Below are 71,577 nucleotides of genomic sequence, written 5' to 3'. Positions count from 1 at the left end.
CCTCTGGGCCATGGCCTGAAAGACATTTCTGACCAACTTGGAACAGAGGGATGTGTAGGTGCTTGTGGGGTCACCACATGTAACCTACAGCCAAGAGAAGGGTGATCTGTTTAAGGACTCAGAAAACAAATTAGACGGACCCAATTCTTGGGGAGACGAACAGGTCCAGTAGAGTGGAAAGGAGCAAATAGCCAAGGCTGGCTGAGGCCCAGAGACAGTCACAGGGAAAGATTAGCCAAATCAGGATGCACAGAAACTGCTCTCTCTCATTTGTGGGCTTGACTTGTCTGGGAAGAAAAGGCTGGGCGGTTAAAGCTCTGCTCTGTGCTGTAGTTAATGTTGCTGCCTCATGCATGTAAAGTCAAATCACCTGAGAGTATTTTGTTGCCCAGGCTGGGAGTCCTTATCTGGAACTGGCAGGCTCCTAGGTCTCAACAAAAGTGCTTTAGAAGCTTGGCTCAATGTTGAGTCAAAGCAAGATTTAGATAAGGGGAAGAAGAGAGCCTTCCAAGTCCACTGCTCCAGTTAGCTTTTTTGCCCAAACAGAAAGAAATGTAGACTCTTACAACAGAAGGGACTTTTGAGACCATCGCATTCCTAGTTTCCCAAAGTGAGGCAAACAAATCATTGGTGGATATGAGGTCATTTTAAGTAGAATATACATTGATGAATTAAAAAAAGTTATGTACTTATTTTAATTTTAGCTCTATCTCTTACTATTTGGGTGAACTTAGTCAAGCTATTTAGCTTTAGTATCTCACTTGGTCTCTTAACATCCCTGTGCCTTAGTTTTCTCATGTATAAAATGGGGCTAATAGGAGTACCACCTTATCACATTGTCATAAGGGAGTCAATGCCTGGCGTGTAATATGTGCTATTTAATAACATGCAGTTATTATTTTTGTTATGAAGTAGAAAAAATATCAGTAACAATATCAATGTCAACAGTATGAGATTTCTTGGCTACTATCGGTTAGGACAAATTTCCTTTTAAACTAAATTTATGCTGCTAAAAGAATGAGATAATTTAAAGGAAAAATAACATGTTAAAAACCCTTAGGTAGTTCACTGAAGTAGCAGAAAGTATAAAGGTGATACATTTATAACTAAAGTTTGGGAAATCCTTGTTATTTAGGCCACTTCCTCTCCCTTGTTTCACAAATGGAGGAATTAGGTCTAGGAAAGGAAAAAATGACTTAACCTAGAGTTATGGAGAAAACTGGTAACAGGGCCGGGGCTGGGCTACTCTCTCTTAATTTTCAGCTCAGTATTTTTAGTGTTTTTGAAACCCTTCCCATGGCCAGACATTCATCAAAGAGTTTTAGTGGATTCTGATTTAATCCTCACAAAATTCTTTGAGATATGTAATAGTATAATATCCATTTAACTATGAGAAACCTGATACTCAGAAAGACTAAGGACCTTGCTCAAGGTCATGAACCTGGTACACGTTAGAGCAGGCACTTACCAGAGACGTCCACTTTTTAAAAATTGCTGCATGGAATACTCCCTCCTAAATCTATATCTTTCCATGCCTTGATTGCAAACCACTCATGGTTCTGAATTTCAGTTTGTTTCATTTAAGAAAATTCCAGGGACTGGGTTTCTGTTTGCTGTGATGGTAGCCCCAGAGAGCCCTGGCTTCTGTTTGGTTCCTCCTTGGTGCAGATTGGGAGCCTCTCCCCAGTCTCACCTGCAGCAGCTCCAGCTCTGAGCTCCGGCTTCTCCTCTCCAGCTCTGAGATTAGTTCCTGCAGGATGTGGCTCTGCTGGGCCAGTTTGGCCTCCGTCTCCCCCAGGATTCGCAGCTGTTCCTTCTCTTCCTTCTCCAGTTTCTGCATTTGCCTCTGTTCCTCTTCAGCCAGGAAGTTTTTCTGCTGCTCAAACTCTGTGTGAATTCGCAATCTGTGTGTCTCAACTTTCCCCTTTGGTGTCAATGAAAAGAGAGAGGTGGTTTTATTAAAATCTCCTAAGTTTTGGGAATGGATGTGTCCATACCCACTTCTACTTCCTGGAGACTCACCACTCTGGCTCTGTCTGGGAACAAACACACACATATGCATTTTGCTGGGGATGTGAGTGTGTCAGGCTTCTGGGATTAAGTGGGGGCCACAGTGTAGAAGCCCTAGAATAGCTGCACCAGCCATGGATTCGGAGACTTTCCTCAACTCCTCTCAAAACCCAGTCAGCACCCAAATGTGTCCTTTTGTCTTCATATCTCAGTGTTACTGAGAGAGTAACACCTGTCCTCACTCGAACAACTTCACAAAGACAAGCCCACAACACCATTCTTAAGTACTGGGGAAAGAAAGTCTTGTTGATATTCTTTGCTTGCTCTCTTGTGGTAGTGATTAGGTCACCCAATGACACAGGATGACCCCTTTTGCCATCACAGTTTTGTTCACCTCCCCTTGGTCCCAAATCTTCCTGTTCTGGTATCTATTGGCCATGAGTTCCTTTCACTCCTCTCTATCCCTGACCCACCCCACCTCCAAATCGCCAGTGCAGAATAAGCTTTAGTTCTCCATTCTACTTTGGATTATGATCTGGACAGGCAAGCAACCATCTGGTCAGACTGGTTTTCCTACCTCAGGCCTTGGTGGTTTCCTTAAGTCTGTTCCTTACAGCCCCTGTCATTTCCTGACAGGACTTGATGTATCTCTCCTGGGACAGCTCTGTTTCAGATACCAAAGCACTGCTATGATCATCCCTAAGACTGGGCTTGTTCCTTAGCACCTTGTCCTAAGACTCTTGATCTTTGTTTCTGATTGGGAGCTCTCTTTGAGCTCCATACTTTTTATTTCCCTCCATCAGGAGACACTGAGGACTGCTGGTTCTTGAAGAGTGAGATATGCTGACTCTATCACTTCTCAGACAGGTTAGGGCTTTTCTGAGGCTAGGACTCTGGACCCTGTCTAGTCTTTTGATCTAAGATTCCTTTTGGGATGTGACTCTTGCCTTCCAGGCTATTCTCTTCATTGAAAGATCCACTTCCAACTTCTCAGCAAACTCTTGCTCTTTTCTCAGTTTCCTTAATGTCTCCCGAACCTTCTCCTGCAGAGAAAGATACCAGGTTAATGCCCAACCAGACCAAGAAGGAGGGTTGTGTGGTGTGAGGTGGGGAAAGATCCTACAGGTTCTTATAAAAGCCTGAGGGCAGAGAAGGAAGGAGGGCTAGAGTCTGATTGGCGTACGAATTTTGTGGATGGCAATACTTTGGAAAAAGGCTCACATTTCTTAGAAAGGAGCCACACTGTTGGGGTGGTAGGGAAGGGGCACTACGCATTCCTAATTAACCAGGAAGCCACAAGGAAACATGATGCTTGCAGTGATTTCCCATAGCATCACCCCTGCTCCTGGGGAATGAGAAAGTTGTGATCATCCTTAAATTAGACATAGAAGGTGGGGAACACTCTTCCTTTCTCCAATCCCTCAACTCTATGGGCAACTCTCTCCTATCTCCAGCTCTGGGGAACAAAGCACTCATTAGGACCCCATCTCCTTTCTACCTGTTCACGCCTCTATGCCAAGGCCTCACCTGGTACTCCTGAGCAGCCTCCTCAATTGGGACCATGGGGTGGTCACGGTGTTTCCGGGACTGGGAACACACCCAGCAAAGAGCCTTCCCATCTCTCTCGCAGAATAGGTGAAGCTTCTCTCCATGCACCCCACATTGCTCCCACTTTGTACCCTTCTTGGCATCTTGGTTGATTTTTCTTAGGTTGTCCACCATGTTGGCTAGCTGGAGATTGGGCCGGAAGTTCCTGAGCAGGAAATTTTTCCGGCACACAGGACAGGAGCTGCCCCCATCTTTCCCGACCTCAGAGATACATTCGTGGCAGAAGCTGTGGCCACAGTCAATGCTCACTGGCTCCACTGCGGGATCCAGGCATATAGGGCATGTGACCTCCTCCCACATCATTGCCAAGGGCATTGCAGAGGCCATTGGGAAAATGTGCCTATTAAGGAGCAATGTGGAGAGCTTGAGGTAACCTAGTGGAGAGAGGATAAGAGTTAGGGAGAAGATGAGAAAGGTTGTGTGAGAAAAACAAAACAATTCAAAGGAAGAAAAGAGGGAGAGTTGAACTGGAGGGAGTTAAAACAAGACAGGAACATTAACCTGAATAACAAGACCTTCTCCTCCACAGTCAGGTCCATTGATCTAGTCAAATAGAAGGGGTAACTGAGTCCCCAAAATGGAGAGTGAAAACTGTTGGGAACCTCAGAGATAGGGCTGTTATTTTCATCATATCCATCTCTGCTTAAACCCTCAGTGCCCAGGCCTTTTCTGCCCATAATAATAGTGGCCATTTACTACAAGCCTTCCATGTGCCAGAGAAGGGGCAACATGCTTTGCACACTTCTTCATTAGGCTTCAAAAATGGCAGCAGACATATATGTATATACATATATATATGAATATATACATAAGAATATTTTTTCTTCAACAACAGGGATGGATCTTGAGAGTATTAGGCCAACTGAAATAAGTCAGACAGAAGAGGACACAGACATATGATTTCACTCATGTGGGATTTATATCTACATATAACTAAATTACATATAACTTTTATAAGTATCGAATGAACAAACAAAACAAAGAAAAAAATTCATAGACACAGACAACTGTATGGTGATTACCAGAGGGGAAGGGGGGTGGGGGAGGTGAACTGGGTAAAGGGGGCCCAATATATGGTAATGGAAGAAAACTAGACTTTAGGTGGTAAGCACACAGACAGGGAATTGAAATGTTGTACACTTGAAATTTATATAATATTATTAACCAATGTTACCCCAATAAATTTAATTAAAGAATAAATCTGTACTAAAGAAGTAATTATAAAGGAAGAAAAAAACATTTATTTTTGTATATTCTTATAAGATATACAATCTGTATGTGTGTATATATGGGCATATATATATATACATATATATATATATGTTTATAACACAAACACACATGTACACGGGCTCCCCTGGGCTCTTCTCTCAGCTATTCGGACCCAGGCAGCTGTCTTCATTTTCTCCAGGGCATAGACCTCATGCATTGCTAACATCCTAAACAACCCTGCCCCTCTCTCCTCCAGAGCGGGACTTTTGGGGATGGGAGTCTCAAAGATCGCATATCTCCCCCACACCGGGCTCCTCCGGACTACCCTGCTGTCAGGTTTCCGTTCTGGTTTTTTTCAGCTCACGTAGGTCCTAGTCCCACCCCTGGTGGAAGCAGCAGGGCAGCCCCAGCTCCTCCAGGAGACTTGGAAATCCCGTTCAAAGCCCAGCCTCCCCCCAGGCAGGCCAGCCAGCGCAGGAAGAACTGCTGGGCTTGGGCTGAGCAAGCCCTGCTGCGGAGAAGGGGAAACTGATCCCCAAGGCTCTAAGGGTGGGGACTGATTGGAAGGGGAATCTTCAGATCTGGGTTGGGGTACCTCAGTCCAGTCTCGTTCACTCACCTTTTCAAGGGACCCAAGGGAGGGCAGCTGGCTTTCTATTTCACTTTCTATTTCCTATAAGGCGCACGTTGGAAAGGGAGGCGGGCCGAGGGGAGAGAGTGGGAGGAGTCAGGGCAGGAGGGGAAGCTGAAGCAGTGGGGTGGGGGGGAGGGGCAACAGAGGGACAAGAGGTGGTACAGAGACAGAAGGCGGAGTTGAGGCACCACCTGGGTCAGAAGCTGCTGGCGACCGGGCTAGTGCTTCTGGGAGGCTAGGTCAGAGCGAAAGCTTTGCAGATTTGCTCCTTGCTTTGTGCCCCTTCCATGTCCCCATTATCTAATATAGTAAAATATGTCATCTATTAGATGGAGGGGCCATCTCCTTACACCGAGGTGCTGTGCCCACGCGTGAGAACTGCTCTTAAGGAGGTTATACACCCTTTCTCACTTGCCACTATCTGCTTCCTGCTTTCAGACACAGGTCCTTTTCAGAAGATTTGATATTCTTTTAATATCAGAGTGTAAGAAACTTATTTTGCATGTCCCTAAGGTGTGCATCACACCAGTGAGTGGTGAGAAGGGAACTAAAAATTATTGAGCAACAATTGTCTTGTCACTGAGCTAGGGATTTTCTTGGGTTATTTATTATTATTTTTATTTTAAAAATGGTGCTAAAATACCCATAAGATTTACCATCTTAACCATTTTTAGGTGTAGAGTTCAGTAGCATTAAACACATTCACACTGTCATGTGGCCGTCACCACCAAGTGTCCGCAGAACTTTTTCATCTTGCCAAACGGAAACTCCTCCCCACCCTTTAAACAATGACGGCCCATCCCCCTCCCCTCAGCCCCCACAGCCACCATTCTATTTTCTGTGTCTGAATTTGACAGTTGTAGGTGTCTCAATAAGTGGCATCATGCAGTATTTGTCCTCTTGTATGACTTATTTCACTTCACAGTAATAGCCTCAAGTTTCATCCACGTTGTAGCATGTGACAGGATTTCCTTTTTTTAAAGGCTAATTTCTATTGTATGTCTGTCCATTCTGTTTATCCATTTATCTGTCATGGGCATTTGGGTGGCTTCCACCTTTTGGCTATTGTAAATATTGTTGCTATATCCCGTTACAGTATTATAGTCACATAACAATTTAGTGATTATTAAATTTATATTATAGGAGAGGCCGCTGGGGCTGAAAGGAGAGAAGTGACTTGCTTGAGTAAGCAGAGTAAGCATAGGTGCACTGGGTGAAAGGTCTGGGGATGAACCTCTTTTAGTGACAGCCCAGAGATATAACAGCTGCCCTGTCTGTTCAAGCAGAGGTTGTGGGAGCCGTTGGTAGGGTTATGGTCATAAGATGTAGAGAAGGATGGAGAAAAGAGGGAGGGTGGGAGGCTAGAATAATTCTCAATTTCTTCCAACTCATGCTTTTTTCTTTTTTCAGTCCCTGTATAATTTAAGTAAAAACACAAGTCAAGCTTTGCTTAATATTTTCTATAGATTCAGCAAACCTAAAAGCATTTCATGCTTCTTTGAAATTTCTGATCTGTTTTTAAGAGCATTCGCTTAGTGAATTTGCATCAGGCAACACCTAATGTCCAAATTGTGCCACTGTACTCAGATTTGATTTCGGAAACATAGTACCAGAAAGCAAAGTGACAAAAGAGTGGAAAAAAAAATCAGATGAAGGAGAGGCCTGTATGTGAATTTGCAGACACTCAGGAAAGGGCTCTTCTTCACATCACTGCAGACCCTTTGTTGTTTCCTGCAGGCACAGAGTGAGCCACTGTGAAAAGGGGTAGAAAAGCTGAGATCTCATCATAGGGCAGCCATGGATTCAGTGTTAATCCTGCTATTTACTAGCTGTGTGCCATCTCTCTGGGCTTCAACTGACTAATCTATTAAATTAGGATGTCAATACATACACCACAGGGTTGCTTTGGTGCATGTTCACTAATACACACATAGATAAGTTAATATAACACACTCATAGCTGCAACATTCCCCACCTTGGTAATTGGCTCTGAGACCAATGTTGCCACTCGTTCCAAATCCCACTCATTCACTCCCAGTATGTTGGCACTGCAGTGTTCTTTTTCTGGTGACGTGACCTAAATCTTCATTCTTGAAGGATCAGTGTCCTTAACGTTCTTGTCTTTAACACATTGGCCATTGTTATCAGGCAATGATAATGAGGAATTTCTCTAGTGCAGGGGTGTCCAATCTACGGCCTGTGGGCTGCATGCAGTCCAGGCTGGCTATGACTGTGGCCCAACACAAAATTGTAAAATTACTTAGAACATCATGAGATTTTTTTTGTGATTATGTGTTGCAATCTCATTTAAAATAAACGTATGTACACTCTCGCTATTTGTATGCATGTGTGGCTTCAGTTTTGCGGTGGTGTGTGGCTTCCAGTGTGCTATCTTCCAAGCGCAGACAGTAGAATTGACACCATCAGACGTTACATGTGCTCGTGGTGACTTAGTGAGACAGTGATCATCAGTAATATTTCAACCTACCATTGCAACATTAGGTATTTAACGTTATTTAGAAGTCAGGTAAGCATTCTTATTTGATTATTAAAGGTTCTTCCACACCTTGGCAGTGCCTCACACATCACCTACCCCGCTGTACAATTGGCCCTCCGCCTCATCCTGTATCAGCAGCCGAGAGGGCTGTGGAAGGGTCCAAACCTTGCTTTCTATTTTCCTGTCAATTAATTTTCATAATAAAAGGAAATGATGTAATCAACAAGAGAAAAAAGGAAACAAAATATAACCAGAGACATTGAAATTAAGAACAATCTGGACTTCCGGCCGAGATGGAGGCATAGGTAGACACACTGTGTCTCCTCGCACAACCAAAAGAAGGACAACAACAATTAAAAAACAAAAAACAACCAGAACTGACAGAAAATTGAACTGTATGGAAGTCCGACAACCAAGGTGATAAAGAAGAAACATTCGTCCAGACCAGTAGGAGGGGTGGAGATGGGCAGCCGGGCAGAAAGGACTTGTGGCAAGGCAGCGGCTGGTGGACCCAGTCAGATGGCAGATTGTGGAGCGGGGTGGGCAAAGCTGCAGCTGGCCAGCGAGGCAGCAGCTGGTGGACCGGGTGACAGGCCTCACAACCCAGAGTTCCAGTGTGGGGAAGGAAATAAAGCCTCAAATCACTGATTGAAAACACCTGTGGGGGTTAAGGCAGCAGTGGGAGAAACTCCCAGCCTCACAGGAGAGTTTGTTGAAGAGACCCAGAGGGTCCTAGAATGTACACAAACCCACCCACCCCGGGAAGCAGCACCAGAGGGGCCCAATTTGATTGTGGGTAGAGTAGGGAGTGACTGAAAACTGGCAGAGAGTGGAGCTAGCATCATTGCTCCCTCTTGGCCCCTCCCCACATACAGCATCACAGTGCGGCGACCAGTGTTACCCTGCCCTGGTGAACACCTGAGGCTCTGCCCCTTTAAGTAACAGGCGCACCAAGACAAAAAACATGGCCCAAATGAAGGAACAGATCAAAGCTCCTGAAAAAATACAACTAAGCAATGAAGAGATAGTCAACCTATCAGATGTGCAGTTCAAAACACTGGTAATCAGGAAGCTCACAGAATTGGTTGAATTTGGTCACAAATTAGATGAAAAAATGAAGGCTATGCTAAGAGAAACAAAGGAAAATGTACAGGGAACCAATAGTGATGCGAAGGAAACTGCAACTCAAATCAACGGTGTGGACCAGAAGGAAGAAAAAACATCCAACCAGAAAAGAATGAAGAAACAAGAATTTAAAAAAATGAAGAGAGGCTTAGGAACCTCCAAAACATCTTAAAACGTTCCAACATCCGAATTATAGGGGTGCCAGAAGGAGAAAGGAAGAGCAAAAAACTGAAAACTTACTTGAACAAATAATGAAGGAGAACTTCCCTAATCTGGCAAAGGAAGTAGACTTCCAGGAAGTCCAGGAAGCTCAGAGAGTCCCAAAGAAGCTGGACCCACGGAGGAACACACCAAGCCACATCAAAATTACATTACCCAAGATTAAAGATAAGGAGAGAATCTTAGACGCAGCAAGAGAAAAGGACACAGTTACCTACAAAGGAGTTCCCATAAGACTGTCAGCTTGTTTTTCCAAAGAGACCTTACAGGCAAGAAGGGGCTGGAAAGAAGTATTCCAAGTCATGAAAGGCAAGGACCTACATCCAAGATTGCTCTATCCAGCAAAGCTTTCATTTAGAATGGAAGGGCAGATAAAGTGCTTCTCAGATAAGGGCAAGTTAAAGGAATTCATCATCACCAAGCCCTTATTATATGAAATGTTAAAGGGATTTATCTAAGAAAAAGAAGATTAAAAAATAGGAACAGTAAAAATGACAGCAAACTCACAGTTATTAAAAACCACACCTAAAACAAAAACAAAAGCAAACTAAGCAAACAACTATAACAGACACAGAACCACAGAAATGGAGATCATATGGAGGTTTATCAACAGGGGAGTGGGAGAGGGAGAGAGGGGGAAAAGGTACAGAGAATAAGTAGCATAAATGGTAGGTAGAAAATAGACAGGGGGAGGGTAAGTATAGTATAGGAAATGTAGAAGCCGAAGAACATATATGTATGACCGATGGACATGAACTATAGGGGGGGAATGTGGGAGGGAGAGGGTGTGCAGGATGGAGTGGAGTGAAGGGGGGAGAAATAGGACAACTGTAATAGCGTAATCAATAAAATATATTTTTGAAAATAAAATAAATATAAATAATAAATAAAATCTTAAAAAAAAGAAAGAATAAGAATCCTGAAGAGGCCTCTTTGTACAATGGCTTTGACAATATTTCTTGTAGGTTTTATTAGTCTGTATTTAAAACACCTGAAAATTAGGAGTGACATGTAGGACTAAATATTTTTTCTCAAATTTCTGGTTTTTTGGAGCTAGTGGTGACCGAAGAAACAGGAAGGGCCGGTGCACTGAGCCAGGTGAACTGCCCCAGAGGCACCCAGCAGCTGGCAAAGCTCCAAGGACATCCTGGTTGATCAGCAGCCTACAACATGCACGCACTGCATCATCTGACACTGACCACACCTGTGTTCCTGGAACAAGGTAGAGGGTAATACCAAACAACTCAGAAATCAGTATGTTCCCTTGAATATGGATAATAATTACTGCTCTTGAAGTCGCAAAGAAAAGGTTGGGCCAACAAAATGAGGGACTAACTCTGGGTTATTTGTAAATACAGAGATATCATTTTTCTGATTATCTGCAGTGCCCACTACCTGGTACCCTATCTTTGTGACTTCAATAAACAGAGATAATGTGGGTGCATGTTATGATAGGTGGATGCCATGTAGTGTGAGGAGGAGAATATAGAAATGACTCAGAACCTCCCTGAGGGTAAACTATTTTTAGTGAAAAGGGATCTAGCTCAAATTGGATCACTGAGTCAAGGTTCTTTTTGATCCTCTCAGGTATAGAATTGTCCTCTGGGCAAAGCTAAAGCTGGAATCCTAATCCCTGTTATGTACTTCTAATTTTCTACAATTCCTTCTGTGGAAAGTCAGTTTACTTGGGAGGCTGCCCTGACTGTAGTATCTCACTACTTCTGTGTGGTCTAGATGTCAAATGAACTTGGCCGTGATCTGCAATCTATGCAGAACCCGAGAGCTCCTGGCAACCATGTGAAAATGTCCAGTATTAGAGAGGAGATATCTCCAACAATGTCAGCCAGAGATATTTATGTAAAATTCACTCTCAGGGAAGAAAGGACGTTGATTCCTTATCTAAATACGGGTATGGATGGAGAAGAAAATGGTGTGGGGAACGAAGGAGTGGAAGCTCTCTCGAGGTGCCTACAGGTCAAAGCAAAGAGCCCCAAGGAGGTCACAGGATATAGGAAATGAGTCAGGGGCAGCCCAGATGCAGTTCACGCTGCTTCATAATGTTGCCAAAGGCATCACTGAGTCTGAATGCCACAGCCTCCAGAGGATGGCTCTGTCTCACTTACCCTCAAGGCTCCACTGTGCTCTTTCTCCTGGTTGAGAGGATGACATATTTGGCAAGTCATCTTCAATTATGTCAGGAGTTTCTGGGACATGCAGAGATAGCAATGGAATTTAGAAGTGACTACAAGGTAGTGCTCTTGGGATCCATTCCCAGTTCTGCCACTGAACCCCCCTGGCGGCCCTTGTCACTCCCATTGCCGTTGGGGCTGTTTCACAGAGATGGCCATGGTCATGCTGCCGTAGGAGGTGGGTCCAGACCCTCTCCTTGCTTAGTATCCAAACTAAATGTAAACTTTCTTCAGGATACAAGTAAAAAGAAAGGCAGAGAGGAAGTACGAAAAAACCCTAAAGAAGTGAGGTTGGAAAGGTAGATGAATTTCCCTCTTCACATTTTTTTCTAGCAAGTTATTGAGGTGAACTTCATATAACATAAAATTAATCATTTTCAAGTGAGCAACTCAGTGAGGTTTTTAGTACATTCACCATGCTGTACAGCCACCACCTCTACCTAATTCCAAGACCTTTGTGACCCTCTGCAGTAAAATCCCGTACCCAGCAGGCAGCCCCTCTCCCTCCAGTCTGGCAACCACGAACCTTTTTCTGTCTCCATGGATTTCTCTCTGGATATTTTGTATAAATGGCATCATAAAACAGTGATCCCTTGTTGGGGGGAGAACAATCTGATAGTAACCAGAGGGGAGGAAGGGGGGGAAGGGGGGAATAATGGGGAGAAGGGTTTTCAGGAACTACTATAAAGGACACATGAACAAAATCAAGGGGGAGGGTGGAAGCAAGGGAGGGAGGTGGGTTTGGCTGGGATGGGGGGAAAATGCAGACAACTGTAATTGAACAACACTGAAATAATTTTTTAAAAAAGTAAATAAAGTCCCTTATCTATTATTATGTTTTTAATTCCAGCATGGCTTCTACAACATCTCAAAAGAAAAAAGAACTCTGAAAAGAAAAATTATGGATGAAGGAAAATTGTTCAATGAAAAGTGGACAGTTGACTACTTTTTTTGTCAAGGCAAATAAATAGTAAGACACTCGGCTTTATTTGTAGGGAATTTGTGCAAGTTTTCAAAGGCTATAATTTGAAAAGGCATTATATGCCAAAACATGCTGCCAAATTCAAGGTGTATGAAGGATTGTGTCATAAAGACAAAATAGCAGAAATGAAAAAAGTCTGTCTTCTCAACAAAAATTTTTTCAAAAAGTTACAACTCAGGTGGATTCCACTGTAAAAGTTAGTTATGTAGTAGCATATTTAATAGCAAAAAAAAATCAAAACCATTTACTGATGTGAGTTTATTAAAAAATGTATAGAAAGATGGCAGATATAATTTGCCCTGGAAAAAAGAGGGATGTTTCTAAAATCAGTTTGTCTCACGAGGTGAGTTGAAGGAACTGGAAAATTTATGGAGAGAAGTTTGGAGAGTAAAGCTGCTAATTTTAAATTTTATGCTTTGGCAATGGATGATAGCACTGATGCTACAGATATAGCTCAACGTGTCATTTTTATTAGAGGTATTGATGACTAATACAATGTCACTAAAGATATGGCTTCTTTAGTGCCATTAAAAGACACAACTAAATCAAGAGATTTGTATGAGGCAGTAAAAAATACGTTAAAGAGATTTTCTTTGTCCAGTGTCAGCATAGCTGGTAGAGTTACTGATGGTGCCCCGGTGGTGGCAGGGAAAAGAGAGGGACTTGTAAAATTAATAGAAGATGACGCAATTCCCACACAAAACTCACATTTGATAAAATATCATTGCACAATACATCAAGAAAATTTATCCACAAAAGCTTTAAAAATGGGTAACATTATGCAAATCATCATCAAGATTGTGAATTTCATAAGCGCCAAAGGATCGAATCATTGCCAGTTCCAGGAATTTCTTAAAAGCATTGATGCTGACTGTGGTGATATAATTTACTTTTTGGAAGCAAGATGGCTAAGTTGAGGCCAAATGTTGAAAAGGTTTTATGATTTGCAACATGTTATCAAGTCATTTATGATATCCAAAACCAAATTTGTGCTGGAACTTGACGATGAGAACTGGCTTACAGATTTAGCCTTTTTAGTGGATTTAACCACTCATTTAAACATGCATCTTCAAGGTGAAAACCAACTTATCAATACCGTGTTTCAAACCATAACAGCATTAAAAATGAAATTGAAATTATGGCAAACGCAAATTAAGGCAAGCAATTTTATGCATTTTGACACCTTGGCTAAGGTGTTCAGTCCTGTGAACAGCAAAAAATATGCAACCTTGCTTTTCAATCTAATACACAAATTTGAAAACAGATTTCAAGATTTTTTGGAAAATAATATTTTGTTCTATTTGCAACTCCATCTTCAGTCGACATAAATATGTTACCTGCCAATTGTCAAATGGAATGCATGGAGCTGCGATCTGACATTCAACTTAAAGAAAAATTTGATCGTGTCTCTTTACTGGACTTTTATAGGTTCTATCTTCCCAGAGACAAATACCCCTTGCTTCACAATCACGCCGTATTCATGTCCTCACTCTTTGGCAGCACCTACATTTGCGAGCAACTATTTTCAAGAATGAAACACATTAAGAGTAAAATTAGAATCAAAATATCTGATGAGCACCTTGAGAACTCACTGAGGATTGCAACCACTTCTATCAAACCAGACATTGATGCACTACTTTCTCAGATACCATGTCAAACAACCAACTAGTTTTATGTTGCCCTCTTTTCTTTTACATGATAAAAATATTTTAAAAAATCAATGATGTTTTATTACTTAGGTACGTACATTTTCTAACTAGTGATCACAAACTTAGGACCTGCTCTACAATTTTAAAAGATTATTGAAGGGTCTGCTGCATCATTAGGGTTATTGTGTGAGGACTTTTTTGTTTATTTTGGTGGCAGATATCACGAAAATTATGCATGGACCTTTTTTTGCTCATCAGTTTTCATTAGTATTTGTGTATTTAGTGTGTGGCCCAAGACAACTCTTCTTTTTCCAGTGTGGACCAGAGATGCCAAAAGGTTGGATACCCCAGCACTAGTGTGTATATTTTGGGTTTTAGGCATACTCTCCTTGCCCCATTTTCTGTGCCAGTAACCCATGTTCTCTTTGGTAATAGGCAAAAGTCATTCCAGCTAGTATAGAAACCACATCCTTTGTTTATTTCTTCAGTGGCTTAAGAGGCCTGGAAGAGCCAGGGGATAGATGCAAATTCCAATTTATTAGAACCAAGTTCGCTTACTTTGGTTGAAAGGGCTTCTCCCTTCTTCACTAGATCCCCCAAATAGGTCTGAGTCGTATGTTGGGGGATGGGAAGAGGCATAAACTACTAGAGGATAAGATTCGTGTCTGATGTAATCTTTAGATAAAGCACAGTAAATAAAAGAATCCCAGTTTTTAAAAGCATTTTAAAGACTATTGGCCCTGGCTGTTGTGGTTCAGTGGATTGAATGCCAGCCTGTGAACCAAAGGGCTGTGGGTTTGATTCCCAGTCAGGGCACATGCCTGGGTTGTGGGCCAGGCCCCCCAGTAGGGGGCATGTGAGAGGCAACCACACATTGATGTTTCTCTTCCCTCTCTTCCTTCCTTCCCCTCTCTAAAAATCAATCAATCAATCTTAGAAAAAAAAGACTAGTGGATAATGTAGATTTTCGAATGAATTTAATTGGGAGCAGTCTCATGAACAAATATAACTGGCTTTTGTTTCACCCTTCTACTTCCATTGATCATTTTGTCTCCCCTCCCATACTTGAGAGACAACTGGCCATGAGCCCTATTTGTCAGTTTCAAGACAAAGAAAGCATCCAGAATGAAGCACTAGAAAGGCTAAAGAAAAGATTTCATCAAGGAGATATCTGTATTTCAACAAAACACAGAAATCCATTAAAATTATCTCTTTACCTTTAAAGTTTGGAACATGATAATAACCCGCAAAATTTTTAAAATTTCAATGAATGAAAAAAGTGTTGCGTGATAGGTCTGAGGGGGCTTTTATTGGGGTGCAGCCCATGGAGGACGATGATTGGTCTCTTGGTTGGAAGAACTACCTGGGAAACCTCAGGAACTGCTGCTAATGGGGTCAAGCAGCCAGAACTGTCAGATGTCCTATCTCTGTTCTGCAGGACACACTGGCACCTGGAGTAAATAAAGACTCAGGATGTCCCACAGTGTAGCCTATTGTCTCTGTATTGTCCTTCTCTTCATGCTGGGGAGAAAAAAGGAAGAAGGGATGGCTGAAATTAGTGAATTAAAAGCTCTGATCTTCTAAAAAAACAACAACAATTGACTAACATTCTTCAAGACTCACATGATTGTAAAAACCAAGGAAAGACTGAGAAACTGTCACAAACCAGAATAGACTTAGCAGACATGGTGAAGTACCTTGCATTGGATCCTGGATGGGAAAATAGACACTAGTAGAAAAACTGGTGAAATACAAATAAAATCTGGACTGTAGTTAATAGTAATAATGTACCATTAGTAATTCCTTAGTTTTGACTAATGTACCATGTTTATGTTAACATTAAAGAAACTGGCTGAAGGATATACAGGAACTTTTTATAGTATCTTTGTAATTGTTCTGTAAATCTAAATTTATCCTCAAATAAAAAGTTTATTTAACAAACCCCAAACTCTGACTATGAGTGGTGGGGAAGCATGGTATGTGGATGGGCAACATAGAGGAGTCCAGAGAGATGACTGAAGCCTGTTCTCAATCTCATATTGGAGAAGAAAGGGAGTCTGTATGCAGATTCTATGATGTTTCAAATCCTTTTCTGATTGCTTTTATATTCTAATATAATTCTAACAATGATCTCATGAAATAACCACTATTCTCAGTTTACAAGTGAAGCATAAAGGCTTAAGGAGTTCAAGTAATTTGCTTATTATCACAGTTGATAAATGACAGATCTAGAAATAGAGCTTAGCTTTCCTACTACATCATGCTGGTGGATGATCTCCAAGGCTTAATACTAGGAGAAACAGAAATATTACTTAATCATTATAGGTTTATTTTCAACCACCTTCATCACCTAGGTATAGGCATGAAGTTAGAGAAATTCTCTCTGACATGCTTCCTATGTTTAAAGCATTCATACCCAGATCTCTGGCTACTTTGCCTTATTTCTCTCTGGCAGAATTTGGAAAGAGCTTTGGCTCATTCTTTTGAGAAATGAAAATGCCTCACTGCCTCTGTTCCTTCAGAGGGACAGAGTGTGCCCTAGTCACTAACCATCTTCTTGGGTCCCGCCTGCCTCCATCTGTCACCAGGTAATACATGGGGCTGACTTTCTGCGAAGAGCAGGCGCTCAGTACAGGGCACTTTAGTATTCTGATGATTCTATGAAAAGTTATCAGGATGTACCTATTGCCTGAAGCTTCCTTCCAAGTCCCAGATCTGCCTGGCTCAGCTCTCAGGGGATTCAGCAAGTTCAGTTCTGAAAATCTCTTGGATTTGTACCCAGATCCCAGCAGACCTTTTATTTTTCTACCTCAACCAGGAGGATTATAAAGTTCTGGTCTTTACTGACACAGCAAGAGATGCTTTTCACAAACAGAAGGCTAGATGTGAGGAGACACAAGCTCTGGAGCTATGGTGAGTGCTGGAACTAGAGGGCCTGTGGTCTGGAGACTGAACCCTGAGGCCATGCACCACTAGCCTACATTAGTGTTTCTACCCCTGGGCAGCACCAAATACCTCTCCATACATCCCCCATTCATCCCTAGAACATAATGAAAGCTTCAAACAGCTAGAAAACAGCTGGAGGTGAAAAGGGTCAGGGTTGTTTCCGGGGAGCTGGAGGTACCCTATGGACTGTTTGCAACTGTCAAATTACAGGTGTCTGGCCCAGGCAGATTTATGCTAAGCTTATTTCTGAGCAGAGCAGTATTAGAGCTAATGTTGACTGATGCATAACAGCATCATGGGTTTGGAGGAAACTTGGGTCCCCAGCTCTTCACAGTCTTTGTTAGGCTAAAGCTGCTGTGCCAGGGCTTATTTCTCTGAAATATCTCTCTTGGCCCCAGACCTGGGGCTTCTTCAGTCCCTGGACTCAGCTGGCAAATCCAGAGGCTTATAGCCTAACATCCTCTTGAGTGCTGGAGACTGATGCTTGGTTGCCATGGAAATCTTCTTGTGGGAGAAGGGTCTCTAACCTTCTCTCAGCTGGTTCATGGCTCATAGTTTGGCCTTGAACCATTTGGGGACAGACTTCCCTGATTATAAAGACACACAGGCTTTACACTATATTCACGGTCTTCTGGAACCTGGATGAATAAGATGGTAGAGGAGCAGAGAGTGTAGTTCAATTTTTCCCACACCCTTAGAAGAGTTTGTTCTGCGTTGATTGTCTCTGTTGCTCTCTCTTTTCCTCCCTCCCTCCCTCTCTATTTCTTTCTCATTTCTCTCTCAGGAGATTATTTCTTCTACAAGAGTTCTTTTTCTTTTTTTTTAATCCTTACTTGAGGACACACTTATTGATTTTAGGGAGTGGGAAAGGGAGGGAAAGAGAGAAACATCGATGTGAGAGAGAAACATTGATCGGTTGCTTGCCTTTGCCCCTCTACTGGGGACTGAACCTGCAACCTAGGCATATGCCCTGACTGGGAATTGAACCCACAAACTGTTGGTCTATAGGTTAATCCTCCAACCAACTGAGTCACACCGGCCAGGGCAGGCGAAAGTTTTTCTTAAGCCATGAGTCTGTAATTAAATTCAAGTACTGTGCACCAGAGGGATGGTCAATAAGCACATGAACCTCTTATAATCTTAGAAATTTTCTATGGGGAAGTTCAAGGATTGATATGAATAAGAGGTCAGGGAGGAGGTGGAGATGGTAAATGAGATTGCATAAATCTGTAATTGTATTTCATCTTCTCTGGGGATGAAATTTTGCAGCATTAACAATTTTAATAATCATCATAGCTAGCAGAAACTAGCAACGTAACACAGTGCTGAAGAATGTGGGCTCTGGAGTCAGGCTGCTTTGATTTGAACTCTGGCTCCTCTACTTTCTTACTTCATGATCTTAAGCAAGTTATCCAACTACTTGGTACCTTTGTTTTTCCATATGCGAAATGGAAATGATAATTGTATCCACCTCATAAAGTAGTAAATACTCAAAAAATAATAATAGCTGATATTTATTAAGTGCTTATTATATGCCAGACAATGTCCTAAGTGCTTTGCATGCATTCTCCTTTAACCTTTATAATGATATCAAATGATATGTATTATTACTAAAGATTTTAGAGATGAAATTGCTGAGGAATGAACAGACACATGAGCTTTGGAGTCAAATGGACTGTACTTGGAGCTGGTCTTTTTTGTTTTTGTTTTGTGTGTGTATGTTTGTTTTAGAGAGAGAGAAGAAGGGAGAGAGAAAATAGAAACATCAACTTGTTGTTCCACTTATTTATGTATTCATTTGTTGATTCCTATATGTGCCCTGACTGGGGATTGAACCTGCAACCTTGGCATACTGGGACGATGCTCCAACCAACTGAGCTACCCTGCCAAGTGAAGCTGGTCTCTTATGCTTACTCTTAATGTGGCCATTGACAGGTTTCCATGCCTCTCAGGCTCTATTTCCTCATCTATAGAAAGGAGATGATGCCACTCACAAGCTTGGGAAGGAAGGAGACTTCAGGAGATGATGGATGTAAAATCCTAGGTGTCTCTGCTTATCATTACATTTTCATAAATGCCTACTATGTGCTAAGTAGTTTATAGTCTTTCCCATATTTACACTACTCTGTGAGGTCAGTATTACTGCTACCCCCTTTTTTACATGACAAAAACACAAGATTTTGGTGAACTTGTCATCCCTGCAGCATTAGAATAGCAGGAGGTGGGTGCAGTCTCCCTTGTATCAGACACTGCAGCATTCCTGGGTCTTGAGTGCAGGTGAGCTGTGGAAGGTAACTGGGCCATTGTATCCAGAGGGTGAGTTATAAGCTGTGTGGAAAGGTTAGAAAAACTGAGAGTGATGAAGGTGGAGGCCTGGCTGGATTGGTCTGAGGACCACTCCTTTTAGCTGGCGACTTCACTCTGGTCTCAAACCTCTGCATCTGCTTTATAGGGACACAAGGTTGGAGAAAGGGGAGAGAAAAACTAGTCTTCCAATAATCATGATGGCAAAGGATCTAAGAGCCATGAAGGGCCAGAATCACTGTTTCTTATATAAAGCAATTAAGCAAATAGCCTTTGTCTTTGGGCCAGCTTGGATTTAAATCCAGATCTGCCACTTAGCTTCCTTGGGAAAGTACTTGGGAAAGTACTTAGTACCTTGGGAAAGTTACTTGGACTCCATGAACCCTAATTTTCTTATCATAAAATGGAAACATTTTACAAGGTTAGTGTATTAAGTGAGCAATATATGCAGACAGTATTTATAAAAGACAAATATGTTAATTTCTGCTACTTACTATTATTTTGTGAGAAAATAAACTTAGGACCCTGAAGAAGTGTCAGAAAGCAAAGGACATGGAAAGAGTTTTTTAAAAAAGTACAGAAAGCGGACTTAACTCCAGCACAGTGATGTAGGGATCTCTGACAACCATGGAGATAGGGAATGTCCAAGTGGCCAGCTGCCGGAGAAGGTATTTATTCAGGGGGCATTGTGGCATGTATTTGTCATTTCAGAAGCTTTGTACAAAACGCTGTGTGCTATGTGGAACGACAGTCAGTGCTCCTGGGTGGCTCCCAAGCTGTTATTTGTGCATGGACTGAGTTGTGCCCAGAGGAAAAGCCTTTCTGTTCAAGCTCTGGCCTATCAGATAGTCCCTGTCTTGGCTGGCGGTTTGGGGAAGGTTTCACAAGCTGTCTCCTAGCACATGGCCTTGAGAATCAGTGCTGAGCTGAGATCAGGATCATTCACTTACCAGATATGTGGCTTGTAGCAAGTTATTCAACCTGAGACTGAGCTCCTTATTGTGAAGAGTGTAGGTAAGTGATGGTTCCTACTCAGAATCTGGCACATGGTCAATAAATGATAGAAGCTATTCCTATCATCAGTGACCCTGACTGGTGGAATTGTGCATGTGCGTATTGGAACAAACAAGCACATTCCTTCAGGGTGTTCCTGGTTTATGTGAATTTTCTTTGCTATATGTCATTTTCTAGCACAGTGCTTGACACGTAACAGAAAGTCAGTTTAGTTAGGTAGTGCTTGCAAAACAATCAAATCATATGTTCATTTCTTGAACAAACAGACATAAAGTTGAATGAAGGAAGGCAGATAGGTAGGAGCATATCCTACATGATTCTAAGAGGCAAAATTAACCTGTGGTATTAGAAGTGAGGATGGTGGTTATCACTGAGAGGATGGGGTAACTGGAAAGGGTCATATGAGGATCCTGGGGGCTGAAAAGATTTTGTTTCTTGATCTGGGTGCTTGTTACATGGGTGTGTTCACTTTGAGGAAATTCATCAAACTTTACACTTACAATATGTAGGCTTTTCTGTGTATATTTTATATTTAAACAAAAGAGATATTTTAAGAATTATCAAATGTGGTATATTTGGTGAGTAGAAAAATGTCTTATGAATAGTGCTTATCATGCTTAGGAGAGAGGTAACTGAGTAGGTTAGAACTGTAGGATGGACAAGGTGCTTCCCCTTATGGACCTGGTATAATGATCTCACTCAGACCTGATCCTGCGGCATCAGGGACTGGTGAGAGTCATTAAACCAAGCTGTGGTAGAAGACATCTTCCTGAAACAAATCTGATCACTGTGCTTCCTCCCTATGCATGTGTTCATTTAAATGTCCACCCTTGTCTTTTCTCTAGTATTCTGACCATGATTCTAATGAAAATTTGGCAATGGATTAGGATACATAAAGAGGGACAAAAATGACTAAAGTAGGGCAGTTAGGCGGCTGTTAACAATATCTAGGGAAATAATGATGGTTTTGACTGGGTAAGCTTCACTGGAATCTGAGAGGAGGGGATATTTCAAATGCAGTTGCTTTGGGGAATATGTTACAGAGTGAAAAGAGATACTAGGCTTTTGTGTCTTTTTCCCCCTCCCCTGGAGATTTCATGGATAACAAGAAAGGGTGCAAAACCTGACAGGTATTAGAAGGTGAACTTTGGGGAGAAAATAGGGGAGTTAGAGTTTGTGGTCCTGCATGCCATTCAATTTACAATGCAAATCCTTAGTAGACAAATGGAGATGCAGTCCTGTTGTGAGGAGAGAACTTGGGGACACTGTGCAGCCTAACTCTACTATGTGAAGTTATGGAAGCAGATGAGCTTACATACTACATCTGGGCTCCTTGCTTAACATTATTAACCCAGGGCTTCTGGAGCTCATGCTTCTTTGCCTGACTCTTCAGGTGGTTTCCTTGAGACCGGTCAACCTCACCCTTCTGCCCACAGCTGGGGAGAACTTCAAAGTACTCGGGGCTATCACAACATCTTTTATGGTAAGAGGGATGAGAAAGAGATATTTAAGACAAAAGTGCTTCCCAACTGAGTCTATGCCCACAGGACTGTCTCAGAGGCAGAATCAGAAGCAAATGTGAAAGCTTTAATCAGCCAATAAGATTGAGGTGGGGTTGGGGAAGGAAGAGTTTAACAAAAATGAATGCACTTGGGTTTACCAGACTTCGCTTTGAAGAACTCTTGAATACTTTTTCTAAGTCAACACATCCTCACAGGAGAGAAACTTTCACCATCGAACACATTCAAAGAGCTTGTTTTGGGCCCTAAAATGTCCAGAAAACAGATAAAGAAAATGTTGGTTGCATAATAGCACCAGAGCGAAAACCAACTAAGCCTCTGCAGAGGATGGTTTTGAAAATGCATCATTTCTTTGAGTGTGGCCTTTCTGGTATATTTGTTAACATGTATGTCAGACTGTGGAAAATCTGCCTCTAAGAATAAATAGAAATGGAATCTATACTGCTTGTTCCTAATAGTATCCTAAATGTTAACAGAAAATGATTGTCCTTTTTTTCCCATTATTTCATCTGAGAAGACACTTTGAAGATAGGCTTTTGGGTATTGCTTAAGTGAAAAAAAGGGGTTGTTTAGGTCAATAAGAAGACAGGTACTGAGAAGCTGACACAAGAAGCAGAGGTCAAGTCATCAAATTGTTTCAAAGTTATTTATTCAAAGAGAATATTAAATTAGCCAGGAAATGGAGGGGAAAGGAACTCCTGAAAGAAATGAGGTTTCTTTCACGGCCTAAGAAAGGGTTATGGGGAAGCTCTTCCTTTGCAGCCCACAGTTCGGAACTTTACAAGTGATGATCAAATGAATGAATGCCTCTTACTTGTAGGGTGGACAACACCTTCCTGGAACCACCATGTTCTCCTGCAACACCAGCACTTTGGGTCATTCTACCTTCCTTCTCACTGGCTTTCCAGGCCTGGAAGCTTCTCATCATTGGGTTTCCATCCCTATCAACCTCATCTGTGTGTTTTCCATCCTGGGTAACAGTATCATCCTCTTCCTGATACGCACAGACTCAGCCTTACATGAACCCATGTACATCTTCCTATCCATGTTGGCAGCCTCTGACCTGGGCCTCTGTGCATGCACCTTCCCAACTATGGTGCGACTCTTCTGGCTGGGTGCTCGTGAGCTGCCCTTTGATCTCTGTGCAGCACAGATGTTCTTCATCCATGCCTTTACCTACGTGGAGTCTGGTGTGCTGCTGGCCATGGCCTTTGATCGCTTTGTTGCCATCCGGGACCCTCTGCACTATGGCACAATTCTTACCCACTCAGCCATGGCCAAAGTGGGAGCTGCCATCTTGGTGAGGGCTGTCCTGCTCAACCTCCCAGGACCCATCCTTCTGCGGCGTCTGCTCTTTCCCCAGATCAGTGTACTCTCTCACTGCTACTGCCTGCACTGCGATCTTGTGGGACTTGCCTGCTCAGACACCCAAATTAACAGCTTGTTTGGCCTGGTCTCCATCCTCCTCTCACTGGGCCTTGACTCCTCCCTCATTGTGCTCTCCTACACCCTGATCCTACGGACTGTGCTGGGCATCGCATCACCTGGGGAACGGCTCAAGGCCCTCAACACATGTGTCTCACACCTCTGCATTGTTCTCATCTTTTATTTGCCCAAACTGGGGCTATCTGTGTTGCACCGAGTAGAGAAGCACAGCTACCCAGCTCTGGCAGTGCTCATGGCCAACCTGCACTTCTTGGTCCCACCCTTCATGAACCCCATTGTTTATTGCATCAAGTCTAAACAGATGCGTCAGTGCCTCCTAAAGCGCTTCCAGGAGAAAAGGGTTGATGTTTCCTAGAACAGTGGAAGAGCTTAGGGACACATGACCCTGCGGGTCAACCCAGGTCTTGGGGTAAGGGAGAACTAGTTATGAACAGTTAATTTGGGGGGGGTTAATTGATTATTTTTGTTTTTAAATGATTAATGTTTTTTAAATGATTCAGCTCTGTTGTGCCCTTTGTGTGGGCGGCACTATCAGATCGTCTAATTATGTTTTTGGTGACTGAGACCACTGGAAAGTATATCAAAGTATCGCCTTGATAATCTTATCGCTCTATCTGATTAGAGCTGAACTATTTCAGACTCAAATATATTGTAACTTCTCCTTGCCGGGGGGACTTAACCACACCAACTGGGAGGATGTGTGTACAGATCTTTTTGTGAAGGTACCTCTCTCCGCCCTCCACCCCTGAATTTTTCCCCCCATTTCATTTCTAAGCCTAAGGAAGAACTATATTCTTATTATGTGTAAGTAAGAATATTACGTATAAAGAGGCTATATTCACCTTAACACTGGCTGTATTTTTCCAAATTTAATATAAACCAGCTCACATACCAAGAAGCAGAGGAGGGGAGTGGGTGGTTGGAAACTCACAGAGCAACACAGAGTGTGCAGAGTTTATCCAGCGTTTATTTGAAGTTCAGGGGGTGCTAGTTTTTCCTGGTTCTCTTCATGTATGCCTTTATTTGTTCTTTTTTCTTTTTTCAATTACAGTTTACATTCAATAGTATTTTGTGTTAGTTTCGGGTGTACAGCATAGTGGTCAGACAGCAATATACTTTACAAAGTGTTCCCCCTGATATTTCTAGCACCCACCTGGCATCATACACAGTTATTATAATATTATTGACTATATTCCTTGTGCTGTACTTTATATTCCTTTGCTACTTTGTAGCTGCTAATCTATATGTCTCAACCCCTTTACTTTTTGCACCTGGTCCCCCAACCTGCCTCCCTGTGTCTCTATTTTGAGGTACAGAGAAAGTCTGATACTGCCAAACCTAGGAAATCTGTTTGGTATAACTTCTGGGTGAAGCTGGCTTCTCAAGCATCAATGGTAAGGGTGGAATAGCCATTCACTTCCAACACAGGTTATCTGCTAGGATGTAAGCTCCATGAAGCCTAGGATTCAGAAACAATTTTGTTCACTGCTATAACCCCAGCTCCAAGAATGACACCTACCATAAACTAGGTGCTCAACATATATTGTTAAATAAATGAGTAGAGAAGATGAAAGGGAAAAAAATTCTTGACAGCTGATGCATGGAGGGAGAGGCCTGGGAGATCTGAGTGTTTGAGGTCTATGGGGGTAAATTTCAGCGGAATGAGGTGTGGTTGGATGTTGGAGATTTTGGGGACAAGATGTGATTTATATGGTCAAGAAGTCTGTTTCTAAGAGCTCAGCTCAGAGAGGAACTAAGTTTTTTGTGAATCGTTTTCCAAAGCTACTTCCAAATTTCTAGGGGAAATTTTACCCAGAAACTGAAGAGTGTCTCACTTCATCACTAGCATTGCCCTTGGCCTGCTCAGTCCTAAAAATTCCATAACATTTGTTGAAGAATTGGAATAGGGATATTCCTGGTAATAACCCTAATAGGTTGTTTTTCCTATTAGCTGTATTTACATTACCCACTGTAGCATGGATTCCAAGAACTCAGAACCCCATGTCTATTATTAACTGGAAAGAGGCCATTGCCAGCCCTGTGGGTCTGAAGGTCACAGATCCTGCCCATGGAGCCCAAGAAACAAGGACAACAGATGATGAGTTCAGAGTTACCATTTTAGAATATTAGGTCTAATAGTAGCCAAACAAAGGTTTCAGTAAACCTGATTTGACCAGCCACTTTGAAGAGGAGGTTATTAGAAAAGACAGCATGCACTATGTAACGTTTCCTCCTCGGGGCCATAAATCTTGGACTGAAACAAATGACTGTCTTATCCAGGTCCCTCCATCCACTTCATGAATCACCCCAGTAACAAAAACATTCCGATCAGGGAGCCAGCATGTACATCTCACTGAGGGACATGCTGATATTCAGGACCACAAGTAGCCTTGGGCAGCTGAAAACAAACAAACAAACAAACTGAATATAGGCCCTGAGGCAGGCAATTCTTCTTCAGAGGGTTAGCAGCATTAAGCTTGGATATTAGACACCCAGTACATGTTTCTGGGGTCCTTTGGCTTTGTTGTTTTTGCCTTTTCTCAAGGGTGGCTCTGAACTTGGAGCCTTCTCCCACCCATAACCCCCACCACCTTACTGTTAGTCATTCCATGGCTGCACTGATGGCAAGAGGTCAAGGGGAAGGGATGTGGGGTCTATGTTTCTAGAACTTCACCTTCAGGGTGAAGACACCTCAGCACGTCCCATAATGCCTTTCTGTGCTTCGCAGACCCAATAACAAGGACCTAAGCCTGACTCAAGGAAGAGTCCTGAGATGGTCTCTAAAAAGCTTTGTTACCAGGCCAGCCAGTTAAAAGATGATCAGGGTATGATATCCAGTGGCTTTCAGATTTTGTCATTAGTTTTAAAAAAAAAGTCATGTACAGGAATCTAAAGCTCCTTCTCTTAATCTTTATAATGAGACTGTCACCACTCACTTAGAAAAGCCGACTTAAGCAAAATCTGACCTCTGGCCTCTACCAGCTGTGTGACCTCAAGTTACTTATTTCATCTTCTCTGAACCTCCATTTCCTCATCTTTATAAAGTGGGAATAATACCTACCTCACGGAGATGTTGTAAAGATTCAGCTACATAATATACGTACAGCACTTGTTCTCCAGCAGCAGAGAACAAGTTTCAGGTGTGATGGGCAGTTATTAGATGAATCCCGTCTTCCTTAGTCACTGCAGGCACCACGAAGGCATTGTTTTTCCTGACTTGTTTAACTTTAGCACTTGGCACATGGCCTGGAATATTGTAAGCCCTTTGTGTATAAAATGAATGAATGAATAAAGGAAAGACTGAACTCCTGGCAAATGGTAAATGCAATGAACTGTATAGTTTTTATTGAGCTCAACAGATGAGAGCATTTATTATTATCATCATTATGTATCAGGTAGCTTTGTGTTAGGTATTAATATCAGGTAACTCTGATTTTTGGAGGGAAATGGCAAATGCTGGTTGGTTTGTTGCAAATGGAGAATTTTTGTGCAAGATTACACTGCTTAATAACCCCTGGGCTTATTAATTCATAATTAGTCTCTACAGGTCTCTAGGTTCTAAAGGGGTGGTCTAAATCTGGTATAAAACATATATGAGTATAATACCCGCCTCTGAGGCTTGTCCTCGGTTAACTGGAACACATGCTCTAGATCTGTGATACCCTAGAGCTGGATGGGGTCCTTCGTGACTGGCCAATGAGTGGTTGACTAATCTCATACAGTTTTATATCAAGTAAAAAGTTTGTGCAGATTCTTATGCTAGTCCTGACTACTAGCTTTCAAAGAATTGGTGGAGGATGGTCTTAGAGAAGAGGAGGAGGAGGATGGAGAAAAGGCTTATAGAAACCAGAATATTTGTCTCAAATTCTTCAAAGCCAAGTCTTCCCAAGCAGATTAATCTACACTGTGCTCGGATTGGCCATGGGAAAATAATTTCCTAACAACCCTGTGTAAGGGGAGGAGAAGGAAGTCTACACAGATTGACTTAATGTGCAATTGCTGTGAATTTACTCGGAGTAATGTAAAATTACGATTAACGCAAAATTATCTATGTCGTACATTTTTGTAGATTAGAACAACGTAAGGAAAATGGCCATTTAAGAGATATCCTTCTGAATTCTTTCCGTCTCCTCCCATGGGCAGTGTAAGAGGATAATTTGAGGGAGATAGGAGAGAAATGGAGGTCGACGGCATATCTGAAGGAGGAGAGAGCATGGAAGGGAGAGAGGACGCGCAAAGAAGAGCACTGACTGCCTTCCTGGACCTCACTGTCCTGTGGTGGGCCTTGCTGGGGAGTGGTCTTGCTCTTATCCTGGTATTAAGAAAATGCTGCTAGTTTCTGTCGTTTTGTTCTGTTTTTAGAACTGTGCCAAGACAAAGATAGCAGCAATTTTCAAACATCTGAAATGTAGTGTAGTTTTCAAATTCCAGTCTGATTCCAAGTACTCCTCAAACCTTGATGTATAAAGACTTAAAAGGCTATTGAGTGAATAAATGAACAATGTTTCCATTATGACTAGAACACCGAGAGTTTATATTTTCTTGTGATCAAGTATTTGAATTATGGTTAGATCCACATTCTGAGGTTGCTTGAGTCTATATGAAGCAAAAGTCCACATTAAGTGGCAGATTTCTTGACTTTGCCTTTTAAGAAAACATCTCACCAAGGGTAGACTAAGTTTCTGTATTTTTAAAACTGCCAAATCTGGCAAGCAGTATCTGTAAAGATGTAAATATTAATATTCACATATTTATTCTGATGTCAATACTTAGCACTTGATGAGTGAGCCATTCCCATGCATGAGACAATGAAAAGAATTCCTGCAGCATTAATAGCTCTCACTTTTCAGGTATTTATTATTATTTTTCTTTCTTCCTCAGGATAGTTTTCAAAATTGATCCCTTATTTAAAAAATCATGATTGACATACAAAAAGCTGTACATACCCAATGTATAAAACTTGATGACTTTGGAGATAAGAGCTGCTCTATCACATAGTGCCTGTAGTCAAAAATATTGTATTTTATAATAAAAATTTTGCTAAGATGCAGACCTTATGTTGTGTCCTTCTTTCTCTCTCTCCTCTCTCTCTCTCTCACACACACACACACACACTAAAAAGGCAGGAGGAAACTTTAGGAGGTCATGACTATGGTTTTACAGGTCCCTTTTTTGTTGGTATTGTCTTATGGAAATTTTTCAGAAAAGGTGAACCCTCTTCTGAAAGTAGATTCCAGTGAAAGTGGATTTGCAACAATGCCTACTTGAGGCTTTTGTGTCTAGAGGGCACTGCTTCGGTTGTCTTTGCCCCTCGGTAGTGTGACACACACAATCATACCCCCAAATGGCTAGAGTTATTGTGGCTAGAATTAGGAAATAGCAGATTCCTGATACATAATCCAACCAGTGATGTAAGAGTGAAGATACTAACATATAAATTGTCAAATATAATCAGAAATGAAAGACAACATCCAGTCCATCCCCTTGCCTTCAGGCAGGACCATACTCTGTGGTTAGCACCAGCTTCATCTTCAGCCCATGAAGAAGAAGGTCTGGTGCACACAGCCAGTCAGAGGCATAGCCTCCAATAGATCTTTCAGCCCTGATCCTCCTCCTGCTATCCCATTTTTCTGCTCACCTACAACAAAACTCATGCTCACTAGTTGTTCCCTTGATATTCTCCTGTGTTTATACCAATCAGGTTTTTGTCCTTCATCGCTCTGCTGAAATGGCTTTTGTCAAAATTCCAATGTACTAACTCTCCATTGCCAACTCCACTTGTTGATATTCCATCTGTTGCCTTATTGGCAGCCTTTGAAGCAATTGGTCACTCTCTTCACCTTGTAATACTTTTTCACTTTTCCTCCAAGATATACTCTCTTGCTTTTCTCCAATATCTCTCTGGGTCTTTCATTCTCAGACTCCTTAACTGTTCCTTCACTGTACGAAATTCAGTTTGTTCAGCCCAGATCTGTGCACTTGCCCTGATGGCTACCTGGTCAGGCAGCCACAGGGTTCTAGGAGTTGCTTGTGATGTTCTTGAGGTTGCACAGCCAAGTTGCTCCTGTCGCTGCTATTCCCATTTGTCCCAAGCTGCAGGGCCTGCTACCGAGGGTGTTCCCAGTCTCTCATGTTCCTAACACATCCATGGTAGGTCTTCCATGGCAGCTTTAAAGGAGACACTAAATTCCGGTAGCCAGAGGACAGACTGCTGAAAATCAGGCCCAGGGTGGCAGAAATATAAAGAGCACCGAATCAATTCAGGATCAATAGGTCATCTACATCAGAGGAAATTCCCAGATAGAAAAAGTGTGGGGCCTTAAGAGCAAGAAATTAAGCATTTGGGTGAATGTGCCTGAACTACTGGACCTTCAATATCTTCTCAATTTTTCAGGCTGGCTGAAGCACCTTCTTTTCCTTGCCAGAAGAGAATAGTTCCTCTTTGCCTGACCCCAAACAGGTGCTTTGCAAGAACTTATATGTTTTCTTCAAGATCCACTCATCACTCTTCATTGCTTCCAAACCAGCTTATATCTTAGAACTGTATTAGTGGAGAAATATAGTACCTGGTTCTAGAAAGAATAACTCACATGCAAAGAAAATTGTAGAATATATAAATATGGCATATTTCTTATTTTTCACCTGCAGAGAAATGTAGAGATCTTTGAACTCCAGCTGAGAAACATTGTATCAACATAATAAAATTCCTATACAAATTTTTTACTTCCATCAATTCCTTCCCTTCTTTGCTGTCTTTTCCTATTCTGACCTTGTTTTCTGGGGTGAGTCAGGCTCTGTATATTACTCTTATGACTTTGGAAACTGTCTCCATTTCTTGGCAAAACTGAAGGTTGTCTTAACCTACTTCACAAGGACAGTCTCCTGATTCCAGCCACCAAGACATCTAGTGTCTGTGTTCTGATTTTTCAGATGGCCCAGGCAGCCATTTTACTCATTGCTACCCATTGCTTCAAAGAATTGATTAATAGCAATAACTTGTTTAGGCCCATCTAATCACTCTTCTCAATAGGAAATAATGTTGGTCCCAGGTCTATTGGAGTTACAAAATAGAGAAAAGTGGTATCCTGGGAAAGGCTTAGGCCCCTAATCCTGCTGCGAGAGTGCTTGAAGAACAGAAGTCGAAAAGGGCCAAAAACCCACAAAGGGTCCTAAAACTGACCCTCAGGTGAGGAAAACAGGAGGGCCTGAGGAGAAGATAAGACAACAGAACAGAACATGTTATAATGGGTCAGCTGGACCAGGATGAAAGGAGGAGAGAGTGCAGTGATCCTGACCACAAGGTGTAACTTGTCCTGAGTCACAAGGTCATGGGGACTGCAACTGAGAAAGTCACTGAACAGTAACTTTATTTAGAGTAACATCTCTGACATCAGCAATTTCCTGATGTTAGGAAGACAGAGTTTGACATCTAAGTTTCACTAAGTTGGGAGGAATTGGTAACATCTCAGCCTTTGATTAAAAATCTGGAAAGTCTGTGCTTTAATAGTACTTCCAAGTACTAAGGGCTATGATTTCAGAATAAGAGTAAAATGAAATAATAAAGTTAAACTTCATAGGATAAAGATTTAACAAACCCATCAATATGTTAACTATGAATGCTAGATAAAAATTAAAAACTCTTCAAAGAAGGTAAGAGAATTCTTATATTTTTCAAAGCATCATTTAGAATGTCTAGTATACAATGAAAAATTACTATATACACTATAAAAGCATAATCAAGAGAAAAATGACAAAGAAAGACTTCTGATAACCCACATTTTGGAAACAACTGACAAACATGTTAATTATAAAAATAGTTTGAATAATCTACCAGAAAAGGATAAATGGGTAGATTATTTGGGGATTTAAGGAGAAAGTTAGAAATTGTATTTAAAAATCAAATAAAAATTCTAGATCTGCAAATATACATGAAGTAAAAAAAATAATAGTTGGAAATAACATCAGAGTGGACAATGCAAAATAAAAGATCGGCGAACTTGAAGACCAAGTTAATTGAACAGAGAGAGAAGAGTTAAAATAAATGAACTGAGTAACCTTTATTGGGTCTCTAAGTAGTCTGACATCTATGTATTTAAAGTCTGAGAAGGAGAGGAAAACAAATTCAATACAAAAATAGGTGAACTAATTGAAAACATTTTCTAAATTTGGTTGCAAAATTACAAAATTAACCCACTGACCCAGGAAATTCAGTGAGTCCCAAACAAAAGGAATACAAAGAAAATTACATTGAAACATCAAACTGATGAAAATCAAATATAAAGAGAAAAAATGTAACAGAAGCTAGTTCAAAAATTACACATATGGGATCAAGGATAAAAATGATGACTGACTTTCATGATAAAAAATGAAATAAAAAACAAAGGAACAAAATATTTAAAGTACTAAAAGGAAGAATAAACCTGTTTATCTAGAATTCTATAGTTGGCAAAAAAATGTTATAAAAAATAAATAAGGACATTTCATGAAAAAGCTGAGAGAATTTCTTATTAACAAACCTACACTATAAGAATGCTGAAAAGAAATACTCCATGAATATTTGGATATATAAAAAAGAAAGAGGAAGGAGGGTGGTACAAGGGTATTGCCTGGAAGGAACACATGGAAACTTTCTGGGATTATGAAAATAATCTGTATCTTGATTAAGATGGTGGTTATACTGATGTATACATCTTTTAGAGATGATAAAACTGTGTACTTAATATATGCATTTTATTTTAGGTAAGTTATACCTCATTAAAAAAATGGTTTTTCCTCAGAGGGTGGGCATCTCCATACAGGAGGTGCTCTTACTCAGTACCCATGGTTCCTGTGCTTACCCTAATCATATTGGTTAATTTGGGGTGTATGCTTTCTCCTTACATGTAAATAAACTTTGATTGACAATGAGCAGTCACCGTAAGAGAGGGATGCATGACTTAATCAGGGCCATATCCCTAGACTTTAGTAATATATTTGCTTATTCCTCTGTACAATAGATACAGCTTGTCCATGATTCTTTGTTTATTTATTTGTCCCCATAGCCCATTGCTTAGTGCTCTGGCTCTGTCACTGTTAGTTCACAAAGTGGCCCCTGTCTACACAGGGCAGGGATAGACCAAAGAAAGAGGCAGACCACTCCAGGTGGGTAGGTAGCAGTTTAATAGGCAAGGAACTTGCATACAGTGCTTGTCCATGGGTAGGGGAAGAGGTGTGGAGCCTTAGATTGCCTGGGTCCAGCTCAATGGTCAACCAGCAGTCACATCCTCTTGTTTACCTCCTCCAACAATCTTGTTACCTCTCAAATTCTCTCTCTCTCCCTTTCTCTCTCTCTGTCTCTGCCTCTCTCTCTCTCTCATTTCTTCTGTCAGGCTTAAAGCTCACTGAGGGAGGTATCCATGTATCCCTATCAGGGTAAAAACACCTGACTGTGGGTGATAGTTATTTTTCCTTATCAGACTAGTAGTCATATATTTCTCATTTTATCAAGGTCTTCTGGAAGGTTGGAACCATGTCAGAACAGCAGAGTGGGGTACCCTGGGAGGCCATCATGAGCTTGGTAACCATGTTTCCCATTAGACAGGGGCTCCCAGAGCTTTGTAACAATATCTACATCACAAGCGGGGACCACCTGGTGGCTCTTACCCCCTCAGATCGTGCTAAACCTCCTTATCAAATAAGGATACCATTGAATGGGGGTTTCTTTCTTTCCACCATGCTGGGAGCCACTGGTCTCCTATATATCTTTCCCAAAGGCTAAGGGAAGAGGATAGATTTCCACGGTGGGGTTGAGAGTTTATGACTGAGAAGGGCCCCTCTTCAGCAGTCGGAAGGCCCCATCCCGGATCTGCTTGGTCTTCATGCCATAGATGATGGGGTTGAGCATGGGTGGTACAACAAGGTAGAGATCAGCCAGGAGGATGTGGATGTGCCGGGGCACATTCTGGCCAAAGCGCTGTGTGTAGAATGAGAAGAGTCCCGGTGTATAGAAGAGAAGGATGACACCCAGGTGGGAGCCACAGGTACCAAAGGTCTTAGCCCTTGCTTCCTTAGAGGAGAGGCTTAACACAGCTCGGAAGATGAGTGCATAGGAGATAACAATGCAGATGGAGTCAGTGCCCACCACCAGTGTGGCGGCGGTGATGCCATAAATGTTGTTTGGCCGTGTGCCCCCACAAGCCAGCTTCACCACAGCCATGTGCTCACAGTAGGAGTGGGCAACCATTCGACTGCAGTAGCTCAGCCTTGCCAGTAAGCAGGTGAGTGGGGTCATGAGCCCCAAGCCACGAAACACAGCAGCAACCCCCAGCTTGCCCACAGCTTCTAGAGGCAGCAATGACCCATAATGCAGTGGCCAGCAGATGGCCAAGTAGCGGTCAAAAGCCATTGCTAGCAGTATACCAGATTCTACAGCCGAGAAACCGTGGATAAAAAACATCTGAGCAGCACAGGCTTCAAAGGCAATCTCAGCAGCGTTTGCCCAAAAGAGTGCGAGGAGCTTGGGCACTGTAGAAGTACAGAGCACCAGGTCAATGATGGACAGCATACATAGGAACAGATACATGGGCTGGTGCAGCGCAGGCTCTGAATACACCACCAGTAGCACCACCATGTTGCCGAGCACTGCCAGGGTATACATGGAACAGAAGGGAAATGCAATCCAAAAGTGGGATTCCTCCAGGCCAGGAATTCCCATTAGCAGGAAAGAGTTTGGGTTCGGATGGCTGTGGTTTGTGAATTGCATAGCGAGGTCAAGTTTGGGTAGGTATAGAAGACCTCACTGCCTTGTTCTTAGCTATGGAAAACCCTGAGAGATGAAGCCATTGGGATTTATTTACATGCTGTAGCTGAAATTGAAATGGTAGCAGGAAATATTCGAATTAGGCTTCATGAAAAAACATCCACGATGAGAAGATTGTAGAGCACTAGGAAATGATTCAAGACAGGAGGTAAAGTTTTCACTTTGAGGGTTCAAGGGAACTTAGCATTTGTGTTTAATTTAATGATGTCATGGCTATAGAATCCTCTCCATGGTGAAGGTGAGAGGCTAGAGACATTTAGAGCTTTCTTCTTTTTGCCTGTGAACCATATTCTGCCTATTCTTTGTTGTTCTCCTCTGAACCATTTGCCTGTGTGACAGAATAAGGGTAATGTAATAATAAAGTTCAGGCAGATTAGATGGAAGACTCATATGTGGTTACTTTTCAAGATGGAAAATCAGAACTGAGGGGAAGATAAGGGAAAACAGGCAGATTTTGGATGGCTTTTTCAAGTCCTTTAGCCTGTGGTTACTCATAGATGAGGCTCAGAACCTGGGTTCTAACCAGGAACAGCAAAACACATGGTGAGGGGCTGAATCTTGTGCAGCTTGCTACAGCCATAACATCACTAGGCTCATGGGTTTTTTTTTTGTTTTGTTTTGTTTTTTGCTTATGTTAGTACTAGATGCCTTGCTTGCCGTAGGTGTCTGGTATGGATTCTGGTAGAAACAGGTCATGCAGAATTGGTCAGTGGTAGGTGTTAGGCTGCTTTGGCCATAATATATAATTTGATAAGGCTATTGAGAGATGATTGCATACAAAGTGTAGTTTCCTATAGAAATCAAACTACATGAAAGAAAGAGGGGGTATAAAGTGAATTTTAACCATTGGGAACAGAATCATTCACTGTAAGCAAGTATGGAGACTAACTGGTCAAATGACAGTACTGAGCTTCTACACATATCCACCCCATCTCTTTGTCCATTACCCATACTCTATATCCCCTCATCTTCCCTCATCTACATGTGCCTTCTCATTTTTCCTCGTATCCACTAGACAGACAGTGATTGAGAATTTGAAAAAGAGGGGAGATTAATAAAAAACTTAAGAAGGGGACTTTAGAGGGAGGGGAGATGAGGATGAAAAGGAAAGAAAGATTAAAAAATTGACATAGGAGAGAGTAGACAAGAGGAGAGAGAGAGAGAGATACAGACAGACAGACAGACACACACACACACAGATTCCTTTCTCACACTGGTTTCTAATATAATGGAATGTGATGGTGTTCTGGTTGCTAGTTGGGACAGACATAGCCAACTAATTGGACCCTCTGGAGATAGCCCATTTGTGTCCTTTACCTTAAACTGCAGTATCCTTGAAATCCCTTGCATCAGCTATCCATACTGAGAGAGAGAGTGGCAGGAAGAAGGGAAGGGACCCTGGACTAGGACGCCTGCTTTCCCATCTCAGTGCCAACTGTGGCTGTTACTGTGATATTGAACAAGTTGCCTTGTCTCTTTTTGACTCATCACCCCCTCTTCCATGTGTTTCCTATTTTCTCTTCTGTGCTATCTCCCTCCCTGAGTTTCCATCATTCAGCCTTGGCCTGAGCATATTCCGAGGGATTTCAGTTTAAGTGGTGGCCGAAGGGTCAAGAACAGAAAAATCTGAGTTGGTGGTGGGGAAGACCTTATTAAATAGTACGTGTAAAACCGGTCCATTGTATGAATGAGCATGCTATATGTTTGGCTGAGCATGTGATTGTCTACATATGTTGCTGTGCAAAATGTACGAACAAGGCTACACTCAGAAGACAGGTACAGTTAGGTAAGAAATTGTTTTTGGAGTGTCTATGCTTCAGTGCTCTTTCTGTGGTGCAGGGAAAATGGAGAACTGAATTACCCAGCCATAAATGAGATAGCCTTCCTTACTTCTCTCCCTTTTCCTCTTCCACTCAGCCTTTTAATAACTGAATTAAGTTTCATCAGTTCCTGAGCAATCACTCAAACAACTTTTACTCAATCTCTGTAGCTACACAGCACAATGACCTCAAAGCTCATTGTGCTTCAGTCCCATTTGCACAGATGGGGAAAATGAAGTTGGAAAAGCATATGTTGAGCATAAAATATCTATTTTCCAGAAAAGAGATCAAGGTCAATGCGAAGGCCTTGGGGCTCTCACTTACTGGCCCTTTCACTAATACTTGATTTAGATCTAATGAAAAATGTTCAGGACTAGAAGATCGTAGGGCACTGGGAAATGATGCAAAGCAGGAGGTGGGTTATCATCACCAGTGTTCAAAGGAGCCTTTGCCACTTCTGTTTGATTCAATGGTCTCTGGGCTATGGGCTGGGAGGTAAGTGGCATGGCTGCAGAACCCTCTCCATGGTAAAGGTGAATGACTAGGGACTCTAACAGCTTTCTTCTTCTTGCCTGTGAACTCTCTTCTGCTATACCCTACTGTTATTTTCTTCTGATTCATCTTCCTCTGGAGGTCAGGCAAAGAGAATCTCCCAGCCTCTTCAAAATGACTCACCCAGAATAACTGCTTTTATGTTCCACACTTTCCTTTGTTCTGAATTACATTAACATTTAGTATAAGAAAGGCCTTACTTAAAATATAGGGGTGGGAAAAATTAGGTTAATAATAACAATAATACAATAATAAATAAATAAATAAATAATGATACAAGAATAAACTCCGTGTTTCATGTACTTACAACAGTAAACTTACTTTTGCACACCCCTGTATTTAAGAATAGAAGCTCAAGTACCTGGAACAAGAGAAAGAGAATGTTCTTCATCAATCCAGGTGCTCATGAGCTTCTGGAAGCTACCTACCAAGAACTCAACATTCATTAATGGAAGGCTACTGTGAGGAACTATTATGGGAGATACTTATCTGAAGAGCAAAGCACTATCAAGCACAGTGTGATTTACTTGTAAGTCCCTTTCATTGACATTATCTTAGTGGCAGTCAGGTCTTTGGTATGACTAGAGTGTGCCTATTATAGGGTTGAACAGACAGACAGACTTACCAGGTCTAAGGCAGGGAGTGGTAATGGAGTGTTAGATGCTGTAGGGTTTAGAGCATGAGGATCAAAAGAACTGGAGTATTTATCCTGCGATTAGGGCCTTAGCAGAGAGTGAAAATTCCCTGGGGATAAAAACACTAGAAGGACCTCTGGGATAGTGGAAAGAGGTGGAAGATTGAAGTTAGGTCATTTGGGCCATGGTGGGGTAGAGGGGAAAGACAGGGTAGCAGAATAGATCTACACTGAAAGTTCAGTTTGGGTAAGAAGGAGAAGGGGGACAGTGCAAATAATTCTAAATCCTTTTTCATATAGGAGCACATTTTAGAATATTTTGCTAATGCTTTTTCTCCTATCCCCTTCCATTTGTCCAAAATATTTGTCTTTCACTGTTTCTTTTGGATAAGCTACTTCTCTGCATGTTATTTCTTCATCTGTAAAATGAGGAGGCAATGAATATTAAATAAGATGATATATGCAAGGCATTTGCCATTTTGCCTGGTCTATGCCAAGTGCTCAATAAAAAGTATAATTTTTATTTCATTATTTTATTTAATTCAGTGATCACTGATTGAGCATCTGTTGTATGCAAAGGACTATGGTAGATGTTAGGGCATAGAACTGAAGGGTGATGCCCCTCTTTTCAGAAGGTTATGGTCTGATTTGGAAGATGGGCAGACAGATGGATTTTAATTAAAATTCAATGATATATATGTAAACATAAAAAAGACACAGAGGCTCATTCATAAGGGAAAGGGTTAGCTCTGTAAAAGTTAGTCAAGAATTTAGGGTTTAGAAATTTAAGGTGAGCTTGGAGGAAGGGGACACACCGGGGAGAGAGGACAGAATGTGTAAAACACAGCAGGAAGGGGATATGGGCATGTGCTGGGAACCATTCATCCCAGTTCAGAGTTGACATTTTCACGAGTCTTCTCTGATGCTCCGGTCACCATTGGGTGTTCTCTGCCTTTTCTTGTCCACAAAACATCGTATCAGATGCTGTTTTTCTGATACTGTCCACTTTAAACCTTGTGAGTATGACCTTAGGTAAGTTAAGTAACAGCTCTTAGCCTCTTGTTCCTCGTCCATAAAAATGGGGAGGATTGTCATGAGATATTACATATAAGATATTTAATACAGTGCCTGGAACATAGCAAGTCCTCAAGAGATTTTTGTTGTGACTTTGATTACATTATCTATCAGTTAGCTTCAACACAATGGGTTTTATAAAGTCAGGGTGAATTCATCTCTCTCTCTCTGAAAGTGCTTCAAATGTCATGATGATGTTAGTTTTTTGGAGAAGGCTGTTGAATAAGCAGATATGATTTTAATCAAATGTAGGTCAGGCAGAGAGAAGCTGGATTTCAGACAATCAGTAAGTCAACAAACATGTAGTGATAACTTTATACATACCTGACGTTGTCTTGGAGATACAAAGAATTGAAAAGATTCCTGCATTTAGGAGCTTTCAATGCATGCAGGTGGTGGAGGGAAGCATTAGTGGAGGATAGTGTGGCCCGGGTGACAGAGAGGAAGGTGGAGGCTTTGTTGTCTAAACATATAGATTCCCTGGAGGGCATGGAGGAATGATACTTTATTAGTTAAGTTTTAGGAGAGCTGAGTTTTGGCCATTCCCCATTTAGATCTTCCAGAGATACATTTGATACTAATAGAGGGAATAAGTGACAATAGCAGATAAATGAGGCGACTCTTAAGTTTTTTGCCGGTACCATGGTGCCCAGAGCCAAACCCAAGATTTCTGATGTCTAGATGGGGCTCAGGGATAAACATGGCTATCAATTATTCATTTATGATACCTTTGGCAGATTTTTATTCAACTAAAAATATTTACTTGACAGAATATTACTGAGCACCTATTATGTGCCAGCATTTCTCTAAATACTAAGAGTGTAGTAGTGAAGAAAGAAGACAGAGTCTTTGTTCTCATGGAATTTCTATTGCTAGAGAGTCTTTCATTAAAAAAAAATATATATATAAAACATAAATAGGTATTGAAAAGTTCTAAGAAAATAAAAGGATAAAAGAAAATGATAGGGAGCACAATTTTAGGCATAGTGGTCATGGAAGATAGTGATATTTGAGTAGGGATCTTGGGAAAATGAGTGAGCAAGACAAGCAGCTGCATGTAGGACAGTGCTCCGGGGTGGGGAGCAGCAGATGTACAGACCTTGACACGTGGAGTGTGGTGAATTTGAGAGATAGCATCAGGCTAGTTGCAGGAATGGAGTGACAGAACAGAAGGTAGGAGATAAATTTGGAGGGTTAATCAAGGTCCAGATTGTATTTGAAGTGTGGTGGATAGCTACTGGAAAAATTTTGAACAGGATTCTGTTATGCTGCCACTTAAGTTTTAAAAGGTCTACTCTGGATGCTATACTAGTAAAAAGAGACAGGGATAAAAGATAGAATCTAGTTTGAAAGTCATTGTTATAGCCGGAGAGTGAAATGATGGTGGTTTGAACCAGAGGGGCAGCAGTAGGGGCAATGAAAAGTCATTACATGGGTATGCTTTGAAGATGTAACAGATAGCGTTTATTGATGGACTGGTATTATTATTAATAGTTATTAATTATTGAATATTAATGAATAGCAACGTTGATAACTATTCCTCCCCAAATTATGAGAGGTGAGCAGGAATGGCATTATTGTCCTACATAATAGATAGAGAGACAATCCAAGGTACAGAGAGGTTGATGGCCTCATCAAGGTCACAAGCTGGGACTCAAACCCAAATCTCCCATTCAGCCTTAGATCACAACTCTGTTCACAAACAAAACAACTTCAAATCTAAACCAGTTTAGACAAATAAAAAAATGAATATACAACCTTGACTTTATGACTGAATCTCATCTTTCAAAAGTCACAATCCAAAATGGAGTTTCCTCAGAAAATTGCAAATAGAACTACCATACAACCCAGTAATTGCACTTCTGGGTATTTGTCCAAAGAAAACAAAAACACTAATCTGAAAAGGTATATGAACCTCTATGTTCATTGCAGCACTATTTACAATAGTCAAAATATGGGAGAAACGTAGGTGTCTATCAATAGATGAGTGGATAAAGACGACGTGGTGTGTATATAAAACAGAGCATCACTCAGCAATGAAATATAAAGAAACCCTGCCATTTGCAACAACATGGATGGACCTAGAGGGTATTATGCTAAGTAAAAAAAGTCAGACAAAGAAAAAGCAAATACAGTGCGATTTTACTTATGTGTGGAAACTAAAACCCCCCCACAAAACCAACCAACCAAACAACCAACCAGACAGACAAATAAACAAAACAACACAAAACAAAAACAGACTCAGATACAGAGAACAAATTTATGGTTGCCAGAGGAGAGGAGGGTGTGGGATAGGTGAAAGGAGCGGAGGGAAGTAAGAAGTACAAACTTCCAGTTATAAAATAAGCCATGGGGATGTAATGTATAACATGGAGAATATAGTTGATAATATTGTAATAACTTCAGTGACAGATGGTTACTGGACTTACTATGGTGTCCACAGCATAAGGTATATAAAAGTCAAATCACTGTGTTGTACACCTGGAACTAATATAATAGTACATGTCAGCTATACTTTAATGAATCATAAATTAAAAACAAAAACAAAAAACTCAAAACACACAGCAGGCATCTGTATATTCTCAGGAGACTCCATTTGTCAGTAGGTTCTGCAGGGGAGGAAGGTGAGGATGGTGAAAGGCACAGTAATTACTGAAACCAGACTATCCTCTGCCTCAAGGGAGGCATGACTGAATGCCACAGAATGGTGAAGGATTAGGGTCTGTAGAAAGGAGGGGCTGGGACCCCACAATAGTGGAGACTGGGACAGAGACATCCCCTAGAGCCACTTCCAGAGAAGACACCAGGTCCATCGTGGGACCTTTTAAGGATATTCTTCAGGGAGAGAACCTGCTGTTTCTTTTTTCTTTTGGGAGAAGACAAGCTGATTTTGAGGATATAGCCAGATCTCCCCTTTCTAACACCCTTTCCCCCCGCCCTCCTCCTACTGAGAGGAGAACTGTGCCAGTGTTTCCCAAAGCCACAGAAAATGAGCTAAGCGTCACACTGAGTGGTGAGAGCACAGCGGTGGTAGGGGAAGACCGGGAGTACATGGGAACAGTAAGGGCATTGGAACAAATGGGATGAGGGGTGAGAAGACCAGGGAGGGGCACTTATGCTGAGATCAGCTGGGGTACCAGAGGGCTAGAGCAGGGTCAAGGAAAGAGGCCATGCGAGCTAAGGCTGGCAGAAAAACTGGAATAGCCAGGACAGAAATAAGACTGAAAATAGTAATCACTAAGGGGAATACCCAAAGACTGAGTGGAGCCCCAATAAGAGAAGAGTATGTTTAATGTTTGAGGAGAGTAAGCTAGGTTAGGGGCATGAGCCTAGAATGCACAAGGCATGAGAGTCCATCTCTGAAGTACGTCTCGTGTCCAAACAATTTACCCTGGTCTCAGGCATTACCTCACCTCCCGATTCTCTAGTCTTCTATCATTCTCATCCTTGGATGTCTGTTAGAAAGACAGTCTAACAGAAGACTGTCTTTCTATCCTCCTCAAGTGCTTTACCTTCTACAAGTGTCAGATCCTCCTGTCCCACCATTATTACAAGAAACTCTTTTTTGCCATCCAGGCCTGTGCTCCAGGGTTGTGCCTTAGGGGCCACCTTAGGAAAACCTTAGCTAAACAACCCAGACTGGATTAGTCACATCCCCCCTGTCAGTGTGGCTTGTTGCATTCCTACTTCTCTTTCTGACTCCACATCCGTCATAGCTGCTGTAATAGTCCAGGGGCAATGAAGAAGAAACTTGAAATAGGGAGATGGAAAGGACAGGTCAGCTACACTTGCTAATTAATGATTTCAGCAACAAACAGCTTGATCTTTGTGGTATAGTTCTATTGACAGAATCCTGGTGTAGGAATTAGGAGATGTAAAATTTGTGTTTGATCTGCTACTAACTTTCTCCATGACCATTTGAGGACTCAGTTCCCTGCATACATTATTATAAGGTCCTCTCAAGAGAAAGGTGTGGTCTACTGAAATAGTTTACAACACTGACTGAGTACTCTCTAGGGATGGAGCCATGTGCATTTTTTTGGGAGACAAAGAAATAAATGACTCAGGCTTCCTTTTGTCATTTGCTGATACCTTGACTGTGGAGGCAGGAAACAAACTTAGGACAATGACAGGTAAGGACTGGACAAACGCCCATGCCAAACAGAGTGAAGAGAGTTGGGGCAGGAGGAGACCAGATAAGCAGAGTTGGAGTGTGAGTGGAACAAGAGGTATATTTTAGCTGAACTTGGAAATAAGGAAGGTTGATGGATTATTAAGAATTGCAAACAGAATAGGCTAGCTGTGAGTCTGAGGTGTGGAGGTAAATAAACTGAGGGCCAGGAATGTTGAGGGGAGTACATAGGAAGTAAGGGGCACAAGGGCACTCAGCAAGAGAAGACACATGTTTGGAATTGGAGAAGCACATTCACTTAGGGTAAGGTGACAGCATGTATAAGAGGATATTTGTTCATTTATTCAAGAAATATTTAGCAACTTTCTATATGGTTGCCGTGGATATTAGTGACAGTAAATACAAAAACACAGCCCTGTTTTATGGGGCTTTCATGCCATCCAGCCTAAAGCTAAGTCCTGGAGAAAATGGATGGGTACACATTAGACTTGGAGGAGACATTTCTAAGATGAAGAGGGCTTTTAACCTGATCAAAGTAAATTGATGGAAGACTTTTGTACAATTTCTGTTTGTGGGGGTGTCTAAAATTGAGAGATACCCATAAATCTCAGTTGGATCAGATGGTGGTATATTATCCAACAGTAGGAGAGAAGAAAGTTTCTCTTGGAAGGGAGGCATTTACGCATTCATTTAAAAAGGACTTTGTGTACCATATTCAGTGGTCTGTGAGTGTAGAAATGAGTAAGTCACAACTGTACTAAAAGCACTCACAGTCCTGTAAATGGACAGACATGTGCATTGGCAACACAGATCAAACTCTCCTTACCTAATTTAGTGGATTAAGAAGTCCCCATTGAAAACATTGAGAAAATCTGCCTGGGGAAGTCTGAGAAGTTTTCACCAAAAAGGTGCATGATCTTGGCCAGGTATGGAAGGGGACAGAGGACAGCATTCCAGATAAATTGTATGAGCTATAGAAGCATGACTGTTTTAGGAAGTGGCAGATAATCTAATGTGGCTGAACCTAGGATAAATATTTAAGGAGATGGTAAGAGGTGAGGTCAATAATTTAGGCGGGAACAAGTTTGTAAGCATGTGGAGTGATTTTTTATTTTTCTTGTAGTAATGAAATCTCATAAATTTTCATTAGGGAAATAACATGTTGTCTATCCTTGCATTGCAGTGGATGGGTTGAGTAGGAGTGGAAAACTAAAGAGGAAGTCTTTATAGTGACACAGTTAAGAGATGATGCAAATTTGAGAAGACATAAAGGGCATAGAGAGGAGAAGAGTGGTGTGAGAGAATTCAGGGGCAGAATCAAGGGCATCATTATCAACTGAGACACAGCTCCAAGAACTCTAGCATCTGGCAGAAGGCAATATTACTGGAGTATAATGAAAAAAAGAGAGTTGGGAAGGGACGAGGCTGAAAAGAGAACAGGGAGCGGACCATGCAGAGACTTGTAAACCAAGGTTAAGAGTTGTATGCCATCCTCAGTGTAATGGTAATTCCATGAAGGTTTTAGGAAAGGCCTGGCATAATATAATTTGCCTTTATATATAAATAGTCTCTTTGGTTGCAGTATAGAGGATAGATTATAGAAGAGCCAAGATTCAGACAATAAAGACCAGTCAGGAGGCTTTTGTAGCCCAGATGAAAGATGATGGTGATTTAAAAAGAATGTTGGCAGGGGCAAGGAAACGAATAGGGAGTAAAACACATATTTCAGGTTGATAAGATTTGCTAATGAACAGGATAGAAAAAAGAAGGAAGATTGTCTCTGCATTTCTGAAGTCACTTGGTACAGGATGGGTGGCAGTAATATGTACTGAGTAGATAAAGCATGGGGAGGAAATAGTATATGAGGAGGTTAGATTTCTCTCTCAGCTGTATTTTGTTTGAGACAAATGTGGAACATCTAAGAGAAAATGTATAATAGGCAGCAGGATATACTAGTCTGAAACTCAGAGTAGAAGCTGTACCTTTGAGAATTCTTTGAGTAGACATGGTAAAAAAAAAAAGAAGCCAAGAGAACACCTAGAAAAGTATGAGAATAGAAGGGGAATAAAAAAGAAAAGGTGAGAATGAGGGAAAAAGGAAGTGATGACAGATCAATGTAAGGGGAATAGTGGGGATGGAAGCTAGATTGGAAAGAACTGGAAATGAAATGAGAGATGAGGAAATAGAGATTGAACATGGTCAAATTTTTAAACAAGTTGTTCTATGACAGGGAACAGAATTTAAAGGGTGTTAGATGGAGGAGGATATAAAACCAAGGAATAAAGGATCATGCTAATGTTAATCAAAATGAACATTTTAGAAAAGGGGACAGATTTGTGTAAGGGGAGGAAGATGGTAATGACAAGTAGCATTTGTACAACGCTTTATAGTTTTCAAGATCTATTTTTATACGTCATTTCATCTTCCCTTACAGTAAAGGTAAGATGATCATGGGAGGTATTGTTATTACCTTTATTTATAGGCAAGGAAACTAAAGCATTAAAATATAAGTGATTAATGTCAGTTTCTGCTGGTAGACTGATGGCATAATTGTCACTTGCGCCCAATTCTTTATATTCTAAAGCTTTCCCCTGTACAGTGGTAATGAGTTAGAGTTTTACTTAACTTGAACAAGCTGGATTTGAACTGATTGTGGAACAACAAGGTGGAGGCAGAAGAGTGTGGTGATTTAAGACATTGTATCTGAAAGCAGAAAACCAGAATTCTCAAATTTCAAGTTTAATCATTGACATTTACCATCCATGACATCATCATTAAGTAACTTGACCGTTAGTTTTCTTAAATGAAAAGAGTGATAACATTTACTAAGCACCTTTTAATGTAGATTTGTGCTAGTCAATTTTTTAATTTAAAAATTAAGAGAAAATTTTCAGTTTTATTAAGACATAATTGACAATAACATTGTATTAGTTTAAGGTATACAACATAATGATTTGATATAGGTATATGAGTATATTGCAAAATAACCACTATGTGTTTAGTTAACATCCATCACCTTCTATAGTCACAATTGTTTCTCTGGTGATGAGGACTTTTAAGATCTACTCTCTTAGCAACTTTCAAATATACAATACAATGTTGCTAACTATAGTCAACATACTGTACATAACTATTCCCCAAACTTATTTATCTTATAAGTGGAAATTTGTACTATTTGACCACCTTCATTCATTTCCCCTGACCTCTGACGATCACCAATCTGTTTTCTGTTTCTATGAGTTTGGTTTTTTAGATTCCGCAAATAAGTGAGACTATATAGTAATTGTGTATCTTTGTCTGAATTATTTCACTTAGCATAACGCCCTCAAGGTCCATCCATGCTGTTGCAAATGGCAGGATTTCCTCTTTTATATGACTGAATAGTATTCCATTGTGTAGAGATACTACTTTTGTTTCAATCCATTAATTCATTTTGCCAAGTTTTTAAAAAGATTATCTAAATTAATCTTTAGAAGAAACTTTTTAAGTAGAAATTGAAAAATTAGAGAAGGGAGCATAGGTCAAAATTTTGGGAAACCAATGATTAAGCATTTTCAAAGGAAATGGTGACCCAAGGGGGAAAAGTAGAAGGGATGCCAGGAAGAAAAAAAAATGGTGTGAAGTTCAGAGGTCAGTCTTATAATATGTTGGAAGTAGACTATAGCTTTTTCTGAATGTCATGAGAGCTGTGGGAGAAAGTAGGTGAAGGTAGGAGCATGCAGATATGGAAGCTAAACTAAAGTTAGGTGAGGGAAATAACATTAGAACTCATGTTCTCCAGTTAGCTAGAAGTAGGGCTTCATAGTGTGACTTCTGAGTGTCAAATAAGGACCAATGGAAACCCTGCTATAGAAAAATCAATAGACCTTGGAGGAAACTGAATTATTAGAAGATGCTATGCTTAATGACTTGTTATACAGCCAAACTTAGCATTTCAGGACAGATACTCTTCTTTCATAACTAGAAGTGTAGCTTGAGTTTGGAGGAAATAGGAAGACAGTGAATGTTTTGGGGTAAGATTTGAATTAGGCAAGGATCTACATTTTCTAGATCTCGACTAAAGCTGTTCTCGACTATACAAAGACCACAGAAAGCTCTTCATCCACTCAATTGCTTAATGAAGGCTGCCTTGTGTTACTAGCTCTATTGTTATTTAATGCCCTGATCACCCAATGATTTTATAAGCACCTTGATGACAGAGATCATGTATAATGCTTGGCAATGTACATTAGGATAATTTTCTAATTTCTGTTAAGGTCTAGAAATGGGATCAAGGGATAATCCTCCCATGTGAAAGATCTGAGTTTAAACATGAACAATGTAATTCAGCTGACACTCAATATACTCTGGAAGGGCCCTGTAAAAGTAGAAAACAGAAAGAAAAATTCCAGTGGCCATGTTAACCTCCAATATCACCTCAACTCATCCAGCTGCCTTCTTGTTGATGGGAATCCCAGGCCTGGAGTGCCTACATATCTGGATCTCCATTCCTTTCTGTTTTGCCTATACTCTGGCCCTGCTTGGCAACTGCACCCTCCTCTTCATCATCCATGTTGATGCAGCCCTCCATGAACCCATGTACCTCTTTCTGGCCATGTTGGCAGCCATTGACCTAGTCCTTTCTTCTTCAACACTTCCTAAAATGCTGGCTATTTTTTGGTTTGGAGATAGAGAGATCAACTTCTATGCCTGTCTGGTCCAGATGTTCTTTCTCCACTCCTTCTCCATCATGGAGTCAGCAGTGCTGCTGGCCATGGCCTTTGACCGCTATGTGGCCATCTGCAAGCCACTGCACTACACCTCAGTCCTGACCAGGCCCCTTATCACCAAGATTGGTGCGACTGCCATGATTCGGGCTGTGACACTAATGACTCCACTCCCCTTTCTGCTCAGACGCTTCCACTACTGCCACGGACCCGAGATTGCCCACTGCTACTGTGAGCACATGGCTGTGGTAAGGCTGGCCTGTGGGGACACTCGCTTCAACAATATCTATGGCATTGCAGTGGCCATGGTTATAGTGGTATTGGATCTGTTCTTTGTTATCTTGTCTTATATCTTCATCATTCAGGCAGTCCTACAACTTGCCTCTCAGGAGGCCCGCTACAAGGCCTTTGGAACATGTGTGTCTCATATAGGTGCTATCTTGGCCTTCTACCTGCCTGTTGTCATCTCCTCAGTCATGCACCGTGTGGCTCGCCAGGCTTCCCCACATGTGCACATTCTCCTAGCCAATTTTTATCTGCTCTTCCCACCCATGGTCAATCCTATTATCTATGGGGTCAAGACCAAGCAGATTCGTGAGAGAGTCTTAGGACTCTTCCTGAGAAAGAATGCATAAATGGAGAGTGAGAAACAGGTGGAGAGAGAGTGATGCAGGTTGAATGCTGGAGTAGGGGTGTGGATGTGCTAGGAAGTGGAAGGCTGTCAGAGTGTCTATGTTTAGTTCTTTTCTGGTGTAATGAAAAAAGTAAACGATCACTAGTATCCCTGGTCTGATCAGGACTCAAGGGTCTGAATTCTCTGGACTAAAAACTGTTGATTTTGCTATTTTCTCAGAGTCCTCACTCTTATCATGAGCTTGACAAAAGCTAACCCACTCTCCTTTTAGTGATATCACCTAAAGACACAAAGGTACTTGCAAGTTTATTTACTTAAGAGAAGACTGAGAATCTGAGTCTCTATTCTGAGTTGTTGGGAATTTGGTTAGTTATTCACTCAGGACCTATGTGAGGACGAACATTTCACGTGATGCAGGAACTCTTTCTTAGTCACTCTGCCAGGTGGTGTCCAGCTCCTGACTAAACTCTTCCCATTTGGGGGAGCTTGTGCAGTTGTAGGTCAGCTGCTGCAGTAATAAATACCTAAAAATGTAGAAGTACACTTGGAAGTGGGAAATAGAGGCTGGAAAAATTTTGAAGAGCCTAGAGTGCCACAAGGTGATTTTTGGTTAAAAACATAGCATTAAAGGCATTCTTGTTCAGGTTCAGAAAGAAAAGAAAACTGTATAGAAAGTTTCTATCTTTTTAGAAAATACCTGTATCACTGTGAATAGAATGTTGGTAGAATATGAACAATAAAGGCTCTTCTGATGAGGCTGCAGACAGAAAGAAGGAATGTGCTATGAGTAACTGGAGAAATATAATTCTTGTTTTAAAGTGGCAAAGAAGTTGACTGAATTGTGTTCTAAAGTTTTGTGGAAAATAGAACTTGTAAGTGATGAACTTAGATATTTAGCTGAGGATATTTCTAAATAAAGTCTTTAAGGTATGGCCTGATTTTACCTTGCTGTGTATAGTAAAAAGAGAAGAGAGAGAGAGAGATTGAAGAATGATTTGTTAAACAAACAAGCCCCCCCAACTTAAATGTTTGGAAAATTCTTAGCTTATTCAGATTGTAAAAAATAAAAAGTATATTCAGGAGAAAACATCTAAGGGTATGGCTGGGCAACTATTTCCTTAACAAGATTAGGTTTGTGACTTATTTATTCAAATAACCATTTCAGCAGAAGTCAGAAATAGAGTTGTACAGGAAAGACCTGTGGAGGACCCTCATGTCTGATAGCTTGGACCCCCATGAATTACATAGGAGGTCCAACATTTATGAGAATTATATACTAGAAGTGCTGCCAGCTTGGACTGAAGGTGATTGAGATGAGGTGGAATGACGGAAAGCTGTTAGACTTCTGGGATTCTATAGACTCGATTGGCCAACGGAGCTATTTGGCTGTGAACATGAATTCATTCTTCAAGAAAAGGGAAGAACAATACCAAGATGATTCCGAAGTTTTTAGGGCTGCCATCGCCACCACAGGCCCAAATAACACAGACCCATGGGTGGGGCTGTCTCTCCTCAGTTTCAAAGGGCAGGACACATCCTTCCTTTCAGGAGGTCAGGCTGCCTTGTCCAAGGACCAAGGGTTGGAAATCCCCACCCAAGGCTGGGTTGTCAGGGCTGCAGCCAGGATTGGGGGATCAGAGCCACCACACTATTAGGCTTTTTCAAGCCTAGTAGACAGAGCATCAAACCAAAAAGGGTTATTGTAGAACCTTAAAATAAAATGTAATTTGCCCTGCTAGGTTTCATGTTTGTTTGTGACTCATAATGCCATCGTAAATTTTCTTTCTGGTTTCTTCCTTTTGGAATGGGGGTGTCTATGCTGTGCCTGTGCCCCACTGCATTTTGGAAGCAGATAACAGAATTGGTTTTGCAGGTGCACAGGTGAAGAGGAATTTTGCTGAAGGATGACTTATACTGCAACCAAAACGCAGGTCTGGCTGCCTGCTGCTATGAAAGCCAATACTTGACACAGGTGCTGTTGTAAAAGAAAGTAGTTTATTTGCAGATACTGGCCATCTGGTAGATGGGGAACCCATATCTCTAAGCCATTTCCTGGGAGGACGGGGGACTTACTTCTCAAAGCCCCCCTCCAACCTCAATGGAGGCAGAGGTTTTTATAAGGAGGGAGAGGGGAACAGAAAAAGAGGTCAAGGGAGGGGATTGAAAAGTTCTTTATGTGAAGACTAGTACAGTCCGTTCCAATGAGGCAGGTGAGGTTCCGATGTGCATCTACCTGGTTTAGTCATTCTGGCTTTACGTCACCTCAGCTTCATAGCATCCCAGCTTCACGTCATTCTGGTTTCATAGCTGAAGGTCAGCAAATCTCCTGAAGCCAGGATGCCTGGAGGTTGGAGTCTGTATGTTTTGAAGTTAGTTCCTAGGATTCTTAAACAAACATGCTGTTTATCTATAAGCTACATACCAGTCAGAATCAGCATTTACAGAAACAATGTGGAAAGAATGGTGGGGTGGGCTATAATTCTCCACTGTCACGACTTTCCAACGCCTCGAGCCTCACGCATAAATGACCAAATGAGATTTAAATGGAATTTTATATTCAGGGTTGAGGATGGAATGAGTTAAGATTTTGGGGGCTGCTAGGATGGTGTGAATGTTTTTGTGTGTGAGGAAGATGTGCATTATAAGAGGCCAGAAAGCAGATCTTTGTGAGCTGAATTGCATCCCACCAACCCACAGTTTACCCATTGAAGTCATAACTCCCAGAGCCTCACATAGGGTCTTTAAGGAGGTAATTAAGTTAAAATGAGGTCATTAGGATGGTTGCTAATCCAACATAAGTCCTTATAGGAAGAGAAAATTTGGACATAGACACGTACAGTGGGAAGACCCCGTGCAGACACAGAGAGAAAAGTGCCATGTAGAAGCTAAGGAGAGAAGCCTCAGAAGAAACCAACCCTGCTGGCACCTTAACTTGGACTTGTAGCTTCCAAAATTGTGAAACAATAAATGTCTCTCATTTAAGCCACCTAGTCTGTGTTACTTTGTTATGACAGCCTAGTAAACTAGCGCCGCCTTTTATATCATCTTCCCCAAATACATTCCTGTACTTTTATCTTGTGAACCTTGGTTTCTTCAGAGACTACTGTTTAAGAATTATGTATGTCTATTTCTTTTTTTAAATTAAGTTTATTGGGGTGACATTGGTTAACAAAACCATACAGGTTTGTATATCTATTTCATTATCTATTGTAATCTCTCTCTGTTTTTTTTTAATCCTCACCTAAGGACATGCGTATTAATTTTAGACAGAGGGGAAGGGAGGGAGAGAGAGAAACATTGATGTGAGAGAGAAACATCGATCGATTGCCTCTCCAATGTACCCTAACCAGGGACTGAACACACAACCTAAGCATGTACCCTGATGAGGAATCAAATCGAACCTGCGACCTTTCAGTTTATAGCACGACACTCCAACCAACTGAGCCACACTGGCCAGAGTTATCTATGTTTTTTCACTTTGAAAGAGGCTCTCTAAACCCCTGTCAGATGGGATATGGAAGGTAGGAAGGTGTTGAAAAGGGAAGGGTGCAGTAAGAACCTACTTGTGGCTGTTCCCATCTCTGCTCCTGTAACTCTCTATACACATACACACAACCCCCCCAAATGATATTCTTCCTTTTATATCCCATGTGGTCAAGACCCCTTGTTTATTTTTTTCTGAGCATAGTTGAGACAGGCAAAAAGCTTAAAAATAATAGCAAATACTAACAACACAAATAAACAGAGAATCACATGTCTTAAAAGAAGCTGTTTTCTAAAACAAAGGTCTGCTTATCCTCCTGAGGGCTTACACAAGGAATGTCACCAGCCTTCAGGTCATCTCCATCCCCAGTGAAGAAAGAGTGGCTTTGTTTCTAAGTACAAGTCCAATATTATAAGGATCCCACAGCCACGTAATACATATGACACCAGAGTAACACAGAATAGTTACAAACAGTAATAGGAAAGTTAATTTCTATATTTGCTCATTTGAGTGCACGAAGTATGAATAAGAAATGTAAGCAGTTTATAAGCACATAAAATTTATTCTCGTGCATGGGAGATGACATTATGAAAAACAAATTTGGTACAGTAATCTGGGCTTTATTACAATATTTCCAATCATCTTTTCACCAGGCATTTTCAAAATTGCAAATGAGGGTGTATAGCTGCATCCCATCCATGAATTAGCAGGAAGAGTACTTCCACGTAGGAACCTGTTCTGCTCAGTGATCCCTCAGCACCTTCCTTCCCTCTTGCTGCTCAAACCTGAAGACTTAGAATTATCTCTGAATCTCTTCTCTCACACCCCACATGTAACTTTTTAAGAAACCTCATTGGTAGTTTTTTACAAATACATACACAATCTGATTACTTCTCACCACATACACGGCTACCACCTTGGTTATGAGATAGTATCTTCCCTTCTCTGGATTACTGCAATACTTTTAAAATTGTCTCCCTGCTCCTACCTGCACCTCCTATTGCTGTTCTCATCACAGAAATCAGAGGCAATGTTTTAAAACTACCAAATCTTGCCAATTCTCTGCTCAAGACTGGTCTGTATTCTGAGAAAAATTAAGAATCTTTGAGTGACCTGCAGCTCCTGTGTGATCATAAAACTCAGCTAACAACAAAAAGCCCCTGTGGGTATGGAGAGCATGTTAAATTTATTAAGTTCCTGGGACCAAAAGTAACCCCTACAATTTATTCACAAAAACAAGGGAAGGCAGAATACAATTGAATAATAGCTCTAAACGCAAGAAAGAAGAGAAAGGGCTCTAGAATTCTATTCCCAGGGAAAAATATCTTTTGTGATTGAAGATGACTGAATGAGTTTGTTTTATAGACAATTTTTCTTATTCTTTTAACATTTATTTATTTTTATTGTTGACATTGTTACAGATGCCACCTATTATACCCCTTTTGCCCTCCTCCACCCATTCCCCCTCCCCGGCCTTCACCACACTGTTGCCTGCATCCATGGGCTATGCATACATGCATATATGTTCTTTGGCAGATCTCTTCCAGTCCATCTCCCCCCTTCCCTCTGAGATCTGTCAGTTTGTTCCATGTGTCCATGCCTCTGGTTTTATTTTGTTCTTCAGTTTATTTTGTTCATTAGATCTCACATATGAGTGACATATGATAATTCTCTTTCTCTGACTGATGGAGTATGTCACTATTAGGCCTGAAATAGAAGAAAAACTAAAACTGGTTCCTTCAGGTGGAAGGCAAATGATCCAAATAGATATATAGAGATATAGGAGGGAAAGAAAGGCACCAAAAAGTTAAATATGTGGATAAATATATATATGGATATTGATGTACAAAATGCAGAAAGACAAAAATGGAATTGTAATGAAGTTCTAATACAGGTAGTCTAATAATTCTAAATGTTCTAATATTCCAAAATGCATCTCTAGCTCAGTTATCTAAGCCATGGTCACTGCCCACTCCGGTGCTTCTCATCCCTGGCCCTGTGACATCAGCTTTATCCCTTCAGAACGGAGTGAGGGGCAAAGCAAGGTATTTGTGCCCTCAAACTCTGCCTCCTTTATGTGGCTATTTTCCTGAATGCTCTGACTTCAAGCTGTACTCACTCTATAAAACTTACACTATCCACCATGCTGGACATGGCCTAGATTCCTGATTCCTACGAGTATCATGCTGTTTATAACTTAACAGTGTGTCCTCTGTTTCATTGTGAACTTCTTTTCAACCTGAGGCTAATTTTCCTTTGTCTAGCTTTTGCCTGACAACAAGTTTTGCCTCTTAATTTTTTGATGAGGTGCTCTTCACATAACCTGTATCCTTTTGGCCTAACTGTACTGGGTTAATTTAGGGTCCAACATTAAATCTATTATATAGGAATCACACTTTATCTTAACATGCCAGGAGATTAGATATATCCTGGGGGTGAGGGGATAGGGTGTCCCTGAATCAACAACCTCTGAAGGCTAATAATAAAAGATAAAGTTAGGGTCAGGGTACCTCTGTGGGAAGGGAGTGATGTGACTGAAGTACATGGACCTCAAATTACTTAAAAAAATTATGGGGAATTAGAGCATGCAAATTCCATGGGGACTTTGGCAAAATCAGGGCTTGAACAAAAGCAGGAATTAAAGTGAACTGTAGGAAGAAAGATGGACCTTTATTATTTATAGATGGTTAGTCATTGTTGATAAGTAATTACATTAATAGTGGCTTTCTCAATTACATAATTAGATATTACCTTCACTCTTTGAAATAGGAAAATGTGGGGCTATCGTCACTTTAGATATAAGAAACAGCATGACCAGAGAACTGCCATTCCAGAGTCACAACTGGAAATCAATGTCAGCTCAGGCCAACATACATAGCAGGTACACAAAATAAATCCTAAAGGATGATCTTGATCTGATGAGGCTGGAGATCCTGCCCTTCCAGGTCATATCAGATAAGACTTGGTTACAGTTTACATGTTGTAATGAGACTCTGTTCCTTAGGAGGGGTAGGAGTCTGAAGAGGCACATCAAAGACCAAGGTACAAGCAGGCACTACCTCAAGCACTCACAGCTCTGAGGAACAAATAATGACTCCTGGGAGGCTTGACTAAGTGCTCCTAAACATGGAGAGGACATGGACTTCAGAGAACCCAAGGGGTGAAGTCCTGGCTCTAAGGAGACCCCTAGTGTCAACACCCAGAGAGGAAACCAGAGTCTTCCACGAGCCCCCGAGGGCCTCATCAGGTACATCAGTGTCTGCTTCCATATCCTTCTGGGAGAAGAGCAGAGGTTAGTGAAGATAAAGCCAGCTGCCTCCTTCCCGGCTTCCTCCTTCTCAAACTCCTCCCACTGATGTTTCTTGAAGCAAAAGGACAGGGCCAAGAATTCTACCTCAGACAAAAGGCTGTGGTCAGAGCTGAACTAGCAGACACAGGAAGGAAGTGACACAGGTCTTGTGAGTGGGAGAGGATGGGGCACTCTTAGAAAGTTACCTTCCACACCCAGTCCTGGTCTTAGGCGTTAACTCCCTGCCTGCTCCCTACTTCCATTTTGCCTCTATTTTGGCCCCTCAGTGGAGGGAGCATAAGTCTTGATGGTCCAACTCAAATGCTTTGTCTACAAACTCCAGACACTCCTTACACTACAGAGGGCTATTGCTTTCTTTCTATGCCAAACACTGTGGTTCATCTCCAAAAAGTCTTAGCTGATTATTCCAGTGTGGGTCCTGTCACTTCTCACCTATCATTTCTCCTCCCACCCCACCAGTATCCTTGTCCCATATAGGAAGCTTCTGCAGTAGTCAGGAGACAGAAAATGGGGCCTGAACTAGGAAGATGCAGGGAGAGGTAAGGAGTACATTTCTTATAGGTTCTTCTTCCACAAGCCACATCCCTGAAGGACCTTAGGTGAGTGACTATTTTCCTGTCTCTGGGTTGTAATCATTCAAATTATCTTTCTGGTACCCTCTTACGATATAGGTGTAGACTACAAAGTAGTGCCAGTATTAACTGAGTACTTTCTGTGCCTGGAGGCCCATGCAAGCACTTTGGGAAACAACAAAGAAATAGATGAGACCTATGATCTTGTGTGGACAGTTTGGCTTCTGAAACAGAGCACAGGCAGGATGAAACATTCACTGCAAAGCAGGCTCTGGCATTCTGGATATTTGGTAAGAAAGACGGGCTCTACCTACTCCCTTACATTCTCTGAGATCCTTATTCTGGGAAGGGTATATTTTTGATGAAGTTCCACAGCAGTAAGGGCCATGCAGTGTGGGACACCCTGAGTTTGGGGTAGAAATTGGTCAGAAGAGGTAACTGTTTATGTGTGTGAGGAAGGGTGGCTAGGTCACAGGGTGGTCACTTATGTTCAGAAAGTGGGGAGAACAAGTCGGGGAGAGGTAGGGGCTCAGAGGCAAAATAAGCTATGTTCTTTTTTGTTGACAAACGCATGTTTACTGAGGGTGAAGCAGCAACAGGTATGTGTGATCATTCACAGTTATTTAGAGACTATTATTATTATGCAGCGGGTACTATTCTTGGCATTGACAGTATACTAGGGAGAGCAAAAATGTTCTGCCGAAACTGGAGCCAAAATGCTTGTTCCTGGCACAGATGAAGGTATATTAGTAGCACATGGAAAAATTCTTTCCAGTGAGAAGATTTTATTCTGAGGCAGGTAACCAAAGTGGTTGGGCTTTCTTTGAACTCCTATTTTGTTTGAATGTTAAATTGGAAGATTACCAGCTATTGGACCCTATAGGGAGATCTTGTGAATGTAGTGAGAAGACAATTTCCATTCTGGTTGTTCATTCCTCATTTGGTGAAATAGTCAGCACAGGGTGTATGCTAGATGCTGGGAGTGAATAAGGCAGTCCCTTCACTCCAGGTGCCTTCACTTCACACTGTGTGGGGTGTTTGCGGTAAGACAGAAACTGGAGCAGCTCCTTTTAGCTGCTTAATCTGAAAAATTTGGTGCTGTTTCTGACTGCCTTTTCTCTTATGATCTACATTTCATCTGTCAAAAAAGATCCCATGGCACTTTTCTCAAATATGCCTCCAATCTGATTGCTTCCACCACTTACCCTGCCACCACCTTGGCTCTTAGGCAGCGTTCTCCCTTATTGCTGTCATTGCCTCCAGAGCCTGTTTTTCTTTTCTTTTTTTTTTACCCTTACCCTTTCATGTTATTCTCATGGTAGGGAGCAGAGAAAACTTAAAAATTGTCAAATATGTCCCTTAGCTCATAAAATGTCTTTGTGAGAGAAATGAGGGAGTTTTGCAAATTTCCCACAAAGGCCTACCAGGCCCTGCGTGATCTGGCCCCACCTGTATGAACTCTATAAATGTCTCCTTCGTTCTAGTCCTTTAGTGACACTGGCATTGTAGCTGATTGTTGAGCACTAATAATATTACTGTCTTCCATTATTTGTTCTGACTGTTCCCTTTGCCTAGAGTTCTTCACCCAGGGGTAACTCCCTATATGCTCTCTCTTTTATGCCTCTCTCACTTGTTTCTCACTCACTTTTTTGCTCTAGCCATTGCTGCGGTAACCACTTGAGTGCAAGTATAGCTTGATTGCACTAAACTCAGCTGCACCCTGCCCTTGGGTTTCTCTGTTCCATTGCGTGGGCACTGAAGGAGACTGTTCAGCTATTCTGGAACATGTGTGAATCTGTCAGTCTGAGGAAATTAATACCTTGGGTTCACCTTTGATGGGAGGTAGGCGGGAAACCAGTGGGTAAATACATCCCTCTTATATCTTGCTTGAGCAGACAATTACTGAGTTGTTTTCTGCATGATGTTGTTTTTAGAATTTTTCGATTACAGTTTGTATTCAAAATTATTGTCTATTAGATTTAGCTATATAGCATAGTGGTTAGAAAGCCACGTACTTTACAGAGTGGTTCCCCTCTCGTTCCAATGTTTAAGTAAACAGCTGGCCCCATACATAGTGATCACAATATAATTGAGTATATTCCTTATGCTTTAATTTACATCTCTGTGACTATTCTGTAACTACCGGTTGGTACTTCTTAATCACGTGGCATTGATCACCCGTTACCCAGCTTGAAGTGCAGCTTTGGATGTGATCGTCTGTGTTATTGTTTTATTCTTTCATCCTATCTTTCCCCCTGTTATAATCTTCCCCATAAACACTTTCATGGAATCCAAGGTTCTGACTTTTAATGAAACGGAGCTAACATATTTTCTCACCTCATTCAATCTTTGCTCTATTTCCTACTCAATGAAGCCTACACCAATTTCTTTTTAAAAACTTCTGCCTTCCCCTTCTTGTAAATCCCAGATGTCCCATTCTCATTATCCTTTTTTTAAATCTACTATGTAAATTATTTTATTATCCATCTGAAACACTAAGAAAATCAGTTCACTAAGGCACCAATCTATTTTATTTGCACACTTACATTTAATATTTAGTAAAAGTATAACTTTTTCAGTAAATGTACTGAATACACATACTGAATGTTTTGTCAATATAGAATTGAACAAAGCTAAATATAGAGCCCTGAAGAAATTCCATATTTAGAGGTAGGGCAGATGCAGGTGACCAACATGAAAAACTAAGGGGATAGGAAACGATAGTGTCATATTAGCCAAGAGCAAAGAAGTCTCAAAAGGAGAGAACTGTCAATTCAGATGTGAGTTGCTGAGAGGTGGAGTTGCATGGAAGCAGGTAGATTACAATGGCACCATCATCAGAGAGGTCACTGGTGGTTCCAGTGTAAGCATTTTCAGGGAAGTCACAGGAATGAATTCAGATCACAATGTCCCATTACCAAAGGATATGTGAGAGAGTTCAGACTGAATGTAAACATTTCCAGATGTTCTCTGTGAAGAGAAGTAGAGATTTGAAGTAACAGAAGGAGAAGAATATAAGATAGGAGGGACAATATTAATCAACACAATGATTTTGTTTAAAAGTGTATTCCTATGGAAGAAGAGATGAATGACAAATAAGGCTCTGCAAACACTTAAGATATACACATAATTCCTTATACATGAAAGGAGATTATACATAATCTCTCCACAGAACTTCCCATAAAGGTAGGCCCACTTTCCTTCCCACTTACAGAGAAGAAAATGGTGTTGGAGATAAGTGATTGTGTAAGTTCTTACAACTTGTATAAATGGCAGTTGTGATTTGATCCAAGACCCTTACATTCTAAAATGTTTCTGTACCACATGGAAAGAAGTCATTTTCCAATTTGGATATGCTGATTTAGTTACCTATAAGTAACTTAGATGGAAGCAATAAAATGTAGTTATTTAGGGCCTGGAATTGGAGACAGCCAGAACACAAACTCAGTTGCTTAACACTATCAAATCTGACACATTAGAGATATTAGATTTCCAAAACTTAATTTTCTTATATTGAAAAGAGACCAGACTTTTCCAGTACTTAGTTTGTTCAGTGTTATAGTAAATGTTTTAAATATATTTGTTATGTAATGCTTGTAAAACCCACATTAACTGGATTGTATGAGAAAAAAGTAGCTGTGGAAAAACTGGGCGACTTCAATGTTTAAGGATTTGAAAGAAGAGAAAAGTGAACAAGAGAAGAGGAAAAGGTAAATGATTAAGAATGAAGGGCATTTATCATGAAAGTCAGCTATCAGTCTTGCTGAATATGAGAGAGTTTGCCTGAAATGAAAATGAGGGAGCTAGAGGATGGCTGGAGAGAGAGCCACGTGAATAGGGAGCTAAAACTGAATTTAGATGAAGAGACCCAGAGGGAGAGGCTCCTCATTTTCTCAGTAAGCTGGAGGCAGGGCTGTATGTACAGAGATTTGTGGATATGGAAAGCACCTGGAAGATATATCCTAGAGCAGTTCGTTCTAGTAGAGCTTTCTACGAAAAAGAAAACATTATGTATCTGAATGGTCTAATTAGGTGTCACTGGGCACATGTGGCTACTGGGCACTTACAAAGTGTTAGGGATACCTGACTCGTTGCACTTTAATTTTATTTCAATAAATGTAAATTGCCACACGTGGCCCATGGCAACCATGTCAGATGATGTAGTGCTAGAGAAAATATACAATTGTGCAATGAATAAGAGCATTAGAAATTGCAGGTTGTATTCAACTTATACAGTCACCCAAGCCGGATATTCTGGGATAGAAAAGTGGCTTTGTGGCTGTGAGCTTAGCTTGATTATCAGCTGGAATGGTAGCAATGTATGTACTAAAGAAATGCATTTGTTTACACATACTTCCTCTTCTTTTAACAGGACATTCCTGACATCACCTTGAACACAGAAAACACTTCCTTGTCTTTATTTGTGTTGCAAAAGCTGTCACATGATGTCAGTAGGAATCATGCTTAATGTTCTGTTTTGTCAATGAAATTCAAAGTTCCTTGAGAGAAGGAAACAAGGATTGTGCTTCTCCATGTCTATGAGGCCTAAAAATGGGTCATTTTAAGGTCTGACAATGAGAATAATAAGAACTACTCCTCCCAATGAGGTACATTCTGAAGGTGAAGGAACCCATAAAAACCGACAAGGAGAATTTCCAGAAGCTATGTCAACCTCCAATATTACCTCAACCCATCCAGCTGCCTTCTTGTTGGTAGGAATTCCGGGTTTGGAGCACCTGCATGTCTGGATCTCCATTCCTTTCTGCTTCGCCTATACTCTGGCTCTGCTAGGCAATTGCACTCTATTCTTCATAATCCGGGCTGATGCAGCCCTCCATGAGCCCATGTACCTCTTTCTGGCCATGTTGGCAACCATCGATCTAGTCCTTTCTTCTACAACACTGCCTAAAATGCTGGCTATTTTTTGGTTTAGAGATCGGCAGATCAACTTCCATGCCTGTCTGGTCCAGATGTTCTTTCTCCACTCCTTCTCCATCATGGAGTCAGCAGTGCTGCTGGCCATGGCCTTTGACCGCTATGTGGCCATCTGCAAGCCACTGCACTACACCTCAGTCCTGACCAGGCCCCTTATCACCAAGATTGGTGCGACTGCCATGATTCGGGCTGTGACACTAGTGATCCCACTCCCCTTTCTGCTCCGATGCTTCCACTACTGCCACGGCCCCGAGATTGCCCACTGCTACTGTGAGCACATGGCTGTGGTAAGGCTGGCCTGTGGGGACACTCGCTTCAACAATATCTATGGCATAGCTGTGGCCATGTTTATAACGGTGTTGGATTTGCTGTTTGTCATCCTGTCTTATATCTTCATCCTTCGGGCAGTTCTGCAGCTTGCCTCGCAGGAGGCCCGCTATAAGGCCTTTGGAACATGTGTGTCCCACATAGGTGCCATCTTGGCTTTCTACACACCTGTTGTCATGTCTTCAGTCATGCACCGTGTGGCCCGCCGGGCTGCCCCTCATGTTCATATACTCTTTGCGGTCTTCTATCTTCTTTTCCCACCCATGGTGAACCCCATCATCTATGGCGTGAAGACCAAGCAGATTCGTGATCATGTGCTAAGCCTATTCTGGAAAAAGTCTGTGTAGATGCATCGTTTTTTTCTTGCTCACTAATGCAGTACTGAGTGAGGGCTCAGTTAAGGAATAGAGGGATGCTCTCAAGCAGGAAAATTGTAGAGTCTCCATATTTCTTAATTGTCCAGTATGATAAAAATAATGCAGTCCCAATGTCACTGATTCACCAATAGTCTGTCTGATAGCAGAAGTTTGACCCTCCTATTTTCATAGATTCATCACAAGAAACTTCCAAAGTGCTATTGTCATATCATTGGAAAACAGTAGGAATCTTGGCTGAGTCTGCTGAACTCTTCATCCAGACTGTGAGTGAGAAATTGAACCCCAGATTTTGTTACCCAAAGGCAAAAGCACATATAGTACTGAAATTAATTCCATATCTCCTTTGGTAAGTGGTGTCCAGCCTATGCCACTCTTTAACTTACAACCTTTGCAGTGGCTTCATAGTTTGTTGGACAGCTCCTCTTCTAAGGAGACTTATTTCTTCCATTAAGTCAGTTCCTTTCTGACCTACAGAATGGCCAGTTCCTTTATTGTTCAATTAAGAAGGCAGTCTTCTGATAGCACTTGATAAAAATTTATATTATGTAACTTTTCACATGCATATGCCGTTAGTCTCCAAAAAAAGATCTTAGTAATATTTGTTGAGTGAATGAACAGAAGAGCTGAATGCTATTTTTGAGCTCTAAACTTTGGAAACACCTTCCCTTTTAGAGATGAGACTTCTGAATCTAAAGAAGAAAATAGTGACAATATGTAGTTGTGATAGGTTATGTTTGTTACAGGTATGTAGTATCTTTTTCCTCTTCTGTTGGAGGGGTGATTCCCCACTGTAGGAATGCAAATTCTTTCTGTGACTTTCTTTGGCCAGTGGAATTTGAGTGAATAACCAGCAACTTTAAAATGTGTGTGTGTAGCTTGTCTCAGTGTCTCTTTTTTTATCTCTGTTACAAGGATGAGCATGTTCTCTGTCAGAGTTTTTCTTTCAACCTACACCTATGATGGAAAAGATACATAGAGCAGGTGTGAGTCTGACTCACAGGTGGAACATAGATAGGCACAGCTGGCCCATAGTGTTCATAGAACATGAGCAAGGGTGATTTTTGCTTTACTTGCAATCAACTCCAGAGACTTGAGAGTTTTTAGCAGATATGAGTTCTTTCTGGGAATTCAACTCATGACAGTTCAAGATTCTATGTATTTAAGTTTAAAAAAGGGAAATTCAACTATTTCTTCTTCTAGTATATACTAAAATTGATATTGAATTTCACTTGTCTTTCTGCTTTGTCTCCTTACATGAAGTCTCATAATTGAACATTACTTCAGTTAGGGAGGCTTAGTTGGTTGGAGTTTCATCCTGAACACTGAAAGTGTCTGGGTTCGATTTCTTCATCAGGGAACATAGCTAGGTTGTGGGTTGGATCCTGGGTTGGGGTGCAGATGAGAGGCAACTGATAGATGTTTCTCCCCCTCCTTTCCTCTCTCCATCTCTCTCTCTCAAACAAACAGACAAAAACAGAAACAAAAGAAACAAACAATAAACATATCATGAGTGAGAATTTAGAAAAAAGTTCTCATACACAGCTGGAACATAGATAGCCTCTGTTCAGGATGGCCTACTTATACAAACATGTTCCTCTCTTTGTTTGTTTTGTGACCTTTTCATTTCCTCTCTACTAATTAAAAGGCATTTTTTTTAATTCTAAGAAATAAACATGAAATTATCATATGCTCTGAAAAAGCATGTCCAGACCCTCCAAACTCATGTCATAGGCACATGCCATAGAAGGGTAATAGTTTCAATGGATTGCTGGTCAGTTCTCAAGTATCTCAGTCCTCCAGATGTTGAGGTGAGTAATTGGGCAGCAAGGAATGAAGTGGTATCAAACAAGGGCCTCTAACTGTGTTCTCTGAGCCTTCCCAAATACTCCTTTGCTTTTTCTCTGTAGCGATGAGGCATTCTGTATCGTAGGTAAGATTATTGTCAAAAATGCTCACTTTCCCAGAATATACTTAACCACATGTTGACTATGGGCTTGGCCACCTGCACCATGTTGGTCGTTTGGGTATTAGCAGATGTGTTGTAAGCAGACACTTGAAATTTGCTTGTGTGGAGGGGCTTGCTTTCTTCTGACTGTACCGCACCATGGAATGTGTCTTGGTTAACCCACTGGTCTAAGGAGGAAATGGAAAAAGTGGAGTCGAGCTGTCTCATCAACTTGCAGCTTGAAGCAGAGCCTCCCAGCAAGTCCAGCATAAAGGAACAGATTCCCAGTTGATTTGAAGAAGGATGAACAATTCAGTTAACTCCAGTAAAATCATCCAGCCAATCTGCAGATGTTTGAGAGATACATTTTATTGTTGTGTACTGCTGAGATTTTTGTGGATATTGTTTCTACAGCACATTCTGAAAATTAATTGTTTATTTGTCATTGTTAATTAGTGAATTGATTATAGGAAAATGGATTAAATAAGTATTTCCAGACTGCAAAATCTCTTTTGTCCCTATGTTTGGTGCAAGAACGACCTAGACTTTCAAGTAACAGTCATATCTCCCACAGACAGTGATTTTGTTTTAACACATAATGGTAATTAATCTCATGTGTTAAACACTATATGTATTAAGCACTGTATGTGTTAAACACTTATGTATTAAACATCATACACTGTTAGTTTTATTCACAAATAGGAAATAACTCTTCTTCAGCTATCTTATGTCGACACTGTGTACTTAGAGAGAACATAGCACTCATGAGAATATCTTCATGCTATTTTCAGACTTGAAGGTTTACCATTACATAAACATCACAGAGTACAGAAATATGTTTGCACTAATTCAAACTTAATTACAACAATTTCCACCATTCTTGTATCACAGTTCTAAACTTTCTAGAGCCAAAGTTTGTCAGTTATTTTCCAAAAAAACATAGCTTGTAACAGGCAGACATTAAGGTCATTTGTAGGTAGAAAGATGGACCTTTATTATTTATAGATGGTTGGTAATTGTTGATAAGTAGTTACATTAAAAGTGCTTTCTTAATTACATAATAAGATCCTACTTTCACTCCTTACATTAGCAAAACTTGAGACTATCTTCACTTTAGTTACAAGAAACACCATGACCAGAACACTGCCATTTCAAAGTCACAAGATGGAAATCAATGTCCGCTCAGGCCAACATACATAGCAGGTACACAAAATAAATCCTAAAGGATGATCTTGATCTGATGAGGCTGGAGTTCCTGCCCTTCCAGGTCATATCAGATAAGACTTGGTTACAGTTTACATGTTGTAATGAGACTCTGTTCCTTAGGAGGGGTAGGAGTCTGAAGAGGCACATCAAAGACCAAGGTACAAGCAGGCACTACCTCAAGCGTTCACAGCCCTGAGGAACAAATAATGACTCCTGGGAGGCGTGACTAAGTGCTCCTAAACATGGAGAGGACATGGACTTCAGAGAACCCAAGGGGTGAAGCCCTGGCTCTAAGGAGACCCCTTGTGTCAACACCCAGAGAGGAAACCAGAGTCTTCCACGAGCCCCCGAGGGCCTCATCAGGTACATCAGTGTCTGCTTCCACATCCTTTTGGGAGAAGAGCAGAGGTTTGTGAAGATAAAGCCAACTGCCTCCTTCCCGGCATCCTCCTTCTCAAACTCCTCCCACTGATGTTACTTGAAGCAAAAGGACAGGGCCAAGAATTCTACCTCAGACAAAAGGCTGTGGTCAGAGCTGAACTAGCAGACACAGGAAGGAAGTGACACAGGTCTTGTGAGTGGGAGAGGATGGGGCACTCTTAGAAAGTTACCTTCCACACCCAGTCCTGGTCTTAGGCGTTAACTCCCTGCCTGCTCCCTACTTCCATTTTGCCTCTATTTTGGCCCCTCAGTGGAGGGAGCATAAGTCTTGATGGTCTAACTCAAATGCTTTGTCTACAAACTCCAGACACTCCTTACACTACAGAGGGCTATTGCTTTCTTTCTATGCCAAACACTGTGGTTCATCTCCAAAAAGTCTTAGCTGATTATTCCAGTGTGGGTCCTGTCACTTCTCACCTATCATTTCTCCTCCCACCCCACCAGTATCCTTGTCCCATATAGGAAGCTTCTGCAGTAGTCAGGAGACAGAAAATGGGGCCTGAACTAGGAAGATGCAGGGAGAGGTAAGGAGTACATTTCTTATAGGTTCTTCTTCCACAAGCCACATCCCTGAAGGACCTTAGGTGAGTGACTATTTTCCTGTCTCTGGGTTGTAATCATTCAAATTACCTTTCTGGTACCCTCTTACGATATAGGTGTAGACTACAAAGTAGTGCCAGTATTAACTGAGTACTTTCTGTGCCTGGAGGCCCATGCAAGCACTTTGGGAAACAACAAAGAAATAGATGAGACCTATGATCTTGTGTGGACAGTTTGGCTTCTGAAACAGAGCACAGGCAGGATGAAACATTCACTGCAAAGCAGGCTCTGGCATTCTGGATATTTGGTAAGAAAGACGGGCTCTACCTACTCCCTTACATTCTCTGAGATCCTTATTCTGGGAAGGGTATATTTTTGATGAAGTTCCACAGCAGTAAGGGCCATGCAGTGTGGGACACCCTGAGTTTGGGGTAGAAATTGGTCAGAAGAGGTAACTGTTTATGTGTGTGAGGAAGGGTGGCTAGGTCACAGGGTGGTCACTTATGTTCAGAAAGTGGGGAGAACAAGTCGGGGAGAGGTAGGGGCTCAGAGGCAAAATAAGCTATGTTCTTTTTTGTTGACAAACGCATGTTTACTGAGGGTGAAGCAGCAACAGGTATGTGTGATCATTCACAGTTATTTAGAGACTATTATTATTATGCAGCGGGTACTATTCTTGGCATTGACAGTATACTAGGGAGAGCAAAAATGTTCTGCCGAAACTGGAGCCAAAATGCTTGTTCCTGGCACAGATGAAGGTATATTAGTAGCACATGGAAAAATTCTTTCCAGTGAGAAGATTTTATTCTGAGGCAGGTAACCAAAGTGGTTGGGCTTTCTTTGAACTCCTATTTTGTTTGAATGTTAAATTGGAAGATTACCAGCTATTGGACCCTATAGGGAGATCTTGTGAATGTAGTGAGAAGACAATTTCCATTCTGGTTGTTCATTCCTCATTTGGTGAAATAGTCAGCACAGGGTGTATGCTAGATGCTGGGAGTGAATAAGGCAGTCCCTTCACTCCAGGTGCCTTCACTTCACACTGTGTGGGGTGTTTGCGGTAAGACAGAAACTGGAGCAGCTCCTTTTAGCTGCTTAATCTGAAAAATTTGGTGCTGTTTCTGACTGCCTTTTCTCTTATGATCTACATTTCATCTGTCAAAAAAGATCCCATGGCACTTTTCTCAAATATGCCTCCAATCTGATTGCTTCCACCACCTACCCCGCCACTACCTTGGCTCTTAGGCAGCGTTCTCCCTTATTACTGTCATTGCCTCCAGAGCCTGTTTTTCTTTTCTTTTTTTTTACCCTTACCCTTTCATGTTATTCTCATGATAGGGAGCAGAGAAAATTTAGAAATTGTCAAATATGTCCCTTAGCTCATAAAATGTCTTTGTGAGAGAAATGAGGGAGTTTTGCAAATTTCCCACAAAGGCCTACCAGGCCCTGCGTGATCTGGCCCCACCTGTATGAACTCTATAAATGTCTCCTTCGTTCCAGTCCTTTAGTGACACTGGCATTGTAGCTGATTGTTGAGCACTAATAATATTACTGTCTTCCATTATTTGTTCTGACTGTTCCCTTTGCCTAGAGTTCTTCACCCAGGGGTAACTCCCTATATGCTCTCTCTTTTATGCCTCTCTCACTTGTTTCTCACTCACTTTTTTGCTCTAGCCATTGCTGCGGTAACCACTTGAGTGCAAGTATAGCTTGATTGCACTAAACTCAGCTGCACCCTGCCCTTGGGTTTCTCTGTTCCATTGCGTGGGCACTGAAGGAGACTGTTCAGCTATTCTGGAACATGTGTGAATCTGTCAGTCTGAGGAAATTAATACCTTGGGTTCACCTTTGATGGGAGGTAGGCGGGAAACCAGTGGGTAAATACATCCCTCTTATATCTTGCTTGAGCAGACAATTACTGAGTTGTTTTCTGCATGATGTTGTTTTTAGAATTTTTCGATTACAGTTTGTATTCAAAATTATTGTCTATTAGATTTAGCTATATAGCATAGTGGTTAGAAAGCCACGTACTTTACAGAGTGGTTCCCCTCTCGTTCCAATGTTTAAGTAAACAGCTGGCCCCATACATAGTGATCACAATATAATTGAGTATATTCCTTATGCTTTAATTTACATCTCTGTGACTATTCTGTAACTACCGGTTGGTACTTCTTAATCACGTGGCATTGATCACCCGTTACCCAGCTTGAAGTGCAGCTTTGGATGTGATCGTCTGTGTTATTGTTTTATTCTTTCATCCTATCTTTCCCCCTGTTATAATCTTCCCCATAAACACTTTCATGGAATCCAAGGTTCTGACTTTTAATGAAACGGAGCTAACATATTTTCTCACCTCATTCAATCTTTGCTCTATTTCCTACTCAATGAAGCCTACACCAATTTCTTTTTAAAAACTTCTGCCTTCCCCTTCTTGTAAATCCCAGATGTCCCATTCTCATTATCCTTTTTTTAAATCTACTATGTAAATTATTTTATTATCCATCTGAAACACTAAGAAAATCAGTTCACTAAGGCACCAATCTATTTTATTTGCACACTTACATTTAATATTTAGTAAAAGTATAACTTTTTCAGTAAATGTACTGAATACACATACTGAATGTTTTGTCAATATAGAATTGAACAAAGCTAAATATAGAGCCCTGAAGAAATTCCATATTTAGAGGTAGGGCAGATGCAGGTGACCAACATGAAAAACTAAGGGGATAGGAAACGATAGTGTCATATTAGCCAAGAGCAAAGAAGTCTCAAAAGGAGAGAACTGTCAATTCAGATGTGAGTTGCTGAGAGGTGGAGTTGCATGGAAGCAGGTAGATTACAATGGCACCATCATCAGAGAGGTCACTGGTGGTTCCAGTGTAAGCATTTTCAGGGAAGTCACAGGAATGAATTCAGATCACAATGTCCCATTACCAAAGGATATGTGAGAGAGTTCAGACTGAATGTAAACATTTCCAGATGTTCTCTGTGAAGAGAAGTAGAGATTTGAAGTAACAGAAGGAGAAGAATATAAGATAGGAGGGACAATATTAATCAACACAATGATTTTGTTTAAAAGTGTATTCCTATGGAAGAAGAGATGAATGACAAATAAGGCTCTGCAAACACTTAAGATATACACATAATTCCTTATACATGAAAGGAGATTATACATAATCTCTCCACAGAACTTCCCATAAAGGTAGGCCCACTTTCCTTCCCACTTACAGAGAAGAAAATGGTGTTGGAGATAAGTGATTGTGTAAGTTCTTACAACTTGTATAAATGGCAGTTGTGATTTGATCCAAGACCCTTACATTCTAAAGTGTTTCTGTACCACATGGAAAGAAGTCATTTTCCAATTTGGATATGCTGATTTAGTTACCTATAAGTAACTTAGATGGAAGCAATAAAATGTAGTTATTTAGGGCCTGGAATTGGAGACAGCCAGAACACAAACTCAGTTGCTTAACACTATCAAATCTGACACATTAGAGATATTAGATTTCCAAAACTTAATTTTCTTATATTGAAAAGAGACCAGACTTTTCCAGTACTTAGTTTGTTCAGTGTTATAGTAAATGTTTTAAATACATTTGTTATGTAATGCTTGTAAAACCCACATTAACTGGATTGTATGAGAAAAAAGTAGCTGTGGAAAAACTGGGAGACTTCAATGTTTAAGGATTTGAAAGAAGAGAAAAGTGAACAAGAGAAGAGGAAAAGGTAAATGATTAAGAATGAAGGGCATTTATCATGAAAGTCAGCTATCAGTCTTGCTGAATATGAGAGAGTTTGCCTGAAATGAAAATGAGGGAGCTAGAGGATGGCTGGAGAGAGAGCCACGTGAATAGGGAGCTAAAACTGAATTTAGATGAAGAGACCCAGAGGGAGAGGCTCCTCATTTTCTCAGTAAGCTGGAGGCAGGGCTGTATGTACAGAGATTTGTGGATATGGAAAGGACCTGGAAGATATATCCTAGAGCAGTTCTTTCTAGTAGAACTTTCTACAATGAAGAAAACATTTTGTATCTGAACGTTCTAATTAGGTGTCACTGGGCACATGTGGCTACTGGGCACTTACAAAGTGTTAGGGATACCTGACACGTTGCACTTTAATTTTATTTCAATAAATGTAAATTGCCACACGTGGCCCATGGCAACCATGTCAGATGATGTAGTGCTAGAGAAAATATACAATTGTGCAATGAATAAGAGCATTAGAAATTGCAGGTTGTATTCAACTTATACAGTCACCCAAGCCGGATATTCTGGGATAGAAAAGTGGCTTTGTGGCTGTGAGCTTAGCTTGATTATCAGCTAGAATGGTAGCAATGTATGTTCTAAAGAAATGCATTTGTTTACACATACTTCCTCTTCTTTTAACAGGACAATCCTGACATCACCTTGAACACAGAAAACACTTCCTTATGTATGAAAACTCCTGTGATGTCAGTAGGAATCATGCTTAATGTTCTGTTTTGTCAATGAAATTCAAAGTTCCTTGAGAGGAGGAAACATGGATTGTGCTTCTCCATGTCCATGAGACCTAAAAATGAGTCATTTTAAGGTCTAACAATGAGAATAATAAGAACTACTCCTCCCAATGAGGTACATTCTGAAGGTGAAGGAGCCCATAAAAACCGACAAGGAGAATTTCCAGAAGCTATGTCAACCTCCAATATTACCTCAACCCATCCAGCTGCCTTCTTGTTGGTAGGAATTCCAGGTTTGGAGCACCTGCATGTCTGGATCTCCATTCCTTTCTGCTTCGCCTATACTCTGGCTCTGCTAGGCAATTGCACTCTACTCTTCATAATCCGGGCTGATGCAGCCCTCCATGAGCCCATGTACCTCTTTCTGGCCATGTTGGCAACCATCGATCTAGTCCTTTCTTCTACAACACTGCCTAAAATGCTGGCTATTTTTTGGTTTAGAGATCGGCAGATCAACTTCCATGCCTGTCTGGTCCAGATGTTCTTTCTCCACTCCTTCTCCATCATGGAGTCAGCAGTGCTGCTGGCCATGGCCTTTGACCGCTATGTGGCCATCTGCAAGCCACTGCACTACACCTCAGTCCTGACCAGGCCCCTTATCACCAAGATTGGTGTGGCTGCGATGATTCGGGCTGTGACACTAATGACCCCACTCCCCTTTCTGCTCAGACGTTTCCACTACTGCCACGGACCTGAGATTGCCCACTGCTACTGTGAGCACATGGCTGTGGTAAGGCTGGCCTGTGGGGACACTCGCTTCAACAATATCTATGGCATAGCTGTGGCCATGTTTATAACGGTGTTGGATTTGCTGTTTGTCATCCTGTCTTATATCTTCATCCTTCGGGCAGTTCTGCAGCTTGCCTCTCAGGAGGCCCGCTACAAGGCCTTTGGGACATGTGTGTCTCACATAGGTGCCATCTTGTCCACCTACACACCTGTTGTCATCTCTTCAGTCATGCACCGTGTGGCCCGCCGGGCTGCCCCTCATGTCCATATACTCCTTGCTGTCTTCTATCTTCTTTTCCCACCCATGGTGAACCCCATCATCTATGGTGTGAAGACCAAGCAGATTCGTGATCATGTGCTAAGCCTATTCTGGAAAAAGTCTGTGTAGATGCATCGTTTGTTCTTATTCAATAATGTAGTACTGAGTGAGTGCTGAGTTAAAGAATAGAGGAATGCTCTCAGGTAGGGAAATTGTAGAGTCTCCATATTTGTTAATTGTCCAGTATGATAAACATAATGCAGTCCCAATGTCACTGATTCACCAATAGTCTGTCTGATAGCAGAAGTTTGACCCTCCTATTTTCATAGACTCATCACAAGAAACTTCCAAAGTGCTATTGTCATATCATTGGAAAACAGTAGGAATCTTGGCTGACACTGCTGAACTCTTCATCCAGACTATGAGTGAGAAATTGAACCCCAGATTTTGTTACCCAAAGACTAAAAGCATGTATACTACTGAAATTAATTCCATATCTCCTTTGGTAAATGGTCTCCAGCCTCTGCTACTCTTTAACTTACAGCCTTTGCAGTGGCTTCATAGTTTGTTGGACAGCTCCTCTTCTAAGGAGACTTATTTCTTCCATTAAGTCAGTTCCTTTCTGACCTATAGAATGTCCAATTCCTTTATTGTTCAATTAAGAAGGCAGTCTTCTGATAGCACTTGATAAAAATTTATATTATGTAACTTTTCACATGCATATGCCGTTAGTCTCCAAAAAAAGATCTTAGTAATATTTGTTGAGTGAATGAACAGAAGAGCTGAATGCTATTTTTGAGCTCTAAACTTTGGAAACACCTTCCCTTTTAGAGATGAGACTTCTGAATCTAAAGAAGAAAATAGTGACAATATGTAGTTGTGATAGGTTATGTTTGTTACAGGTATGTAGTATCTTTTTCCTCTTCTGTTGGAGGGGTGATTCCCCACTGTAGGAATGCAAATTCTTTCTGTGACTTTCTTTGGCCAGTGGAATTTGAGTGAATAACCAGCAACTTTAAAATGTGTGTGTGTAGCTTGTCTCAGTGTCTCTTTTTTTATCTCTGTTACAAGGATGAGCATGTTCTCTGTCAGAGTTTTTCTTTCAACCTACACCTATGATGGAAAAGATACATAGAGCAGGTGTGAGTCTGACTCACAGGTGGAACATAGATAGGCACAGCTGGCCCATAGTGTTCATAGAACATGAGCAAGGGTGATTTTTGCTTTACTTGCAATCAACTCCAGAGACTTG

The 71,577-nt window shown here is 41.2% G+C and overlaps 6 protein-coding genes across 6 annotated transcripts in view; 4 read left to right on the top strand and 2 right to left on the bottom strand.

Moving 5' to 3' along the window:
* TRIM21 (tripartite motif containing 21) overlaps positions 1–5,517 on the bottom strand; it is an 8,506-nt gene extending 2,989 nt beyond the window's left edge. Inside the window, exons 1-4 of the mRNA XM_024572654.4 lie at positions 5,450–5,517; positions 3,538–3,992; positions 2,958–3,053; positions 1,694–1,924 (exon numbers count right to left, since the gene is read on the bottom strand). Coding sequence (XP_024428422.1) covers positions 1,694–1,924; positions 2,958–3,053; positions 3,538–3,945 — 735 coding nt within the window. The 5' untranslated portion in view covers positions 3,946–3,992; positions 5,450–5,517. The remainder of the gene's footprint in view (positions 1–1,693; positions 1,925–2,957; positions 3,054–3,537; positions 3,993–5,449) is intronic.
* Positions 5,518–16,986: 11,469 nt separating this feature from the next.
* LOC112315955 (olfactory receptor 51G2) lies at positions 16,987–28,195 on the top strand. The gene is made up of 2 exons (XM_024572609.3): positions 16,987–17,038; positions 22,730–28,195. The coding sequence occupies exons 1-2, from the start codon at positions 17,036–17,038 to the stop codon at positions 23,708–23,710; spliced, it is 984 nt and encodes a 327-aa protein (XP_024428377.3). The 5' UTR covers positions 16,987–17,035; the 3' UTR covers positions 23,711–28,195.
* A 4,354-nt stretch (positions 28,196–32,549) lies between these two features.
* On the bottom strand, positions 32,550–36,890 carry LOC112315838 (olfactory receptor 52P1). The gene is made up of 2 exons (XM_045181969.2): positions 36,847–36,890; positions 32,550–34,944 (listed from the first exon to the last, which is right to left on the bottom strand). The coding sequence occupies exon 2, from the start codon at positions 34,094–34,096 to the stop codon at positions 33,149–33,151; it is 948 nt and encodes a 315-aa protein (XP_045037904.2). The 5' UTR covers positions 34,097–34,944; positions 36,847–36,890; the 3' UTR covers positions 32,550–33,148.
* A 9,742-nt stretch (positions 36,891–46,632) lies between these two features.
* On the top strand, positions 46,633–49,365 carry LOC112315927 (olfactory receptor 52K1). The gene has a single exon (XM_045181990.2). The coding sequence runs from the start codon at positions 46,762–46,764 to the stop codon at positions 47,704–47,706; it is 945 nt and encodes a 314-aa protein (XP_045037925.2). The 5' UTR covers positions 46,633–46,761; the 3' UTR covers positions 47,707–49,365.
* A 10,370-nt stretch (positions 49,366–59,735) lies between these two features.
* LOC112316101 (olfactory receptor 52K1-like) lies at positions 59,736–62,161 on the top strand. Its single transcript, XM_045181943.2, has one exon. The coding sequence runs from the start codon at positions 59,736–59,738 to the stop codon at positions 60,678–60,680; it is 945 nt and encodes a 314-aa protein (XP_045037878.2). The 3' UTR covers positions 60,681–62,161.
* A 7,145-nt stretch (positions 62,162–69,306) lies between these two features.
* LOC128781028 (olfactory receptor 52K1) lies at positions 69,307–70,454 on the top strand. The gene has a single exon (XM_053925122.1). It carries the CDS (start codon positions 69,420–69,422, stop codon positions 70,452–70,454), a length of 1,035 nt encoding a protein of 344 aa, XP_053781097.1. The 5' UTR covers positions 69,307–69,419.
* The last annotated feature ends 1,123 nt before the right edge of the window (positions 70,455–71,577 follow it).

The sequence above is a fragment of the Desmodus rotundus genome, chromosome 5 (genome assembly GCF_022682495.2).
Source record: "Desmodus rotundus isolate HL8 chromosome 5, HLdesRot8A.1, whole genome shotgun sequence".
Lineage (NCBI taxonomy): Eukaryota > Metazoa > Chordata > Mammalia > Chiroptera > Phyllostomidae > Desmodus > Desmodus rotundus.
This window is presented reverse-complemented; position numbering and strand designations above follow the sequence as displayed.

What these genes read in the sequence shown, in the direction of transcription:
- LOC112315838 (XM_045181969.2), bottom strand. Translation starts at nt 34,096, where the DNA reads ATGCAATTCACAAACCACAGCCATCCGAACCCAAACTCTTTCCTGCTA.
- LOC112316101 (XM_045181943.2), top strand. Translation starts at nt 59,736, where the DNA reads ATGTCAACCTCCAATATTACCTCAACCCATCCAGCTGCCTTCTTGTTG.
- LOC128781028 (XM_053925122.1), top strand. Translation starts at nt 69,420, where the DNA reads ATGAGAATAATAAGAACTACTCCTCCCAATGAGGTACATTCTGAAGGT.
- LOC112315927 (XM_045181990.2), top strand. Translation starts at nt 46,762, where the DNA reads ATGTTAACCTCCAATATCACCTCAACTCATCCAGCTGCCTTCTTGTTG.